Below are 72089 nucleotides of genomic sequence, written 5' to 3' on the forward strand. Positions count from 1 at the left end.
ATTATCAACTATTCTCCAGAATGTGCAGCAATTGTTGATGTTCTGTGTTTTATTAGGTGTCTAGAGTAGATTTGTTTTCATTTATCTACCTCAGAGAGCTTAGTTTGTGCTTTTAATCGTTTATTCATTGGTCTTTGTTTTAATATTGCTTTCATTTAGGAGACTGAGTATGGGAGTGAGCATTTGCTCATGCATGTAGAGAGAGACAAGAGGACAACCTTTGAGGTTGCTCCTCAGGCACCATCTTTCTCACAGTTTGAGACAGTCTTTGTCACTGCTCAAGAACTGGCCAAATAATGTAGGCCAGAGAGCCCTGTGTATCTGCCTTCCCCATGATGGAATTATACATACACACATTCATTCCAAGACTTTTACATGAATTCTGGGGTCAAACTCAAGTCCTTGTTACCTCAAGGTAATTGACTGAGCCATTTCTCCAGCCCTGAGAGAAATGTCAATATCCCTAAATTAAACAATTAATATTAAAGGTGTGTTCTGCAATATTTGGAAGTGGCACTGAGAATTTGCGTGTGCCTTGACTTGCCATACTAGTCTAAAATCTTCCTATAAGCCTATGTTTTTCTTTCATTTCCCACGAAATGAAAGACAGGAAGTTATTTAGTATGGAAGTAGTAGAAGTTATTTCTCATTCAATTCAAGCCAGAAAACTTGCTCCTAAGTAACCAGTTTTGGTGAGCATAGACCACAGTCCCAAGCCACGGCTATCAGCGTCATTCATGTGTTATCAGTTTGCATTTGAGCACTTCCAGTTTGGGGGAAGACAAGGTATCCACACACAAAAACAGTAAACTTAGTACTTCATCTTGGCTGAAATCTGATTGTACATTCTGACTTATTTAACTCACTGCTTGGTTCATTTATTGCACCCAAAAACAAAGGATTAGGCTTCAGAGTTTGACTAAATCCCATCAATATTTAAATAGCCTCATTAATTTCATTTTCTGAGTAAGTTATAATTATTTTTTATTTCTTTTTTGGCCTAGAAAACTGTGTCATTTAGCATCTGAAATATGAATCAGTGAATAAGCCAACCCCCTTTCTAATTTTAAACCTTTCTTTCAGTTCTTCTATATATATGTGTTTCCCACCATGTGAACCATGAAAGAAAAATCTCAACTCATCAAAATCTCCATTTATCTGTCCTTGGGAACAAGCCTACCTCAGCAAACCCCATAACCATTTCCTGTATTCCACTTCTCATAAGGTTGTGGTTAAAATTCCCCATAATCCACAATATTTACAGTAAAGTAACAGCAGGATTTTAGTGCCGCATAACCTCATTCTATAATGTTAGTTTTATATTTCCTTTCCTATCCTATTCATCATTTGGCCATTCAAATTTAAAGAGGCCTTAAGATGGTTGTTTATGTAAATTTTAGTAGATTTAAATTCAATCCACAAAGACCACCAAGAGCATCTTAGGTCTAGATGCTAGTTGGAGCAAATTTTCATATTTTGTCATACAAACAATGTTAAATTGAGGAAAACTGTATTGAGTGAAAAAGAGAGGAGCATCAAATGAGTAAGAACTTGTTTGGAATTTTTAGAGCGAACAAAAAGTTAAATTTGAAATAAACTTTGTGGTATGTGAAGTAAAGAACCGTATGGAAGACCTGCATTAGCACTGGGCGAGCAGCCAACTTTGTATTGGCAGTTTCACATGAGGCCTTTGTGTACCTTCTGTTAGGCAGCTCAAATTTGCTGTAGAGAAAGAAAATAAGTAAGAAGTAGGCTAAAGAAAGGTACAAAAAGTTTCTATCTAATATCTCTCTCCTGGTAGTGTTTAATTCATAGGGTCCATTCTCAACATGTGTCACAGGCTCAAGGACAGTCAGTTTCACCACAATCTTGTTAGAAATGCAAATATGTAGGCCTTCCATGACCTGTTCAATCAGTCTCTGGGGATGAAGCCTAGAAACCTGGAGATGGAATCAAGATGAAGTGCTAGGTTATAAAATGAACATATCTGGGTATCTAATCAACATAGTGACTATAATTAAACACTGTATTGTATACTTGAAAATTGCTGAGAAGTTGAACCCCCAGACACACACACACAGCAACCACAGACACTGGTGTAGTTATTGATTAGCTTAATTGATATTAATTATTTTATGATTCATATACATATATATATATACTTAACCTCAACTTTGTTGTACATTTCAAATATAATCAACTTTCTTTTTATTATTTTTAATTAAAAATTACATCACTTTCCCCTGTCCCTTGCCTCCGTATAGCCCCTTCCAACTGTCTGCTCTTTAACTCCTCCCATGTCAACCATCCACTCTCAAATGATAGCCTCTTCTTCTTTATCATTGTAGCATGCATATATATATGTGTGTGTGTGTATGTGTGTGTGTGTGTATACATATACACATGTGTGCATATATTTCTGTGTGTGTGTGTGTGTGTGTGTGTGTGTGTGTAAGTTTGGTTGTTGGTTTGTAAGTAGTTTCAAAGCTGACCATGCTGCTTTCCACTTACAAGGGGGCATATTTCTTAGAGAAGATAATTATCCTCCGAGAAGTTGCATGTAGTTCCTTGTCTAGGTATGGGACCTCGTGAAATTTCCTCCTTTCCCTATTAACATGTCTATTGATAGTGCCATTGTTCCAGTATTTTTGTTTTTGTTTTGTAGATGTGATAACACAAGTTTTTATTTAGCAAAACAAGAAGACTATTACACATAATCCTTTAAGTATTTTTTATGCAGCCATTTCTAAGAGACTGTTTCACAGTAGATTTTCTTGTAGTCTGCCTCTTAGAGTCTCTCTACTACCTTTCAGTACTGTTTCCTGAGCCATAGATTCAGGAGATCTGACATAGATCTACTTACTGGGGCAGATTGATTGATATGGAAGATTCAGCTGTCCCTGATGGTGCAGTCCCTGGACAGACAGTCCTAAGTAGTACAAGAAAGCTGACTGAGCAATTCGTGAGAAACAGTCCAATAAGCAGCATTCCTCTGTGACTCTTTTTTCCTTCCTTCCATTCTTCCTTCCTTCCTTCCTTATTTCTTTATTTATTTATTTATTTATTTATTTATTTATTCCTCTTAACTAATCAAAACTCTGTCAGTCTTTCTCATTTTTTCAAAGAACATGTTCTTAGAGTCATTGATTCTTCATATTTTTTCTTTCATTCTCTTTTTATTAATTTTAGTTTGATTATTTCTTCCTTTATACTCCATTTTGGTTTGGCTTGTTCTTGTTTTTCCAAATTACTGAATTGCATCTTTAAATCATTTATTTGTGTTCATTTTGATTTTTTTTAACTTAGGCGTGTAAAGCTATAAATTTTCTTTTAGTATGACCCAGAGTTTTCAATTGTGTTGGGCTGTCATCTTCATCCAAATCTGGGAACTTTAAATTTTTTCTTTACTTATTTCTTTCTTGACTCATTCACCATCCACTAATGTGTTGTTTAATCTTCATTATTGGTGTAATTTTTTTTAGAGATTTACGTGCCATTGGTTTTAAGTTTTGTTGCATTGTGACCAGAAAGTATTCACAGATTTATTTTAATTTAAAAAACATTTTAAATACTAACTTTGTGTCCAAGGACATGGTCTATATTATAAGAGCTTCCATGGCTCACTGAGCAGACTGTATGTTCTTTGGTGTTCGGATGGAATGTCTTGTATATATTGTTGTATGTCAGTTTTATTAGATGTAAAGTGTCATTGAATTCTGATGTTCAGTTTTTATTTGCCCCAGATGACTTGTACACTAGAGAAAGTGGGGTATGGAAACCACCTATTATTGGGTTAATGTTAATGGGTATCTTTAATTATAGTAGTATGGTTTTTATGAGTACACAGCTGAGGCCATTATTACTGAAAGTTAGTATTAAGAAGTGTGATCATTTTGTTGTTCTTTTGCAATTTGTATTCTTATCATATTTTGTGTATCAGTAATTATAGCTTCATTTGTTTACTTTCTGTGGTCCCTTGGATATGCTTATTCTTCTCTTCAGTCCAAAACATTGATTCCATTACTCTCTGTAAAGTAAAAGCTTTTAGCAAATTTATATCAAGGAAAGTTTGTGTTTCTACTTCAACACGGCAGAGAGTTTTGCTGGGTACAGTAGACTAGATTAGCATGCATTGTTTTTTTTGTTTTTTTGGGTTTTTTTGTTTTTTTTAGGATTTAGGGTATATTTCTCAAGGTTCTCCTGGTTCATAAAGTTTCTATTGAGAAATTAACTGTTATTTTAGTGGATTTCCTTTATATGTGACTTGTGTTTTGTTTTTTGTTTTGTTGTCTTGGGTTGTTTGTCTGTTTTCAGTTTGAAGTGGGGTCTCACTATGTAGCCTTGGCTGACATGGAACTAGCTGTGTGGACCAGGCTAAGCTTGAACTCACAGAGATCCTCTTGCCTCTGCCTTCTGAGGGGTTGGATTATAGTCATGTACAGTAGATCAACTGGTATGACTTGTATTTTCTCTTGAAGCTCTTAATGCACTCTCTTTTGCTCAATATATTTAGTGTTTTAACTATAATATTCCATGGAGGCCCCTCTTTTATGGCCATGTCTATTTAGTGTTCTGTGTGCTTATTTGGATCTGAATGGGTTTGGCTTACCTTAGTGTGGTAGAGCTTTTTGTTACTTTTTGTTTCTATGATCTGTTGAAGATCTTTCATTGACTTTGTTTTTGTTTTTATATTTTTTAACTGATGACTATAATTTAAAATTTTTAGTTTTTTCATTGTGTCCCACAGTCACCAAATGTTCCTTTTGTGTGTTTCTTTAAATGTTTTGCATTCCTTGCTTGTGTTGTCTAATCTTTGTTTTCAAGTCCTGATATTCTTTCTACCACTTTTGAGGTTTCCTTCTGCATTTTCTAATTGAGTTATTGAGTTTTTCAATTTCATCTTCATTTTGGCTTGGATTTTTTTTAAAAATATTTCTATCTCTTTAATGTATCCAGTTCAAATTCTAGATTGGCTTTGTTACTTCATTCAGCATTATATTTGTGTTTTCTTAGGTATCATGCCAGGCATTATTGCTTTTCTCATTAAATTCATTGAGATGGTTGTTTGTAACTTCTTTACACTCCTAGAATTCTTTGGTGATGATTTTTTATTAGTCTCTTAAGTTCTGTGTCCTGGGGCCTATCTAGGCAGTTCTCATTAGAGAACATTTCGATTGCACTGGTGGATTTGTGTGTGGGTGTGTGGGGGTTGGGGGTGCTATAATTGTCTTTGATTTTCATATTGTTTGCATTTTGACAATGAGAAGTGGACATGTGGCATTCATTGGCTGTGTGTTTGATGTGAGATTCTAGGCTTCCTCAGGTTAGGCTGGTCTATAGGCTCTGCAACAAGGCCTGAGGGTTGAAGAGCATATGGGTGTTGGTTGGATTCATGAACATATTTGTGTCTTGGGCTATGCCTGGAGGTTATATATGGTTCAGGCAGACAAGGTTCAGCAGAGGTGATACTATCACCAAACTGTGCTGGTACACAGGTGGTGCAAGAAGGAACATCTCTGAGATTAGGGAGGATCTAGCAGATTAGGGTCACACCTTGGTACAGGCCATTCTACCCAGGCTAGACCTAAAATCAAACTGTCACATGAACAGACTAAATTTAGGAGGGCTGCTCAATCTTGGGTGGTGCACAGGAAATGAGTGCTTGTTTGTCTGTTTGTTTTTCTAAGTACTGGAAGAGGATGAAGTTGAATTATAGTTCAGGAAATTCACCAGTCTGGTTGTGGGCACATACTATGGAGGCAAGATTGGATGCTGGATGCGTAACGAGTAACAGGAATGGACAAGAAGGACAAATAAAAAACCATGTAGTCCAACTGGGTCTGTGGCATGTGTGTGGTAGCTCCAGTGTCCCTGGTAGCATGCAGGGCTAGGGTTAGTAGCAAGTCCCAAAGGAAGAGACATGGGCAGAGAGGAGTGTCTTAGTAAGCATTCTATTGCTGTGAATAGACATCATGACCATGGAAACTCTTATAAATGAAAGCACTTAATTCTGTTTGTTTACAGTTTCCAAGGTGTAGTCCATTATCATCATGGCAGAGGGAATGGCATCATGTAGGAAGGCATGTTGGTAAAGAGGTAGTTGAGAGTTTTACATTTGGATCTGTAGGCAGCAGGAAGAGAAAGACATTGGGGCTGATTGGTGGTTTGGATACATATGGTCCCCATAGACTCATGTGTTTGAATGCTTAGACCATTGGGAATGGCAAGGATTAGATGCTGGATGGGTGATGAGTAACAGGAATGGACGAGGAGGACAAATAAAAACCCATGTAGTCCAACTGGGTCTGTGGCATGTGTATGGTAGCTCCAGTGTCCCTGGTAGCAAGCAGAGCTAGGGTTAGTAGCAAGTCTCAAAGGAAGAGACATGGGCAGAGAGGACTTGCAGAGGCAGGAGTTAAATGCAGTGCCTTTTGAAAGTCTTCCATGGTGATACTTCCTACAATAAAGTATCTATATATATTTATAGATTTTAGAACCAAGATCAATGTGGGTATTGACAAAAACAAACTGGAAATATTTATACTAAGCTTAAGTATTTATATCCAAGGTAGGAAATTCTGAGAGTTTTTTTTCTCTTTCTGTTTATTACTTTTTCATTAGTATTTTTCATTATTTTATTTTTTAATAATAAAAGGAGAAATAAATTTGAATACTTCCACCACAAAGCTATTGTAATTTTGTAAGGCAATGGATACACTTAGTTACCTTAATTTGATCCTTATACAATGTGTATGCTAATCAAAACATCACATTTTATTTTATATATTTATTTCATAAATCTGAAAATCAAAAACAAAAAAATGCTATAAATCAGGTGTTCACAGAGGCAGCATAATTTCTCCAAAATCAAATAGATGATAAACAGTAAAAACAAAATCTCAATATGAATATATTCCTTCTATAGCCCACACTTTATGCCATATAACTCTCTAATTAAAAACCAAATTCACTGAGAACCTCAGCCCAGCCATTCTGTTTCCCTCACATGACTACAACATCACTAGCATCACCATCAGCACAACCTGGCAGCATGGAAGACTTTCAAAAGGCACGCATTTAACTCCTGCCTCTGCAAGTCACCATGGCAAAATAGTAGCAGGCAGTAACAACCAGAACTTTACTATCTGAGAGGCCTGCTGTGCAGGGAGACTTTCTCAAATCCAGGAAAAGGCAGCATGCCAAGAGTGTTCTCTTGGAAATACAATACATAGAATACTAATGCACTGCTAGAACACAAACACAACAGGAATATAATTACATTGAGCGTCAGAAAGGCAGATAATTTACCAACCAGAAAAGATAACACTACCTGATAATCAATAATTGAAAGTTAATAACAGATAAAAAAATCAATCTTTATTTCTATAAAGATGCTAGAAAAAATATATATATGAGATTTTTTTCTAAGTGATTGAAATGATAACACAGGTTCCAGGATATAATTACATATATAGGGTTTTTGTAACAAAATGGCAGTGTAATGACTAAGGAATAATAACTTAAGACATATTTGATATACCATAAAAATCTTTACAGTAGGAGATTGCTTATATAATATTATGTTTGCAAAATTATGATCCAGTTACTTCAATTCAGCAAAAATTATCCTATGTCGTTTAGCCATCTGTCCAAATGCTTGCTTATACGTGAATTGTGATAGAAAAGTATACATTCTCAAGTAGCTTTCAACCAGATCTCACTCACCCTTTCAGATGACTTTCCTGCCAACAATGTTTGTGATCTGATCTTGGGTGTGTACACTCCTGGGTCCCCAAATTTGCTTTGTGAGTAGTATAGGAAATCTCTCACAGGTAGTATTAAACATATAATGACTATGTGGTCATTTTGTAAAAATTATTATTTATTTTGTGTTTAAAGACTATCATAAAAAGAAAATACACACAAATACATACACACAGACTAGGATAAAATGTCTCTCTAAGCACTGGCATGTCATACTGTAAATTCAGAGAAAAAATAACAGCATGCTACAAAAGTCCTATTTCTTGATATGAGTAGTATAAACAGGGGCAAATGTATACTTGAAATTTTGCTAGAGCTTGTGATCCCAGGAAATGCTTAAATTGCTTCATTGATTTTTGTTGTAATATACTATTTATCAAAAGCAGTGGAGGAACATATTCTATAACAAATAATTGGAACACTATAATTCACCAATGTTTACATGTGTCAAATTAAAATGCAATGAAGAATGTGAGACTGCCTTTCAATCTCCATCATCTGTGATGAGGAGACAAGAGAGGGTCAGTAGGTTGACTCATCAGGCAATGGTACTTGCTGACCAGGCTGATGACCTAAATGTGATCATCAGGATCTACTGATTGAAGGAGAAAAACCTATGCTTGCAACCTGTCCTCTCACCTCTACTCACATGCCCTCAAATAAATGTGTAAGTAAGTAGGTAGGTATGTAGATAGATAAGTGTGCTGAAAATACAGATAAGAATAAATGCTGTTATGATCAAAGCTAAACCTTAATGTCTTAATACTTTTATCTACTAAGAATGTTCCTTTCCTTGCATAAGCATAAATGCACTGTATGAATTAATACTTAGTAACTTTCATGATTTAGAATAATACCATGAACATCCTCTTAACCTATGAGCCAACATTTTAAAGAAGCTAGACAAGAAAGCCTGTGTGTGTGAGTGAGTGTGTGTGTGTGTGTGTGTGTGTGTGCACGCTGTACATGCAGGTATAAAGAAGCCTAAAGGGTGTTATATATGAGGAGTCTGGAAATACAGGTGGTTATGAGCCACATATCACAAGTACTAAGAACTAAACCCCAGGGCTCTGAAAGGGCAGAAAGCCCCCTTAACAGCTCAGCCATTTTGCCAACGTGAGGTTTGCATCTTAGTTCATGTATGTTGCTACAGCTTGGGACAGCACACATTAAGTTTTACTGCTCATGTAGTTTCAATTTAATTAGATTAAGGACTTTCTCATCTATATTCCAGCTTTCATTCAACATTCCTCGCTTCTTATGGTCCAGAAACAGTAACTGTTTGAACTAGAAACCCTATTAGTATGTGGCAACATGTCTAAATGTTCAAGTTTCCTCCTTTCTTTGTGAGAAACTAACTTGTGGTGGTATTGTTAAGTCTGAAGGCTTGGAAATATGATAAAGATGTGATAGCATCAAGAATGTTCTAGAAAAAAGTAGTAAGAAAAAAGAACTTTCTAGAAAAAGTAGCAAAGAAGAGAATTATTTGAATGGAAAATTGTGTCTTAACTAAGAGAATTATAAAGACAGATGAAGACATGTGCTTGGAATTTCTTGAATATGATGACTTGTAACTAGGTGATGACTTGTAATTTGGATAATACCCTGCAAGCTCATCCTGCACAAATATTAGAAGAGACAGAAGCTCCTATACATCATTAGTCCTACAGAGCAACTCAGCTAATAAGAATAACAAGCCATGGACTTAAAATATTACCTAGAGTCAAAAACATTTTGCCACATGACTTTATGGGCCATTTCAAGAAATACCATAGAAGAGGCACACCTTTACTAACAGTTCTGCAGTGATATTATAGCACATCACTAATACTGTATCTCCCAAAGTTATCATGTTCTTGGTGTAGATTGTATTAGTCTATGAGCCTCAATGTTCAAGTGAGTTTAAGAAAACCATTTTGCTAATGTCGAACCACTATCATTAGAGCAATGCTCTTCTTGAACATACCTTGTAATGGAATCACAGTAGACCACACGAATCACGTTTATGTGTGCTCTAAGTGTACCACTTGAATGCTACAGAGCATGGTGTCTCCTTCCACACAGCATGTCATCAAGGTTCACCTTTGTGTTGGCCAGTTCACATCTCCATTTCTTATAGTAAAGATTCTTCCACTTCTTTCTGGAGCCCATGCTTTAAGTGTGGAAAATGTCCATCACTACATAATAAAAATAAATAAGCAGCATATTTCTTAGTCTTTTTTGGTAAGTTTAACATCTGAGTCACTTGTACTCCAGTTTATATTATCCGGCATTTATCTTGGTTTTCAATCATTTTTCCTTTCATGGTGATAGCTTAGTTTCATTTCCATTGCTATGATAAAATACTGCAACAAAAAGTAGCTTAAGGGGAGGAAAAGCTTGCAATTTCAAGTTACAGTCCATCATATTGAAGAAATCAAAGCAGGGAAACTAGGATCTTGTCGTATTACATTAACAGTTATTGTGAGCATAAACATGAGACAATAAAGCCATCTTTGCTTTCTTCCTCTCACCTAACTTTCTCTTCTCTTACACTGTTCAGAACTCTGCTCAGGGAATGATGCTGCCCAATAGGCTGGGTTTTCCTGCATCAAATAATAAGCCAATCTCCAACAGATATACCCACAAACCAACCCAATCTAGATGATTCCTCATTGAAACTCTACATCCAGGTGAATCTAGGTTTTGTCAAATTGACAGTTAAAACTAACTAGCAGAGCAACTTTATATCAATGCCTGTGCTTTCAATTTAAACAGCTAGGTTTCTTTTATTTCAAAAAACTTTATTGGCTTTTAAAATTCTGTCTTTTCATCTAACACATTTTTATTATAGTACTTGTTTTGTTTTGCAATCATTATTATTTATTATTTTTATAATTTATTTACTTTATATTCTGATTGTAGCCTCCTCCTTCATCTTCTTCCAGTCCCGACCTCCCTCTCTCTTCTGCCCTATCTCCTTCCCCTAGACCACAGAAAAGAAGAGCCCTCCTCCCCTACCATCTGACCCAAGACTATTAAGTCTCATCAGGATGGCCTGTATCTTCTTCCTCTGTGGCTTGGCAAGGCCTTATCACCAGGGAAAGTGGTCAAAGAGTGGGCAACCGAATCATATCAGAGATAAACCATGCTCCTCTTACCAGATAACCCACATAGACACTGAACTATCTATGGGCTACTTCTAAGCAGGGGGTCTAGGTCCTCTCCATGCATGGTCCTGGGTTGGTGCACCAGTCTATTCAGGTCCCCACGGGTCCAGATTTGTTGGTTTTGTTGGTCTCATTATGGCGCTCCTGTCTGCTCCCAGACCTTCTATCCCCCCACCCCAAACACACACACTCTTCCTCTTCCATAAGACTCCCTGTGCTCTGCCCAAAGTTTGGCTGTGAGTCTCAGCATCTACTTTGAGCTGCTGTTCAGCCACCCTGCGTGGTTGGCGCCACCATCTTATATCCTGCAATTATTTGAAACATTATTTTCTATCAGATATTATCAGTTAGTTGAAGCATTTAGAATCTCTTTACTCTGAATTTAAGTGCTATATTTTAGCTTGTTTTTTTTTTTTAACCAGGCAAATTTTGGTGTGTGACTTATTAATTGTAGTATACTACGTCATAGAAGAAAATCAAATTTTACTTATTTTTTATTGTTCTTATGTTTAATACTTTAACTTGTTGAAATATGTCTTGTGTTCCAAAATTTAATCCCCAAATTATAAATGTGTATAAATTTACTGACTGTAAGTAGAACTTTCCCATACAGGAGGGTTACTCAGCAATGAAAAATAAGGAAATCATGAAATTTGCAGGTAAATGATGGGACCTGCAAAGGATCATCCTGAGTGAGTTGTCCCAGAAGCAAAAAGACACACATGGTATATACTCACTCATATAGACATACAACATAGGACAAACCCACTAAAACCTGTGCATCTAAAGCAACTAAGCAAGAGAGAGGACCCTAACTAAAATGTCCAATCCCCATCCGGAAAGGCAAAGAAGATGGGCATCAGAAGAAGAAGAAAACAGGAAACAACCTAGGAACCTACCACAGAGGGCCTCTGAAAGCCTCTGCCCTACAGACTATCAAAGCAGATGCTGAGCCTGATGGGCAACTGTTGGGCAGAGTGAATGGAATTTTAGGTAAGAACTGGGAAATAGTAAGAGCTGGAGAGGACAGGGTCTCCACAAGGAGAGCAACAGAACAAGAAAATTTGAACACAGAGAACTTCCCAGAGACTCGTACTCCAACCAAGGACTATTCATAGAGATAACCCAGAACCCCTGCACAGATGTAGCCCAGGGCAGTTCAGAGTCCAAATGGGTTACATAGTAATGGGAAGGGGGACTGCCTCTGACATAATCTGATTGGCCTGCTCTTTGATCACCTCCCCCTGGGGGGGGGGGGAGCAGCCTTACCAGGCCATAGTAGAGGACAATGCAGCCATTTTTGATGTGAACTGATAGACTAAGATCAGGAGGGAGAGGAGAACCTCCCCTATCAGTGGACTTGGGGAGTGGCATGCAAGCAGAAAGGGGAGGGAGGGTGGGATTGGGAGGGGAGGAGGGAGGGGCTTATGGGGGGATGCAGAATGAATAAAGTGTAATTGATGAAAAATTTAAAAAGGGAAAAATAAATAAATATATAAATATATAAATATATAAATAAATAAAAAAGAATGAGTCTTCATAGTTAACACATTCCGGGACACTCTGTCTCTGTCTCTGTGTCAGAAGAAGAGAAATATACATAATAAACATGGATAATAAGAATATAGATGATTTAATAAAAATCTTAAATGCTTCTGCTCCAAACTGGCATAAGTCATTTTCTGAGCATATTCCATTAGACACAGCATGTCTATTGTCACTTAAGAAGATGAAAAAAAAATGCATTAGTGCTGAGTTCCTAAAAGGTGTACCTGGTAATTTTGGGGAATGACTTTAAGTATTACTGGCTATAGTGTCTACTTGTTTATGTGAATTCATCTTTGTTTGGAACAGTCTTTTACTGTGGACAATCTATGTCCATTTTACATTTATGTGTACATTTTTGGCTGAGGGGTTTACAGATATAACCATCTGGGGAGTTAATTTTCACCTGTGGCTCATTCACCTCACAGAGAATTGACCCAATGGCAATGAATGAGCTGTTTGAGTATTTTTGACACAGATAATTTTTTAATTGCTCTTTTAGAAATGTCATGTATACAACATGAAAGATGGAAGGGTGTGTCAAATGTTCATCTTTACTTCTGTGTGCAGCTTCAGAATTAGGCTGTAACAGCCTGACATCTTTATAATCACTCTAGAGGTTTGAATAGGTATGGTCCCCATAGACTGACTCATTTTGAATGCTTGGCCCATAAGGAGTGGCACTGTTAAAGGTGTGGCCTTGTTAAAGTAGGTGTGGCCTCATTGAAGGAAGTGTTTCACTGTGGAGGTAAGTGTTGAAGTCTCTTATATACTCAAGCTATACCCAGTGTGACATACAGTCTCCTACTGCTACCTGTAGATCAAGATGTAAAAGTCTCAGCTCTATCTCTAGCACCATGTCTGCCTGCATGCTGCCATCATTATGATTATGGACTAAACATTTGAAACTGTAAGCCAACCCCCATTCATTTTTTTTTTTTAATAAGAGTGGCCATGGTCATGGTGTCTCTTCACAGCAATAAATGCCAAACTAAGAAACATTCTTAGGATTCTTTGAGTTAGTATCTTCTTCATGCTATTTGAAATTTCCTAGCTATTCATTCAAATTTTATCCATATTTATTCTGTATATTTTGTATTTTGTCTGTTTTATCTGTCATTTGGACACAAGTGATGTGCTTGCCCATCTCCTGAATAGCATCACAACTATGACAAAGGTAAGAACTATGTCAATATATTGACCCTTCTCAAAGTTTCATCCAAAAGCTCAGTAATAAATACCATCACTGAGGAGGAGTATACAGTAGTTAGTAAAAAAAAAAAAAAAAAAAAAAAATCTATCAGTTTTTTTCTTTCTGCAAATAATGTTGTTTCATCCAATCAAGAGACAAAGTCTATCTCTATTTACTTGACTATGAGCTGGCCTTTTGGATCATTTCACAGTAGAAGATATTCAAAGCTCTGTTCTGGGAGGTCACTATGCTAAAATCATTATAGTTTCAATTAATTCTCCTAGAGCTTTGTCATCTTATATCAGGAATACAGTAAATAAATGAGATCATATAGAGAGAAAACATTACTAAGAGGTCAGCTGAGCTGTCATATGAATGCATGTGGATAGGTGATCTCAAGATCTTGAGGGCAGGACAACCCATGACTTTGTCTGAAATAATAAATTACTGCTGTGTGAGACACAACTTTGTGATTGTTTGTTGTATAAAAATAAATAATCAATATTTAGTTAATAACCAGTAACTCTTTGTGCCACTGAGGAGTATTGTAGAGGAACAATAGACATTTATGTTAAATTACAACAGAATTCTAAAAAGGATGATAGCCTCTCAGCTGGCATAACTATAACTAAAAGTTTTCAGTGTCTTAAATTTTCCAGGTTATGGATGTAGTAGTGTTTAGGGACTGGGTCCTTCTTAGATTAAAGCTATAAAATAAATCACTTGGACACTGTCAGTTGGCTTCTGGAAAATCTTGCTGAATTTAAGGTGATTTTTCTTTTAATAAAAGCATATTTATTCATGTGTATGCTTTACCTTAACCCAACAGAAATTTCTTATGTAGAAAAAAAGGTATCCTATAGACTTCTGACTGTGGAAAGTAACCTTTTTATTCACACTGAAATGAATTCAGTTCCTTACCCTTGGGTCGTTATTTCTGGCATTTTAAAAATAAAGCAAATGGCACCACTCCAGAATTAATGTCAAATTCATGCTTCAGCAATAATCACCACAAAGACTATAACTTTCCATGCTGTTGACATTTCATAAATTCTGACTGTAAGTTGTAGAGAAAGTGGAGCAAATTTTAAACTGTTAACCCATTTTATTATAAACATAAAAGAACACATTCCCCATTAAAGCACAGTAACTTTTATTTTATGAATGTCCAGATCAAAGCAATAAAGCTATTTCTATGTATTCCAATAGGATTTTCCAAAAGATATGCCAGGCTTTATGAGAGAGAATAATCTGGGAGGAGCTGGACATAAAGTATGACTTGGTTTTATGATCAGTGTCTGCTATCTGCAAAGTTTCTAAAACACAAGGAACTGAAATTTTCTCCAAGCATCACATTCTTTATTTGACTCTATAGAAATAAAATATGTTTATTTCCAGATTGCTGATGTTTATGATTTTTCTAAGCATAAAATAAGAAGAAAGAATGGCCACTGCTTGCTGCCAAGTACAGATTAATGAAATCTCTGCTTCTGTATGTTTTTTGAATAACCGTCCTCTGGTCTTAAAATAGTTCTTCCAACAGAGTTCTTCTGCCATTATTCTCTCATTAAATCATCACATAGATAATTGTATCCTATTGATGAAAGACTCTACTGAAGCACACTTTCCTTTATATCAAGTAAAGGTCACAGTAAGTGAAACCAGCTATTAAGTAAATAGCAAATAAATTCAACTCTATAGTAAATGTCTCCATGTGCATACATTTAGACAGAAAATGTATAAAACTGAAAATAAATGTTTGAGTTTAAGATCAATGTAAAAGTACTTCAGTAACGTGATAAAGCCTGATGAGATGATGCAAGTGAAATTTCATGGATCTTCAATAATAGAAACAATTTTAATTTTTTTTTACTATTGATTCAATAGAGCATTATTTCTTTTCTGCTGATTGAAATAGTCTGTGTAATATTAAATAACTATAATAATAATGAAAGTTTATACAATTTCTTTCTTTTATTAATGCAAATTATAATGCATATTAAGAATTTTTCCATATACACACAGAGTGAGAGAGAAATAGGAGAAAAATTCTTACAACTGAAAATCGATTAACTAAAATAATTGTACTTTTTGTCAAGCCATGTAAAGAAGTAATGTATCTTTCTCTAAAGGAAAACTATATTAGGCAATAGAAGTATACCTAAATTTTGAAAGTGAATATGCTTTGAATACTGATACTTTTACAGCATGTCAGCTAAAAATGATTATTCCAATTCAATATATAAGTGCAGTGACATGAACAGTATGCTCTTTGATAAATATTCGGTTTTTTCCCCCAGAAATACAAATCTAGGAACCACCATGCACTAGTCAGCTATTGTCACTGTGGCAAAGCACTTGAAATAAAAAATAAAAAAAGTTAATTTTAATTCTGCCTTATACTTTCAAACTTTTTCATTTTTGTTTGCTAGGGAACTTTGACAATGCTAAAAACCATGAGAAAAAGAAAAAAAAAACAAACAAACAAGCAAAAAAGCTGTTCATATTATGGCATCCAGAAAGCAGAGAGACAAAGGGGCAGGGACAAGTGTCACAGCTACTTCAGGGGAATGCCCCCAACATGTTTCTTAACATTGCCTCCTAAAGGTTTTAGCAGTCATCACACGGTAGATGTAGTTGTTTGTTTTGTTTGTTCGTGTGACAAAACACCATGAGGAGAGCAAATTAAGGGGCAAAGGGTTTGTTTTGGTTGATGGGTTCAGGGATCCGATTCCATCACGGCAAAGAAGGTATGGCCACAGGAATGGGAGGGCAGAATCAGAAAGTAAACAGGAAATGCGACTGGACTATAAAACTTCCAAAATCTGCAATTAGTGACACACTTCCTCCAGGAAGGTATCCTTCCTCCAGGAAGGATCAAACTGCTCCAAACAAGTGCAGCAGCTGGGGACCAACTATTCCAACACAGGCACCAATAGAGAAGAATTTCATATGCGTACCACAGGACCTGGCAACCAGTTCTTTAGCATGTAGGCTTTGGGAGACATTAATAAATTAATTTTTATTTAATTAAATACAATTATATAATTTCTCTCTTCTCTTCCCTTGAAGTCTAAGTCCTCTCATGTTGTTCTTTTCTTTTTCTCAAAAATTCATTATATATATATTCTTTATATGATTTTAGAACTGACCATTTGGTATTGTATAGCTAACTAGGGGGTTCATCCCTGGAGTAGGTTAATTATCTTTCTCTCAGCAGTCTTTAATTGCCTGCAGTGCTTCATCTAAGGATGAGGCACTATAACATTATTCTCCCCCATGTTGACAAATCAGTATTGCCATTATTCAGGTTTTGCTTAAGCAGCCATGTTGTTGAGAGTTCATGGGTAGTGGAAGTGTTTGCTTCTCAGTTATGATCTGTTATGTAAACATGTTTTTGTTTTAATCCCAAAGGTGGGATATGGAGGCTGCTCCAGATTCTCCACAGCAGCAGACTGTTTGCCTCCTGCTGTCTTTGACAGCTGCAGTTAGCTTAATTCTTAGGACTCTGGAAAGGAAATAAATGCCAGAGGCCAGAGTGGGTCCAGGCAGGGCTCTGAGAAAGAAGAAGGCTGCTGGTGCTCCCCCTCACTGCTCCTGGTTGCTGATGATGCAGTTTGAAGAGAAGTTGGAGATATCCTGAAATGAATATTGGACTTGCACCAAGAAGCACAATGACCCTAACCAGCCAGAAGTAGCTAAAGAGAACTATCCCTACTTTCCACACTAATATTCTTTCTCTTCTACCTGGTATTGGGGTGTTGGAAGGAACTGAAGTGGAGAAGGAAGAGATATAAGAAACCCAAATAAAACAGATTTTAAATAGTGCCAACAGGGTCTGGCTTCCCGATCATATACAGAAGATTCAACCTTGCAGCAGTGAGGTCGGTGATCCTAGAAAAGAACCTACTAATCCCACTTTTTTTTTTCTTTATTAATTACACTTTATTCACTTTGTATCCCCCCAACCCCCGTGGTTCCCTTCCTTCTCCAGTCCCAATCCCTCCCTTCCTCTACCCTCTGCATGCAAGCTCTTCCCCAAGTCCACTGATGGGGGGGACTTCTTTTCCTTCCTTCTGATCCTAGTCAATTAGGTCTCATCAGGAGTGGCTGCATTGTCTTCTTCTGTGTCCTGGTAATGCTGCTTCCCCCTCAGGGGGAGGTAATTAAAGAGCAGGCCAATCAGTTCATGTCAGAGAGTCCCTGTTCCTATTACAATGGACCCACTTGGGTACTGAAGGGTAGTCCCACTTTTAAAAGTGTAAATCCTAGCTGAATTCTAATTATCTCCTTAGGCCCACAGAGATGTGAACTCTTAACTCCTCACCAAAACCCATTACAGAATGCTACAACCGGTCTAAATGCAGAGAACAGTAGGGTGCTGAGCCTCATCTATAAGACACAACGATAACCTATTTCCTACACTTAAGGCTCAGGGAATAGCAAAGGGCAGAAAGATTGTAGGAGCCAGAAGAATTCTGGGAGACTTTGAAATATCCAACGAAACCCAAAGCATGTATTTTACATGACAGAGTTTTTGGCAATGCTATCAGGCAGGACTAAGATCACTGGAATACAGAAAGAAACTAGTAAAAAACAATTAATTGGTGACAGAAGAGGCAGTGTTGTTTTCTTTTGGTTAGAATAGTGATTTTTTTTAAAAGATTAAGTTTGCCACACCAAAAATATGGACAGAGAAATTTCTACATAAAAATAAAATCAACTCTGCAGTAAGAACACCATGAAGCTGACTTCACAGAATTTTAGTGAGCCTTACTGCTGGGACTGCTTCCTTAAATGACAGCATGGTCTTAATGGAAGTGGACTCATCTCCACAGCTCCAAGCATCAGGATGCCTGTGCTTCTGCCGAGATAACTTCTCTGCTTTATGTGTTAATTTTATATGTGCCCCTATCTCAAGACAGTGTAAAAATCTGTGTGTATATACAGGCTGTGTGTGTGTGTGTGTGTGTGTGTGTGTGTATGTGTGTGTTGTCCTATCTACCAAGACCTTTCCATTTTATTGACAATATCACCAACAGACACAGATTTCTGTGAGAACACTCCAGGCTCTTAGATAATTGCACTGAAATGCATTGTTCCTGTGAATGAGTTGGCACCCTGGTTTTTAATAGCATGAACTGTGTTGACTCTGATTCCTGACTGCAATGACATAATCTTTCTGTCTGTGATGTATAGTGGAGAAGGGAGCATTTCCAAAAGCTACTAGCCTTGATTTAAAAGTATTTTCCTGAGCTTGAGAGCATGTTTTAGCTTCACATTGAGTTGTAGGGGGATAAAATAATCACAAAAACTTTAATGATACTCCACTAAGACTTCTCAGTGGGTAGGTACTTGTCACACTAGTCCAAGTTTGAGCGCCTGAATCCATGTAAAGGTGAAAGGAGAACTGATTTCATGAAGTTCCTCTCAATTCCACATGAGTGCCATGGCTTACAGGCTTACATAGCCATACCCATACGTTACACACTCATCTCATACACACACACACACACACACACACACACACACACACACACACACACCATGCAAACTTTTAAAAATAAAAACATTTCAAAACATTAAAAACCAACTATAAGAAGATGACTAGAGTATTTACAGCAATAGGACCAAAGAATGAACGAAGCCCACATTCTGTTGTCTAAACTCTGGCAGGTCCTGAGATGTGAAATAGTTGAGAGGCCATGGTGTTTATTTCATACCACATTGATCATAAAAATTTACCTTGCTGAATGTTCTAAGATTAAAAACAGCATTTTACCTTGTTGCTAACATGTCAGGATCTTGGCAAAATCATAAAGATTGTGTACTCTCCATGACATTACAAAAGCAAGTGTTTTGCTCTTGAGTTTTCTTCAGCTCCAAGGACCAGTTAACCACTTCTATCCAGCTCAGCAACAGGAATCTTTGTGAAGACATACCACAAAACTTCAAGTAAATTCAGGTGAAGAAACAAAAATGAGAAGGAACTGAAGACAACATCTTTTCCCCGAAGGTTCTCATTGATCCTATTTCTCTCTTTCTTCCCACACAAGGCTCATGAGATTAAAAAAGCGATAGGAAAATAAGTGACAAGGGCTTGCCATGAGAGAGAGCAGAGGAAAAGTTCATACAAATGCCACAGAATTTAAGATTTTACAAAATTGTTTGGTAGAAAAAGAAACAGAGCTCAGCGGTGACACACAGAATAGGACATGATTTGGCTGTTTAGTCAAGAGTTCTACTGAGAAAAGCGATTTTTCTAGTGATACCAGAAAAAAAAAGCCAAAGGAAGTTTCAGAATCATACAATGCCTTATCCTTACTGAAGTCCTTGGGACTGCAAAACTTTGGGCTGCTGCTTTTGGTCCATGCTCAGTGGGGGAAACTACCAAGCATTTCCCTTTCTGAGTCCTTAGTAATTACTTTAAACAATAGCATGTTATTTTAAAACATCAATGGGAATGAACTTAAGAAAACTAGAGGGTGCTTTATTTAAAATACGAACACATTTTCAAATCATAGCTTTTGGTACAAACTGAAAGTTTATAATAAAGAGACAAAAGGGAGGACTTATACAGGTTGCCTCAAAGCTCCCACTTGGTCCACCATTTAAAAATTTTCTTTTTTTAATTATTTTTTTAACAATTTATTCACTTTGTTTCCCAGTTATAGCCTCCTCCCTCATCTCCTCCCCATCTCACCCTCCATCCCTCTTCCTCCCCTATCCCACTGATAGGGAAAGTCCTCCTCCCCTACTGTCTAACCCTAGCCTATCAAGTCCCATCAGGACTGCCTGGATCCTCTTCCTCTGTGGGCTGTCTAGGTCACCCCACCAGAGAGAAATGATAATGGAGCAGACAACTGAGTTTATGTCAGAGATGCTGTCTTCAACCCTTCCCAGGGGACCCACATAGAGACTGATCTATCTGTGAGCTACGTCTGAGCAGGGGTCTAGGTTCTTTCTATGTATGGTCTTTGGTTGATGCATCAGTCTCTGCAGTAACCCCTACTCCCTGGTTTTGTTTTTAACTTTGTTGGTCTCTTTGTGTGGTTCATGTCCTTTCCAGGTCCTTTTATATCCCTCTTCTTCCATAAGACTCCCTGTGTACTGTCCAAAGTGTGGCTGTGAGTCTTTGCATCTGCTTTGATCCCCTGCTGGGTGGAGTCTTTTAGAGGACATCAGTGGTAGGCTCCCATCCTGTTACCCCTCTTCTACAGCTTCTGGTGTCTATCCTGCTTTCCTTTCTGAATTAGAATTAATCCTCTCCCCTAGGGTCCTTCTCGTTGTTTAGCTTCTCTGACTCTGTAGATTTTAGTATGTTTATCCTATATTATATGGCCACTATCCACTTATAAATGAATATACACCATGCCTGTCTTTCTGCTTCTGGGATACCTCACTCAGAAAGATTTTTTTTTCTAGTTCCATCCATTTACCTGCAAATTTCATGAATTCCTTCTTTTTAATAGCTGAGTAATTTTCCATTGTGTAAATGTACCACAATTTCTGCATCCATCCTTCAGCTGAGGGACATCTAGGTAGTTTCCAGATTCTGGCTATTATGAATAAAGATGTGATGTACAAAGTTGTCCTTGTTGTATGGCTGAGCATCCATCTTTCAAGTATATGCCTAGAAATGGTATAGCTGGGTCTTCAGGTAGCACTATTCCTAATTTTCTGAAAAAGAGCCAGATTGATTTCCAAAGTGGTTGTACAAGTTTACATTCCCACCAGCAATGGAGGAGGGTTCCCCTTTCTCCACATCCTCTCCAGCATGTGTTAACACTTGAGGTTTTTATCTTAGCCATTTGGATAGGTGTAAGGTTTGCCTTTATATATTCTGTAGATTTAGTGTTTTGATTATTATGTGAGGTGACAAGTTTCTTTTCTGGTCTAGTCTGTTTGTTCTGTAGGGCTCTTGTATGTTTATGGGTATCTCTTTCTTAAGGTTGGGAAAATTTTCTTCTATGATCTTCTTAAAAATATTTTCTGCTTTGATAATCTCAGCATCTGCTTTGATAGTCTGCAGGGCAGAGCTTTTCAGAGGCCCTCTGTAGCAGGCTCCTAACTTGTTCCCTGTTTTCTCCTTCTTCTGATGTCCATCCTTTGTCTTTTGGGATGGGGTTTGAGCATTTTAGCCAGAGTCCTCCCTCTTGATTAGTTTCTTTGGGTGTACAGATTTTAGTAGGTTTATCCTATATTAAATGTCTATATGAGTGAGTATATGCTGAAACTTATGGCCAACTGTTGGGCAGAGTGCATAGAATCTTATGAAAGAAGTGGGAAATAGAGGACAGGAGTGGAGAGGACAGGAGCTAAAAAATCTGGGCACATGGGTGTTGTCTGAGACTGATAATCCAACCAAGTACCATGCATGGAGATAACCTAGAACCCCAGCATAGATGTAGCCCATGGCAGTTCAGTGTCCAAGTGGGTTCCATAGTAATGGGAAGAGGGACTGCCTCTGACATGAACTGATTGGCCTGCTCTTTGATCGCCTCACCCTGATGGGGGAGCAGCCTTGCCAGGCCACAAAGGAAGACAATGCAGCCACTCCTGATGAGATGATAGACTAGGATCAGAAGGAAGGAGAGGAAGACCTCCCCTATCAGTGGACTTGGGGGAGGGGCATGCGTGGAGAAGAGGGAGAGAAGATGGGATTAGGAGGGGAGGAGAGAGGGGTTTATGGGGCCATACAAAGCGAATAAAGTGTAATTAATAAAACTTTTTAAAAAAATGTATTTTCTGGACCTTGAAACCTGGAATCTTCTTTTTCATCTATTCCTGTTATTCTTAGATTTCATCTTTTCATGGTGTCATTCATTTCTTGGATGTTTTGTATTTGTAACTTTTCCAATTTTTTCTTTGAGAGATGTGTCAATTTTTGCAACTGTATCTTCAGCACCTGAGATTCTCTCCTCCATCTCTTGTATTCTGTTGGTGATGCTTATGTTTGTGATCTCTGATCTCTTCTCTAAGTTCTCCAACTCCAGGGTTTTCTCAGTTTGTGTTTTATTGATTCTAATTCTGTTTTCACGTCTTGAATGATTTTATTCACTTCCTTCACCTGTTTGATTGTGGATTACTGTCTGTCCATGATGCCATGATGGCGTCTGTTTTTTGTTTGTTTCCTCTTTATGTGTCTGTTTTTTTTTTTTTTTTAAGAATCTATAGGGCTTTAATTCACAGATCTATCTATGTGCCTCCGGTTGTCCAGCTTCCACAGAAACTTTTCTCCCTTTCCCTGTGAACAGATGGATATACTAAACCTGCAATAATGGGAACCAGCAAGAAACCTTTATGTGTCTCTAAATACGGCATAATCATAGATTTAAGATAATTTTCCTGTGTTTCAGCTGCATTAGAATATCCATTGATTTGGGGGATTTCTGGTGAAGCTATGATATACTGTTTTTTGTTTATTGTATTCTTATGCCAGCCTCTAGCCATCTGGTTGTCTGTAGCCTTGACCATTCCTGGATCCTATACTGCAGACTGGGTCCACCTGGCTCTGGAGTCTGGAGTAGTCTACAGGAAGATGAGAGATTTCCAGGGGCTCATGAATGGGTGCTGGAGATTCAGTCACAACTAAGGAAGGGAGGGTGCTCTGTTAAGTTCACTATCTCTGCTGCCTCACTGTTTGTAACCCAGGTAGGCCAGGCATCTTGGGCACAGGCAGAAAGATTTCTGAGCCTAGAGCTGTTCCAGCACCCCATAGACCTCCTCAGGTTGGAGAAAAATGGGTCTTTGGTCGCGAGCCCAACTCACCTCTGCTGGATTCACTGTCTCTGCTGGCTCACTGTTGGTGACTCAGGTAGGCCAGACACCTGGGGCACAAGTAGAAAGATTTCTGAGCCTAGAGCTTAGTGCCCCCACGGCCTTCCTTGAGATGGTGGACAATGGGACTTGGCCTACCTTAGCTCTTCTGGATTCACTGTCTGTACTGGGCTCACTGTTTCTGACCCAGGTGGGCCAGGCAGCTGAGCAGCAGGCAGAATGGAGCCACATGTCCATCCTCCAAGTACCACAAGGTATCCACTCCACAGGACAGTGAGAGTGAGTGCCACTAGCTGCTGAGACTAGAAAGGTGTGCACGATGATGAGAGTAGGCTCCCGGGTTTGGAACAAGTCACTGGTAACCAAGATGCCCACAGGACTGTGAGAGTGGGTGCCTAGGTTTGGAGCGTCACCCTTAGTACTGCAAGGTATTCACTTCAAAGACAGTGAGAGTGAGCCCCCAAGGTCAGAGCAGAGTCCTGAAGATACCAGGAAGGTATCCACAGAAGGTGGGCTTGGGAGGTTGGCCTAGGGCTGTAGCAGTGCTGAATGGAAGCCTGGAAAGTTTTCCTGGTATTAGCCGGGTAGCCTGAAAGTGGACCCTCATGTTTCCCAGTGTATTCTCTTCTCACCCGAGAAACAAAGACGTCAGGTTTGGGGGTCCACAGTATGGCCTGCCAGTGGTCACTCTGCTCTCACTACTAAACTGCTGTTCAGATAGCTTTGTGGCAGTGCTGCCATCTTGGATCTTCCTAAATGAGTTTTTGCTAGTTGATTGTTAAGACACAATTTTTTGTTAAGATCAGGACAAAATTGGACTTTCTGGAGGATGTTTATCTTGACCATGAATAAGAAACACATCTCAGCCAAGGACTTACAAATTCAGTTATACTTCTTCCATAAACAGAATTCACATGACCTTCAATTCTTTTAAAAATATGTACAGGCTCTGATTTGAGTTCAGATAGACCTATATAGTTACATTAGACACTCTCTGAAGATTCAACTTTCTTTAAAGCTCATAAACATCATAGATCCTATCTTAATACCATCTTTGTTTGTATGATCTCCTTTCCATTAGCTATAAGGATATTAGAATCTTTGTGACTATCATTATAATATTGCCTTTTTTGAAGTTGGGAACTTAACCAACTTAACCAACAGTGTAGGAAATATGTAATTTTAGCCAACTACATTTTTCTGACAAAATCAACTCTACTTATGTGAATAAATTGTAGATTAAAATTAACAGAGGATATCTTTTCTTTATATACAACCCTAGGAGGGTTGTCCTTCCATTACTACATAGGCTACTGGAAATCTACTTCAGCTTTTTGCATTGTCTTTGCTGATATGCAAGAACTTTACAGAATTATTTGGTCACTATTTACATGGGTTCACCAATAACTGAGTACCTACCATGGATCATGCATTAAACATGCTCCATTGTCTTCAGGATATTATGAAAATAGTATTGAGGAGCACATATTGAAAAATTTAACAGCTGTTTAGTCCTATCCAAACACCTGTATGGCACCCTTTCTACATCCCAGCAGGGATGGATGTTCCCAGTAGAGGAACTGCTCATGAGTGGTCTGATTCCACCACTGTCAACTTGCAAAGTGTCTTCCAGTACTATGCAATCTAATCCTCAGGGAGGAGGTGTTGGTGTCAGATCCAGCTGGAATTCTTAGTCCAAAGTGTGTGGTATCTTCAGCAATAGGGACCTGCCTTTAACTTCTAGGAGGTAACTGGTGGAAGTTTTGGTTTCTTTAAAAACTCAGTTGTGTTATATGAATGTGTTTTCTGCTCTGGTCCCAAGTGTAGGATGTGGAAATACTTTATCCACCACAGAAAATAGACTCATGATGCTTTCAGGCTGAGGGCCATAGGGTTTTTTGGCCAGCTGAAAAACATCCTTGTTTGGACTCTGAGAAGGTATAAATAAGATCCTACAGAGTGAAAATGCTTCACTATGCTTTGCTATGCTTTGCATCACTTCGCTTCACTTCAGCATGCTCCTAGACAGAAAGGTTCCATAGACTGTTACCAGGTCACTGATACCATTTGTTGTTTGACCTGACTGCCAGAATCCAGATAACTGAGATTTATTGTTCCAAAGAATGCAAGGACCCAAATCAGCAAGAAGTAGCTAGAGAGGTCTGTGTCCCGTCACTACTAACCTGCTTTTTCTCCTAAGTTCAGGAGATTGAAAGAGTGATAGAGGCTTATAAGAACCCTAAATAATGTAGTTTTTTGAAAAATCTAAGCCTACTGGTAACCAAGGGCAAAACCAGCAGAATGTAGATTAGTATAATAGGTTATTTTAAGTTATGAGCTAATTAAAGAAGATCCTAGATTTGTGGCCTGAATATTTGTAAATAATTATCTTAAGGCTCATGAGTTGTTATTCTGGGAGCTTGGGATTGGGAGGAAAAACCCCCTACAACAGGGAGTTTCTTGAATCCCCCTGACCAAGATCTCAAAAGTTTCTTCATGCCTGCTACTGGAGTTTTGTTAAGTCTACGGCTTTTGGAGGGAGATATTATAAGATGAATTATTTCATACGTTTATAAATCTATTCATATATATATATATGAACACATTTATATATGAATACTCACACACACACGCATGAACACATATATATGAAGTAATCCTAACCCTAACCCATTTTAGGTAAATATAAATTATTTCAAATATCCTTAGTGTTAACCCCCTTTCCTCCCTTTCTGTATTATATTCCTTCTCTACTATCCAATTTTTTCAGTTCCCCTGATATCACTTGATCTTTAGAGCCCCTTACCCACCCAGACAGTCCTTTTATACTTTGTTGGCTTCTGTTGCTACTCTGGGTTATATGTTCACATCTGAGGATTTACTTAGAGCTAGGAATCACAGATGGAAGAGAATTTTCAGTGTCTGGTTTTCTGGATTTATCTTCCTTGATAGTATTTTCTAGTTCCTTCCATTTATCTTCAAATTTCATGATTTCAAATCTCTTTACAACTGACTGGTATTCTGTTCTACATATGTGCCACATTTTTATTAGTAGGTTGTTTCCACTTACAAGATATTGTGAACACTGCAGCAAATACAGTGAGAGGTAACCTTTGAAGTAGAATGTTGAATCCATTGGACTTCTACTAATGAGTAGCCCAGGTGGTTCAAATGGTAGATTTTTCAGCTTTTTGAGAATTTTCTCTAATTTCTAGAGTGGCTACACTAGTTTGCAATCTCACCCACAGAGCATGAGTGTTCACAGCCTCATCAGCATTTGTTGTCAGCTATTTCCTTAACTTTAGCCATCCTGACTGGGGTAAGACAAGATTTCAAGTAGCTTTTTTTTTTTTAATTTTGGATCAATAAACATTTTTAATTCTTTATTAATTACACTTTATTCACTTTGTATCCCCCCTGTGTTCCCTCCCTCCTCCAGTCCCAATCCCTCCCTTCCTCTACCCTCTGCATGCATGCCCCTCCCCAAGTCCACTGATAGGGGAAGTCTTCTTTTCCTTCCTTCTGATACTAGTCAATTAGGCCTCATCAGGAGTGGCTGCTTTGTCTTCTTCTGTGGCCTGGTAATGCTACTTCCCCCTCAGGGGGAGGTAACTAAAGAGCAGATCAATCAGTTCATGTCAGAGACATGTGTCAAGCAGGGCATGGTGGAGCATGCCTGTAATCCGAGCATTCTGGGAGGCAGAGGCAGGCAGATTTATGTGGGTTCAAGACCAGCCTAGGCTACAAAGTGAGTCCAGGACAGTTAAAGCTACAGAAAGAAACCCTGTCTCAACCCCTCTCCAAACAAATAAACAAAACACATGTCAGCACACTACAGGCTATATATGACAACATTCTTCTATATTGGAAAAGAATATTTTTTCTAAAATCTGGGGCCAAACAAGGGTAACTCACTCTATTTTATTCACTTGAATAAAGTCCTTGAAGTCTTAACTAAAGCAGTAAAAGAAATTAAGTGATAAAAATAGAAAGGGAAGATGTCAAATAATACCTACCTTTGAAAGATATGACCTTAAATATAAAAGATCCTACAAGTTCTTCAAGAAAATTCTAATAACCAATAAATAACTTCAGCAAAGGAGCAAGAAGCAAAATTAACACACACATATACATAAGTGCACTCGTGCACCCATACAACCATGTACCCCCACACAAAAAGGCTTTGGTATATAACAAGCATACTGAAAAATAAGGAAAACAATCTTGGCAGCTTCATATATATATGTATATACATATACATATATATCCAACCGATGGAATACTGAGGAATAAAAGTAACAGTAAAATATATAAAATGAAAAAAACTTCCGATTTCAAGAATAGAATTAACAATGTGAAAATGACTGTAGTAGTAAAAGTGATCTATAAATTCAATGCAATCCCTATTAAAATTTCAGTGATATGTCTTCACATTGGAGAGATGGCTCAGAGGTTAAGAACACTGGCTGCTCTTCCAAAGGTCTTGAGTTCAATTCCCAGCAACCACATGGTGGCTCATAACCATCTATAATGAGATCTGGTGACCTCTTCTGGTGTACAGGTATACATGAAGGTAGAATACTGTATACATAATACATAATAAATCTTTAAAAAATGAAAATAAATCCTAATATTAATATACCAACACAGAACACGCACACACATCACCCTATGGCTGTTTGAATGAGCATGACCCCTATAGGGGTCTCCAGTTGGTAGAACTATTTGAGAGGGATTAGGAAGCTAATTTTGAGAAGTAGTGAATAGATTTCTTTGATGGAGATTATAAATCTAATATTGACTCTTCCCTGTGGTTATTAGTAATTGTTCTTTTGCAGGTCTTTTTACAGTGAAAAAGAAAAGTGGTACAAAAACATGTAGTTTGAAGAGAAAAGGAAATTGTGAAATTTAATGTCAGAGCCAGGACTTGTGCTTAATGAGTAAAAATATGAAGCAGATTCAGCAGTGGAATATGGGGGACAGGGGAAGTCCTGTACCCTTAGACAGGACACCACACATCTATCCTTCCAATCTATGAATGAAGAAAAAAAAAAAGAAATAAAACAAAAACCCTAAGAATGTTCTGCTCTTAAAAAACAACAAATGAAAGCTACTGCAAATGTGATTCAATGGGGTCAGGCTCTATACCAAGCAGGAAGCAGAACTTGGGCATGTTGTCTACATGGTTCTGGCTTGAGTCTAAAAGATACACAAATAAAGGAGTTGGGAAATCTTTCTTACTCTCTGCTTAAGGAAAGCTGATGAAGCCAAGCAATGTGTGGCAAGGCACTCCCTACATGAAGGTCCTGAAAGAACAAGAGACTATTCCACGAAGCTGTGAAAATGTCTGGATTGAATTGGAAATTCAAAGACGTTAGAGTTGCAAGGGTCACAGCAATATCTGCCGAAGAGAATTGCATCCAGGGAAACCAGTCCAAAGTATGTAGCAGGCAGCAAAGCTTAAAGGGCAGAGCCATATAAGCCATTTGGCATCAAACAAGGAGCTAAGGGATTAGGAGTTGGCACTACTAGGTTTCAGTCTTGATTCGGTCCCAATATCCTCCCTATTATTTCCATCTCTCCCCTCTGGAATGGTGATATGTATTATTTGCCATATGCTGGAAGTATTTGATTGGCCTTTTGCTTTTACAGGGGGTTACAATTAATGATTTCCTTGAGTCTCGAAGAGACTTGGACTTTGAATTTTAAATTTTTGTGCTGAAATTGTGAAAGACTATGAAAAAATTTTTTGAAGTGTAATAAAATGCACTTTACAAAACATGACATGGCCAAAAGCCTATGGGCCCTAGAAAGTGGAATGTGTTGGTTTGAAGAATGGCTTCCTTCCATAGGCTTGTATCTTTGAATACTGGGTTCCCACTTTGTAGAACTATTTGGAACAGTTAGGTAGGCCTTTTTGGAAGTATGTCAAAAATTGAGTTTTAGTTGAGATCTCAGATACTGCTACAATCACCTTAAAGCTATGCCTTCATTCTTCCTTCACAGACACTAACCCTCTGGAACCATAAGCTATATTAAACAGTCAGTCTCTCTCTCCCTCCCTCCCTCTCTCTCTCTCTCTCTCTCTCAAGTTTTTGGTCCTCTCTCTCTCAAGTTTTTGGTCTTTTGAGGCAGGGTTTCCTTGTAGCCCTAGCTGTCCTGAAACTTGCTCTGTAGTCCAGGTTGAACTCAAACCCAGAGACCCACCTGCTTCTGCCTCCTGAGTGCTGGGATTAAAGGCATGCACCACTACTGCCCAGGCCATCTTAAACAGGATTTTATAAATTGCATTGGTCATAGTGTTTTATCACAGTAATAAAAAAGAAAAAGGAAATGAAAACACACCCTCAAATAGCCAAAATAATCCTGGAGGGTGGGTGCTGAACAACTGTGGAAGGTATCATACAGGATTTTAAAATACAATACATAGCCCCAGTACCAAAACTAGCATGGTAACAAAACAAAAACAAAACAAAAAAAAAATAAACATGTAGATCAATGAAGTAGAATTGAGAACCCAGAAACAAACCTATTCTTCAGCCTCTTAATTATTGACAAATATCCCAAAAGCAAATGAAAAGCCTCTTTTACAAATCTTTGACAAAAGTTGGTATGAAAAAATGCATAATGAAAGGGGGACAAGATGGCGGTGCCAGGAGAACACTGCATCTGAGGAGCAGGACAACATTTTCCATACAGCAACCAAGAGACTGAACTCTGGGCCCTAAAACAACAGAGATCGTGTTTCCCAGGTGAGAGGAAACCCCCACAACGTGGGAATCAGTCGGGTCCACTCTCAGGTCCCCCAGCCAGAACCGGGAAGAGATCCCATGTCGTGCAGGAACTAAGTCGCTGGACCAGAGCCACACGCCTTAGTGTTCCGATCACCTTCCCAGGCTGATCGGTGGGCACAAAAACACCAGAGACTGGGAGTCCCAGTCGAGAGAAAAACCCACCAGGAAGGAAGGCAGCAGGCCTGGCCACGGGTCACCCAGTCTCCCTGGAAAAGGTATTGCAGACCGGCAGGTATGAGCTGCCATCACTGAACTGGGCTCAAGCCACAAGCACGGAGAGTTGCTGCGCACCCAGCTCTCCAACACAGTTGGAGCTGTGAGCCCCAGTGTAACAGAGACTGGAAGTCCCAGTCGGGAGTAAACCCCACAGGAAAGGAAGTAAACAGGGACCTGAATTAGGTCATCCAGTATACCCCTGGAAAAGGTCCCAGACTAGCGGGTGGGTGCGCATACTGACAGCCCAGAGACCTGCACTTTACCAACTATTCCTCACAAACAGAACCATGCACCCCAGGACACCAGAGACTTGTAGTCACTGTTGGAAGAAATCCTCACAGGGAAAGAAGCAAAGGGGATAGACTTAGGCCACCTAGTATATCCCAGGAAAAAGGTCCCGCAAACTGACCCAACCCAGGGACCTGCTGTGCACCAGATAGCCTGCTGTTACCAGGAGAGCAGTACTCACCCGCCACAGATTACCGCTTGGGTACTGGGGCACAGAGCCCCAACCTCAGACCTACAAAAGCCCGGAATCCCTGAGATCAACCCCCAGATACTGCTCCAAGGGGCAACCAGTTATACCTAACAAAACTGACAAAACCAAGGGACACACAGGTTACAGCAGCAGCTCACTAAATTTACAGCAATTAACCCAGAAGCAGGGCAGCTGTCTTCAGGACTTCCCCAGGCGAGAGGAGAACTCTCTCAACAAGGACCACAGTTACCACTCAGATCTCTATGCCTGAGGTAAGCTGTGGCAACTCCTGAAAAACACCGGCCATACAGCAACTATATCCAAAAAGCTGAGATTTCCTTCAGGAAAAACCATCTTCCTCCAAGGGGATTCTCTCCACCACAGGATCCCAGGAACCACAAGAAATGAACTCCAAACACCTGAGATAGCCCAATGGGTAGAGGCCAGCACAAAAGCTCAACCAACAAAATACAGAGCAATATGGCATTTCTATATCCTAATTATCCAGGGGCAAGTAGCCCTGGACACCCTAGCATAATTGAAATTCAAGAAGATGACCTAACATCTATGCTCATGAAGAGGATAACAGAGGAAACAAATAAAATGCTTAAAGACCTAGAGGAAGATAAAAACAAACAGATTATGGCCATTAATTAAGAAAGAGAAGAAGATAAAGAAAAACAGATTATGGCCATCCATGAAGAAATACAGGAAGTTGCAGCCAAACAGTTTGTGGCCTTTAGAGAGGGAATACTTAAATCACTGAAAGAAATACAAGAAACAGAGGATTGTTCAAACAAACAGCTGAAGGAATTGATGGAAAAGCAGGAAAATACAGTTAGACAGGTGAAGGAAATCAACCAAATGGTTCAAGATCTGAAGATAGAATTGGAAAAATGAAAGAAAACACAAATGGAGGAAATGGTGGAGAGAAAGAACTTGGGGAAGAAAACAGGAACTACAGAGGTAAGCATAACCAATAGACTACAAGGGATGGAAGAAAGAATCTTAGGTATAGAAGATACAATGGAGGAAATTGATGTATCTGTCAAAGAAAATGTTAAATCTAAAAAATTCCTGACATATATTGTCCAAGAAATTCAAGACAACATAAAAAGACAAAACCTAAGAATAATAGAAATAGAGGAAAAAGAAGATTCCCTGCTCCAAGGCCCAGAAAATATTTTCAATAAAATCACTGAAGAAAATTTCCCCAACTTAAAGGAGAGGCCAAAAAGAAGAATACAAGAGGCCTATGGAACACCCAATAAATTGGACCAGAAAAGAAATAATAATAATAATATCACATAATAATCAAAATAGTAATAATAATACTATTATACATACATATATAATACATAATAATCAAAAAAGTAAGTATACAGAACAAAGAAAAAATACTAAAAGCTGCAATGGAAAAAGGCCAGGTAACATATAATGGCAAATCCATTAGAATCACACCTGACCTTTCAACAGAGACTATGAAAGCCAGAAGGGCCTGGACAGATGTCATGCAGACCCTAAAGAGGACACAGATGTCACCTCAGGCTACTATACCCAGCAAAACTCTCATTCCTCATAGACAGAGAAAACAAGATATTCCATGACAAAGACAAATTTCAAGAATACCTACACACGAATCCAGCATTACAGAAGACACTAGAAGGGAAAATACAACCCAAGAAAACTAGCTACTTTCAAAGAAACACAGAAATTAACCTCACTACAGTAAAACAAAAAGCAACCAAGCACACAATCTTATGACCGCACCCAACATCAAAATCAAAGGATCTAACAGCCACTGGTCATTAATGTGTCTCAACATCAATGGACTCAACTCTCCAATAAAAAGACACAGACTAACAGAATGGATGCGCAAACAAAACCCAGCAATCTATTGCATACAAGAAACACACTTAAGGCACAAAGATAGACATTACCTGAGGGTAAAGGGTTGGAAGACAGCTTTCCAAACAAATGGACCCAAGAAGCAAAAAGGAGTAGCCATTCTAATATCTGATAAAATAGACTTTCAACCACAATTAAAAAAAAGAGATGGGGAAGGCCACTTCATACTCATCAAGGGAAAATTCCACCAGGAAGACATCACAATCCTGAACATCTATGCCCCAAATACAAGGGCACCCACATTTGTAAAAGAAACATTGATAAAACTTAAACCACACATAGACCCCCACACATTAGTAGTGAGAGACTTCAACACCCCACTCTCAACAAAGAACAGGTTAACAAAACAGAAATTAAACAAAGAAGCAATGTCTATAACAGAGATCATGAATCAAATGGACCTTACAGACATTTACAGAACGTTACACCCAAACACAAAAGAGTTTACCTTCTTCTCAGCACCTCATGGAACCTTCTCCAAAATAGACCATATAGTTGGTCACAAAGCGAGCCTCAATGCATACAAGAAGATTGAAATAATCCCTTGCATCCTATCTGATCACCATGGAATAAAGCTGGACCTCAACAACAGAAATAGCAAAAAGCCTAAACACACATGGAAAATGAGCAACTTGCTACTAAATGACAGCTGGGTTAGGGAAGAAATAAGAAAGAAATTAAAGTCTTCCTAGAACTCAATAAAAATGAAGACACAACATACCCAAACTTGTGGGACACAATGAAAGCAGTACTAAGAGGAAACTTCATAGCACTAAGTGCCTTCAAGAGGAAATTCAAGACAGCTCATAAATGCAACTTAATGGCTCACCTAAAAACCCTAGAAAAAGAAGTAGACACACTGAAAAAGGAGTAGACGGCTGGAAATAATCGAACTGAAAAGCTTCTGTAAAGCAAAGAACACTGTCATCAAAACAAAATGACTGCCTACAGATTGGGAAAGAATCTTCACAAACCCTTTATCTGACAGAGGGCTAACTAATATCCATTGTAGATAAAGAAGCTGAAAAGCAGCAAACCAAGTAATCCAATTAAAAAATGTGGAACAGAACTAAACAGAGAATTCTCTGTAGAGGAATATCAAATGGCAGAGAAACACTTAAAAGAAATGCTCAATGTCATTAGCCATTAGGGAAATCAAAACGACCCTGAGATTTCAACTTACACCCATCAGAATGGCCAAGGTGAAAAACTCAAGTGACAACACATGCTGGAGAGGTTGTAGAGAAAGGGGAACCCTCCTCCACTGCTGGTGGGAATGTAAACTTGTACAACCACCCTGGCTTTCAATCTGCTGCTTTCTCAGACAACTAGGAATAGCACTTCCTCTAGACCCAGCCATACCACTCCTAGGCATATACCCAAAAGAGGCTCAAGTACACAATAAGGATATTTGTTCAACCATGTTTGTAGCAGCTTTATTTGTAATAGCCAGAAGCTGGAAACAGCCCAGATGCCCCTCAACTGAAGAATGGATGCAGAAATTGTGGTATATCTATACAGTGGAATATTACTCAGCAATGAAAAATAAGGAAATCATGAAATTTGCAGGTAAATGGTGGGACCTGGAAAGGATCATCCTGAGTGAGCTGTCCCAGAAGCAGAAAGACACACACGGTATATGGTATATACTCACTCATATAGACATATAACAGGATAAACCTACTAAAATCTGTACATCCAAAGAAACTAATCAAGAGAGAGGACCCTCACTCTAATGCTCAATCCCCGTCCTAAAAGGCAAAGAGGATGGACACCAGAAGAAGAAAACAGGAAACAAGTTACAAAGCTGCTGCAGAGGGCCTCTGAAAGGCTCTGCCCTGCAGATTATCAAAGCAGACACTGAGACTGATAGCCAACTGTTGGGCAGAGTGCATGGAATCTTATGTAAGAAGTGAGAAATAGTAAGATCTGGAGAGGACAGGAACTCCACAAGGAGAGCAACAAAACCAGAAAATTTGAACACAGGGGTTTTCCCAGAGACTCATACTCCAACCAAGTATCATGCATAGAGATAACCTAGAACCCCTGCACAGATGTAGCCCATGGCAGTTCAGTGTTCAAGTGATGTTCCATAGGAATGGGAAGAGGGACTGCCTCTTACATAAATTGATTGGCCTGCTGTTTGCTTACCTCCCCCTGACCCTTATCAGGCCACAGAGGATGACAATACAGCCACTCTTGATGAGATCTGATAGACTAAGACCAGAAGGAAGGAGAGGGGGACCTCCCCTATCAGTGGACTTGGGGAGGGGCATATGTGAAGAAAGGGGAAGGAAGGTGGGATTAGGGATTAATGAGGAGGGAGGGGCTCATGGGGGTATGCCAAGTGAATAAAGTGTCATTAATAAAAGTTAAAAAAAAGAGAAAGCAAAAAAAAATGCATAATGAAACAAGACACCTCTCATCCTATAAAAAAAAAAAAAATCAACTGTGTGAATCTGTCTTCAGTTTAAAACCTGAGCAACAGTCCAAGAAACCATGAGTCATCCTTAAAGAAAAAAGCCTTCCTTGCACATTGTACAGAGACTAGGATAGACACATTTTCCTCTGAAAAAACTTAGTTACGTTCTTCATCAAGGAAGGACACTAGGGAGAAGGCAAAGGGAGCTAAGCCAGCCAAACTAAGCGGCATGAGAATACAGATCATGTTGCTAAGTGTGTGGTACTTTCCTGAAACTTGAGTATAGTCAGAAAAGATGCAGATTTACTTCCCTAAACTGTAATATGTCAGTGGCCTAAATGATGTTTCATGGTATATGTGATAGTTGTTCTTGGTTGTCAACTTGATTACATTTGGAATTAACTAAAATCCAAGAGTGGCACAACTTGTGGTGATTTGAAGTGGGAAGATATACTTCTAATCCAGATCTCTGAAGTAGGAAGATACTTTTAATCCAGACCTTTTGAGCTGGAAAACACTACCTTTAATCTGGACCACTCCTTCTGCTGGAAGCCAATCTAAGAAACATGGAAAAAGGAATTTAAAACTCTTTGCCTGCTTGCTCCCCCTCACTAGCAAGTTCATTCCTCCACTGGCATTAGAATCAACTTCTCCAGGATTCCAGCATATACTGCATACCAGCTGAGACATCCAACCTTGTTGATGGAACAACTACCGGATTCTTGGATCTTCTATTCATAGGCAGTCATTGTTGGATTAGTTGGACCACTGCCTGTAAGTTGTTCTAATAAACGCCATTTGTATAGATAGATAAATGATACAGATAATTACTAGACACACTATTCATTCTATAAGTCCTCTTACTCTAGAGAACCATAATTGAGATACAGCATATAAATTTTAATTTTTTTTTTTTTTTTTAGGTATGGAAAACACAAAACTTGAAGTGGGACTATGAGAGTAAGGACATTTAGAGGAAGAATAAAGGATAGGGTAACAGAATACATGAGACGTGAGAGCAATAAAGAAATCAAGGGCTACAAGAGGGAAGGACATAAGCAAAAGGTTAGGAGGAGAGAGGGAGCAATTAATAACAAAAAGTTGCCTAAAAGTTAGCTGAGGTGACGCATATAATTATACCAGATTAAAACACAAATTCCATCAGGTCTTACATACACTAGGCTAACAAATAAAACAAATATATTCTTTACTATTTAGGAAAGGCAACCATTGCTTATGAAGATTATCCTCTATTATAAAAGTCCTTGATCAGCCCTCACTGAATTTACATGTATTTATATAAAATACTTATGTTACTCCTCTATTTGAGTATCAGAAATCAGTCATCATCAAACTCACCATTTAGTCCAATATGCTACATTTCTCTTGTAACCTCAAAATTTAATGCACAGTCAATTCCACCCTCCAACAAAATACATTCATGTATTTAACATGTATAAACCATCAAGTATTTACACGTATGTGTAAACATATACAGCTATACAGGTAAATATACATTTGTACCCATACATTTTTTTAGCCTCTTAGGAGCTATTTAAAAAATGCTATTCTATGGTATCCTGAAGTTTAGTGACAGCCAATGATTGGCTGTATTTTCATTTCCAAAAACAACTTTGTTCAAGATTTAAACACTGTCAACACTTCAAAATTACTCATGATGAAAATAAATGAAGGGTTCCAAATGGGAAGAACTGGGTTATTTCCTATGGCTGAATGTGTCCCCAGAAAATATGTTAAAAGCTTAATCCCCAGTGCAATAGTGTTGAGTGGCAAGGACCCACTGCAGATGTTTAAACCAAGTCTTCATTTTCATAAATAGATTGGGTGACAATTACAGAACAGCTTGCAGCTGCCCATCTTCCTCTTCCTGCTCTTAGTAACTATCACAGGATGGGGTGGAAACAAGACTCTTGCTAGATGCTGGAACCCGAATACTAGAATTCCCAACCTTTGGCACTCTAATAGTTTTTATCAAGTTATCCATTATGTGCCGTGATACTAGCAATGCAAAACAAAGACAAGTATCTGCTACCATAGAAACTACCAAAGAGTCATTAACCATGTGTGTTGATGAGTAAACAAAAACAAATTCAGAAAACACAATAAACTCAGGATGTCAATACTCATGGAGGCATGACTGGCTGGTTAGTACATGTTATTGGGGAAGGAACTTCAATTTTAGGCTTTAACCATAACTCAAGTAGCTGTTTCAAGTAGCACCTAAACTTCTGTATGAGTATCTGTCTACAATGGAAGCTCAACGTAGAGAAAATTTCTATCCTACCTCAAAAGGGGTTTACCATCTTTCCCATCCCTTACTTGATTTCTTTCCACTACAGCAAAGTATCTGTCAGAAAATGCTACCTGTGATTTTAATGTGTCTTTCCAAAATTCCCATGTGAGGTCAGAGGGTCCTCCCTGTGGGTGGGATTATGACCACTATTAAAGTCTCTCCACACAGCTTTGACCTTCAGCTACACTCAGTACCCCAGGCTACTCCTTGAAGCACAGAGACCAGGTTCTCAGCAGCCCCTGCACCTGCTGGCACTGCAATACTTGGAATTCATGCCTCCAGAGAAAAAGTAATCCCATTACCTACAAATTACTCAGCTCAGGCATGCTATTACAGCAGCCCCAACATTCTAAGGCAGAAAAGCATTTGAATTTACAATTCAACAATTATCTTAATTTTTCCTTCAAACCAAAAAAAGCTCAAGGAGAAAAAAAAACATTGTATTATCTGTTAATAAAATTTGATAAATGTCTCTTATGGAAAATGTTTATTTTGAAATTATTTTAATTTAGAGATAGAAAACCTCATGGGGAAGAGGAAAGGAAAGAAAACACAAAGCACAGGCAGCTTTTTACTTCATGAGCTCGTCACACTCTCATTGGTTTACTAGTTCCCACGATGAGAAAGAACTCAGCCACCCCTGTAAAAGAAAGAAGTGGTCACTTTTAAGCATAGCGTTTGAAATGCAACAAGCTGTAATTTTATGAAATCAAACCCAATTACAAGAAAGCAATACCCAACTTTATCCCAAGACAGTATAAAAGAATACTAAATTAAAATCTGAAGCCGAAAGGTCCTTAATGATGGTGTGGCTTCTGGGGCAGACATATTTTAACAATCATTATGCTCCTTTGGGAAATGTCACTTTGGAACAGTTTGACATGTCATTCTAAACATAACAAAACATTAATTACACAAGAAGTTTTTCAATTTATATTGGCATACCAGTTACAAGCATTACATTATAAAACTACTTTGAATTACAGTACTTCATATAATTTTGATTAAATTGCAAAATCAAAAACACTTCTCAAAAATCTAACATGAGGAAAAAACAAAATTATAATTTAATTTAGTGAGAAGTTTGTTCTTATGCATTTCTCTTGCTAGCCTCTCTGAATGATTTACATTATTTCAAGAACCTAAAAAATTTTCTTTCATTTCAATAGCTACTATAGTGTAACATGGAAAGTGCTTTCTGTAGCACTTCCTCGTCAGCCCCGCCCCCCAAAAAACTTTAACTTTGCAGAAAAATATTAATATTAAATGGTAAATAACTTTAAAACAACAAAACAATTGTTTAATTCAAGAAAAAAATTCCCAAGGAGCTAGCATTTTCTAGCACTTGTGAGCCACTCAAGTTATTTATTCTTTCTGTGCCTCAGTTTCTTCTGGAGGAGTAAATAAGTTGATTCACATTTGACAAAAACAGGGTAAGATTTCAGCAAAGGCTGGCTATTATCTTCATCAGAAAAGCATAAAGGATATGTCATTCAGTTAGTTCAACTAATATTTATTCAGTGTTCTATATCTGTATGTGGATATGTACATGCATGTGTGCCTGTGCGCGCACGCACAGGCAAGCGCACACACACACCACGACTACATTTACTCTCGATGAGATTGGATGATTATAAAACTCTCTTACAGCCGCTAATGCTTACTGTCCTTCCGTTCCATATACCATGCGAACACTCAAGGTCAGGCCCTCACCAGATATAAGGAATCCATTAAATAAACTTGCATTTCAATTTGTAAAACAATGAAAAATAAATTTCTTTTTTTATGTTTACACTTATTATTTACATTATTATTTATTATTTACATTATTTCCCCCTTTTCTTTCCTCCTTTCAGTTCTTCCCATATCCCCCTTACTTGCTTTCAAATTTTTTTTTTTTCAATGCAGTTTATTCAGGAACCTTGAACAATCATCTGACCCTGGGGAAAGCCAGTATTATCCCTAGATTACCCAGTCTTCGGAATTTTTTTATAACAGCCCAAAAACTACAGCCAAAGAGTAACTGATATACATATTCACTAGCTCTTTTCCCCATAAACCAGAAGAGTCAGTGTCAAAAAGAAAAAAAATTATTTTGTACTTTTAGATTTTGATTGTCTATAGTGAAAAATGTTTTTTTTTAAATAAGTATAATTTTAAAATAAAACTTTTTATAGAAGGGATGGCAGAAACAGAAAAACACAGATTAAACAGGCAGATAAGTAACAGGCCTGCATCCAAACTCACAATCTTAAGGTGGCAGACACACATATCTGAGTATGACTGACCCAAGTACATTGAAGTCTGTCAAGAAAGATAAAAACACTAAATGACTGCTTGGGGAAAAATAAACTACCTCAAAAAACAAAACAAAACAAAACAAAAAGCCAATAAGTATTTGTTTTCTGGAGGGCAAAATCAAGGACATAATCACAGAAAACAAACTTCATGTTACTACAGATCCTTTTTAGTAATTCAGCTTCCTGGCCATGGATGTGATGTGGGCAGGAGAAGCAGAAGCAGTGACTTGAAAACCTACTGCACTTCTTTCCCACTGAGCAGGCAACTGGCCCAAAGTCAAACTCTGGTTTCTATTTCAGAACTGTCTCCAGGATTACACAATTGCAAAGCTGACATTTCTCATTAGCAAGACAAATAGGGTTTCTAAGGACATAAGATAATCAGTGACTTGGTTCCTTCTAGCTTTCTTTTTGTTCTATTTTGTTTTGATCCATGGTCTCAAGATATAGCCCAGGCTAGCCTTGAACTTGCAGCAATCTTCCTGTCCCTGACTCTCCACCCCAAACTTGGAGAATTTTAGGCACATTTTAAGCATGTCCATCTTAATCCTATGACTATTACTCAAAAATATCACTATGTGTTGCTTTCGCTTAAACCCATCTAATATGTATTTAGCCACAAACTATGTAAAAAAAAACAACTCTACAAATATCATTGATAAAATATTTAGTATTGAGGAGATTTATAATTAAGGAATTTTACCAACCCACAAACTCAACTTTATTAGGTCCAAATGGGAACAGAGGAGGCTAAAGTATTATGATTACAAATTTATAAACTATAGAAGCTGGAGAGCTGGCTCAGCCTTTAAGAGCATGTATGGCTCTTGCAAAGGACTGGGATTCAGTTCCTAGCATTCACTCTAAGAAGCTCACAAATGCCTGTAACCTCAGTTCCAAGAGATTCAACACCCTTTTCCAGGCCCTGAGGGCAACTGTGCACACATCTATATACCCCAATACGTGCATAGAATTAAAAAATTTTAAAAAGTTTAGAGTATGTGCTGAAATTCATACCAAGTCCTTCAACTAAACTCAATTTGTAAATAAATATGGATTTCTCTAAGTGTTCTATGTCATATTATGTTCCAAGGAGCTACAATAAATTTTAAAAGTAAAGACATATGCAAAAAGGAATGCAGTACTGTTTCTCAGCCTCTCTCCTTTGTAACATACTGAAAGGTTATAAACACCCTACCATTAACACCAGTGGCTCAATACAATGACAAGTTATCAAATGGATGCTTTTCGTAAGGCCTTAGATGACTTTTGAAGTCAATAATCTATAATATAATTCCAAGTAAGAACTGCTGTCCTCACACAGAATGGCTAATTAAATTACCCATGGCTAAGACAGAGCAACAAGATGTAGGAGGCAATCTGGTTCCATCATATTGCTACCAAAACACTGATTTTCAGATGAGGCATGGGTTCTCTGCACCTTAAAAGAGCCAACAAGATTCAAGGAGGACAAGACTTGTGAATCTGCTCTGTCACTGAATGCATGACAGTAATACAGTGTGCTTTAATTTACTTTGATACTGGAAACCTTATTAAATAAAAGTCCTAGCTCATAGAATTGTTATAAAGACTGTAATGATACAAAAGCATTTTAAAAGTATTACCAGACACATGTTATCAATACAACATCATTAAAATATCTTGGGTCATAGCTGTACATTTAAAAAAAAAAATGGGATAATCTGCAATTCAGATGGTTTCACTTGTAGTCTATTTTATAAAGTTACTTACACAATAATGTTATTAATAGGGATATGGATCAGTTTCACGAAGAAGCCAATGAATCCCATGATAGCAAATCCTATTGCTGTGGCCATGGCAATTTTCTGGAATTCTGAATTTAAATCACAAAATTTGCATTAGCTGTTGGTAGTCATAATCAGATAATTTTTTTAAATGAAGTAGTAGTAGTAATAGTACAAACGTTGACTTACAGCTTTTAAATTCCAAATTTTGTTGGTATCAAAAGTAAACAGAAATGAAAATGCTATGCTCATAAATTCATCAATAAACACTGAAAGTATTTATTATTCTCAGTTACCAAAATACAAAATAAGAAAAAAAGTATTAACGTCAGGATACAGAGTGCTTTGTTATATTTATATATGTGATATTTATAATATGTACATCATGTATTTATATATTTGATACTTATATATATTTTTAACTGTAACATTGATTTTTAACAGTGAAATTGTAGCTTTCGGATATATTATAGACAACAAACTATCTTTAGTACCATGATGAAATAAAAGGAAATGACTGAAAATTCAAGTTAACATGAGCAGTTTTACAAAAATGTTTCAACTCTGGTATATTTCAGTCTTACTCTATCTTCTAACAACATTCTCCAACCATCTCTCCTAGGTCTCCTTCCTCTTCATTATCTTCCTTTATACATACCAAAGCAGCAATCAAAAATTTAACTGCAATTACTGAATGGCCTCCTCTGACAGATTCCCAGGTTCACAAGAATAAGTTTTTTATTTGGGTATTCAATGTATGCTAATTATGTCAACTTGACACAAGCTAGTCACCGAAGGTAATCCAACTGAGAAAATGCCTCTACAAGATCTAGCTATAGACAGGCAAGCCTGTAGGGGATGGGGATGTTCTTAATTAGTGACTGATAGGGAAGGACCCAGCCCATTGTGGATGGGGATAACCCTGAGCTGGTGTACCTGGGTTCTAGAAGAAAGAAGGCTAACAAGTCTTGAGGAGCAAGCCAGTAAGCAACACTCCTCCATGGCCTCTGCACCACCTCCTGCCTCCAGGGTCCTATCTGGTTTGAATTCTGCCCTTGGCTTCCTTTAATGGACTGTGATTCAAGATATGTAAGCCAAACAAATCCCTTCCTCCCCTACTAGCCTTTGGTCATTGTGTTTCATCACAAAAATACTAAACCTAAGACAATATTATTCTTTTATAATAGTCTGCCTTAAATTCTAACCTAGTCAATTCAGCTATAACATAAGAAAGAAAAATAAACTTTCTAGGTTATAATAACTATACCATTAATTTCATGTTAATGTTTAATTCACTAGAGGACAGAGGAAGTGAAATGCCAATGGTTTCCACACATTTGTAATATGGAATATACTAAAATAACTAACTTAAATAGGATAAGGACGATAAGTCTTTAATAATCTCATACCATAAAAAAAAAAAACTTCAAACAGTTCTTGCTATGAAGGACATAAAGAAAGGATATTGTAGCCAGGTGTGGTGGAGCATGTCTTTAGTCTCAGCACTTGGTATGCAGAGGCAGAGGGATCCCTGTGAGTTGGAGACTAGCCTGGTCTACAGAGCTAGTTCCAGGACAGCCAGGACTACACAGAGAAACCCTGTCTAGAAAAACTTTTAAAAAATAAAAAATAAATAAATGGGCAATAGTGGTGACATCAATGCAGTGCTTCTTTTAATGATGTGCTAAGCAAGTATTCTGTCACTGAGCTGATTTCCAGCCCTGCAGATTAATCAGATGTTAAACACAAGACAAAAAAAAAAAAAAAGAAGGAAAGATATTATTACCTTTTCTGTCAGGTTTGGTGCATCTTTTAACCAGCCGAATTGAGTCCTTTACAAACTGCCGACTCGGCTCAACAAACTGCATTACCTGATCCATGACTGTTTATTTAAAAAATAAAAATAAAACAAAATACAGATGAAAACAACACACTCAGTTGAATACCTTCACATATTAGGACTTGCTGATTTATATACAGAAGAAACTACAACAGTGAATTCAATTCATACAGCAAAACAAATTTCCAAGCATAAATTTAGTTTTTTTTTACCATATTCAAGAAAACATGAAACTACAGACATGTAAACACAGATCTTACAGATGTTACCACTAGCAAAGGATCATGCACTCATTGAAGGATTTTCTCTAATACAAGGTTAAGTAACAACACACCTTTCCTCCAAACTACATTCTTCTCACTACTTCTGCTAAGAACCCAAAAAATGTTTAGATTTAATAACTACTTTCTAAAGTTCAAACTGTTGAAAAATGTAGTATCTACTACAGCAAGTTCAAACTATCATGTAGCAAGAACCTAAATGGAGGCAAAAGTTACGTCAATTTAATTGATAGAAGTCATGCCCACATATTTAAGTAAAAGTACATTTTGTGAGATGGACCGACCGATAGATGTTTCAAACAACAAAAATTGCCAAGATCCAGTTTCTGAAAAGCCTCCAGCTAAATGTTTAGGTTTGAAACTATTAATTAACAAGAATGCTATTAAATTGTAAGACACTGGTAAAGGAATTTTTACTTCATTTCCAGGACTCAGAAGTCGGATGATGAATCCATTATCTGGCTAGAAAATGTAAGCCCTGTTAGGTCCCGGTTTCCTTATCTAAGTTGAGAGCATGAGCAGTGGACAAACAGCTGAAACTCTTAAGGTACACACTAAGAAATCTCGCCACAGCCTGACACAAAAGCAAAGAAATGCCTGTTTTCTCGGTGTTTCACTTAGCTTTGCTGTATGAACTGAATTCACTGCTCTACTTTCACTTAGCTGTTCTTGAAATCCAATGGCCCTAAAATCCACACTAGATGAATCACTGCACTCAACTCTTTTTACTTCAAACTGCGAGACTTGAAGACAATTTCACAACACAATCACACTGAGAGGTTCAAGGCATCAGGCTCTGGAAGCCAAAAGAGACTATGAGTTCACCAGCAGGAGTGTATTCAGGGAGGGCATATTCAGAGAGGACGCTGAGCCCTGAGAATTCATCAACTATTGGAAACGCTACTCTAGAGAGGTCTTAGCTGGATAATTCCACCTGAGGCCACGTAGGTAAAACCTGGGCCTGGATTTGGTCGCGTTCACAGATGCTCTACGTCCAACAGCGGCCAGGCCCGTGTTCTACAGCTCCCAGGTCTCAGCTCCTGGCCCTGAGGCTCATCAAAGTCGCCCTCGTCCCCCCAGCCCGCCCATCCAGTGGCCCTTCGGCCGCGGTCCCCTCGTTCCCGAGTCCGCCCAACTGCACTGAGGCCCCTTAGCTCCCGGCCGCAACTGTCCCGCTGGGCGCTCGCTTCCCAGTGTCTTCTCTTCCCCCGGCGCCTTAGTGACCCCACTCTCCTACCCTGCGGGACCCTCGACAGCTCTCTCTTACCCACCACCCACCATCCTTACTTGACGGACTGCGGCTTGAGAGAGAAGAGACACGTAGCTTAGGAGAGGCTTGAGCCCAAGGGAACCGGAAGCCGGCTGTCCGCAGCCCGCCCCTTCCTCCTTTCAATTGGCTCTTCCCGCAGAGACGTCACTGCGCCGGCGCAGTGCTACGTGTGCCTGCCGGGCTTCCCGAGCGGAAGCCGACCGGGCGGTCTCTCCAGCAGCCCCTGCGGGACCCTGTTGCCCTGTTGTCTCGGGCTCAGCTTCTCCAGCAGCCTCAACGCAAATCCGTGAAATGGTCGCAGGTTAATGAGTGTCTGCGTTACAGCTCCGAGTCTCCTCGCTATGCATGTAAATAATGTCACTGATCAACAATGAAACAAACAGTATGAACGCCCTAATTCAAAATAATCTTCACTTCCAGAAAGTGGCTTTCTGCGGTTGGTCATGGAGTTACAGAGGGAATTAAGGTCGTTTGCCTGGCAGTTTCTCATTTAGCTGTGAGGATTTAGATGTACTGACAGTCTCCGATTCCAATGGCCAATTCTGAGTTGTTTGTTCCCAGGATAATCTTGCTTTACTCCATCATTACGGTAAGAGCCAACTTGAGGGCTTTGAACAGTTTTTACTTTATTTCACGTGCAAAATATTGTAGTCAAATACTGTTTAACAGACTGCAATGCTTTGCTTTCGTGTGGAACAAAAAAAGGCTGTAATTCTACCATTACATATTTGAACGACCTATAAAAATTTTATGCCAGTCACTAAAAGAAATACAGCAGATTTGCCCAGTAACTCGAAGCACCATTTTGAAACACTGGGTCTTCAGTAACCACCTTGTGATGGTCAATATTATCAATTTGACATGATCTGGAGTAACCTAGGAGACAAAACTCTGAGCATGCCAATGGAAGATTTATCTAAGTGAGGTTAACCTCTCTCCCTCTCCCAAACCCCTTCTCTCTTTAGCGCCATTCCATGGACTCGTCATCCAAACTTTATAAAAATTCTGGGCACTGGCAATTCTAGATTCTCTGCTTCCGGTGATGGATGCATTGTGGCCAGCTTCCTCAAGCTCCTGCTGCTAGGCCTTCCCCACCATCTTGGATAAACCCTCAAACTGTGAGCTACAATAAACCTTTTCCTATTTAAGTTACTTTTGCCAGGGTACTTTATCACATCAACAGGAAACAGCCAATCGTAACTGCGATGCCTGATGATAGGAGTGTAATAGTAAACCTTTTACAAAAAAAGAAATTAGCAGTTTGTCATAAACGTAAGCTTTGTATCCCCACAACTCCATTTTTGGGCATTTGCTGAAAATTGAGATACATTTGCAAAGGAGTTCATCTTTAAATTCCAAAATATAACCCAAACCAAAACCCTACAAACAAGCAGAGGTCTGCAAGAGAACACAACCATAAAGATAAAGATACAAACTTTATCTTTATGTGATAGAGACCATGACAAAAACCAGCTTGGGGAGGAAAGTTTATTTCATCTTACAGCCCCTGGGTCGTAGTCCATCACTGAAGAAAGTCAGGGTGAAAACTCAAGGCAAAGCCAATAATTTGAGGATGTAAAGGGACGCTGATGGTACTATGTGTGGTAGTAAGTAAATCAGAATTGGATTAATGGAAAGTAAAGGGAGGGCTTAGGTAAGAAGAAGGAACTGTGGGTGCAAAGGGAGGGAACATACGGGATTTGAGGCTAAAGATAGACTGAAAAGACAGCAATAAGAAACAGTTGACCCCAGTAGATCAATCACACTCAGTGGCAGATCTCACCCAGAAGAAAACATGATTGGACTTGATGGTAAAACAAAAGGAAAACCTTAAAGTTGATGGGTGGGGAGAAGAGGATTTTGTGAGAGTGGATATGGAAGAAGTTTGAGGAAGGGGCTGCTTCAGTTTCCTTTAGGCAGTTCTGATAGTAGTCTTTTGTCCAGGCTTCAGTGATCCACACATGCACAATGAGTTTCATAGGTGGTCTCAGGCTGAGGAGCCACTACCTAAAGGAAGACTTTTGAAATGGTATTTCTGACCTGTGAATTACCTACTACCTATTACACAGTGAGGAAAGAGAGTTTCCTAGTATTTACTTCTGCTCGTTTCCCCCATATTTATGTGGTTGCTATTGTTATTGCTTACTTGCTTGCTTGCTTGTTTGTTTGTGGTGCTAGAGAATGAACTCAGGGTTTTGGTCATGCTATGTAATTACTATACCACTGAGCTATATCCTATCCTAGGACACACTTTAGAAATTTCTTCAACCTAATATTTTACTTTTGACAACATCATTTTTTTTTTTCTTCTAGTAACTAGTTTACCATACATCAGTGAGATCGATTTTTACTAGATCCCACATGATCTAGTAAACTTCTAACACTCCAGGGTCTTTGGTATTGTCATGTGTGAAAAATAATTTCATCCTTTTTATGAATATACTATTCAGTTGTACATTTACATCATATTTGACATCCATTCTTCTATTGGTAGATACTTTGGATAATTCCATATCTTTGCTGCTATAAGAAAGGCTATTTAAGCATAGAAGTGCAGACTTTTCTTTGAAATTCCCTGCAAAAGGACTGTTAAAAAATCATGGACAACATCAGGTTTCCACAAGGGTATAAGGCTAAAGGAGTATACTACATCTGTTTGTAGGTAAGTCAGGGCAGGAACTCAATCAGGGCAGCAATACCAAGGCAGGAAATGAAACAGGAGCCATGTAGGAATGCCTCCTACAGACTTGATCCTCATGACTTGCTCAATCTGTTTTCTTATATACCCTAGGACGTTTTTTAGGGGTGATAACATCCACAATCATTGGTCTTAACCCATAAATCACTATTTTAAAAAAATGTCCCACAGGCTTACCTATAGACCAGTCTTATGGCCTGTTTGAGACATAGTCTCAGTTGTAGTTCCCTCTTTTCAGAAATGTCGAGGTTTGTGTAAAGTTGACAAAAAGCAAGCAGGAAAATTCTACATACTATACCACAATAGTAGAAAATTCTATGCTCATACAGAAACCTATAGGTATTTCAATAGCTCTTTTTCATAATTATTATAACAGAGAAAAACACTGTATACTTCAATAGCTGAATCATTAAATAGGCTGGACACATCAAGATAATCCTCAAAGATATTGGTGATCAACATGAAAACCATGAAGTTAAGGTCACATTACTAATTAAAAGAAGCCAATCTGAGAAGTCTATGTACCCTGTTATTCCAATTATATGATACTCTGCAAAAAGCCAAACCTACAGAGCCTAGAAAAAGAGCAGCAGCTGGTCAGGAGGAGCCCGGGACACAGGAAGGAAAGAACGTTAGAGCAAGGGGACTGCCAGTGCAGTTTGAACTTTTATAAGGTATAGCATGGTGATGTCTCATCTATTTGTCAGAGCCTGTAGAAGTGTACAGAGAATGAACCCTAATAAGAACTGTGTGTTAATTTAATATATCAATGCTGTTTAATCAATTTTTGTAACAGATTACACTAGTATGAGGTAAAATATATTGATGGAAAAATCTACACATGTTGGTGGATTTGAATTCCTAATCTATAACTATATAAGCAAAGTGTTTCACTGGTAAACTGGTTTTCATTAGTACCAGGAAAGAAATCCTAGTAAATACACGAACTTAAAGCTAACAAAGATGAGGAAGCCATTTCCAACTCAGTGCTTCAGGTCACTATTACAAATACTTTAGCCTAATCCCTAGTCCCCCAGATAATCTAGATTCAAAAATTTCTAACCTGCTAATGGATAAAATTCCAGCTATCTAAAATAAACACATTTTGCCATGACCAAGAAAGACTTCTTCAAAAGGATAGAAAAGTGTAATATATATAATCCCATTCATTGACTTGTCACAGAGTACTGCCATGGAAATTATGTTGCCCATAAACCATACACAATTAAAGTATATAGTATTTAGATATTTGTAGGAAATGTGCTTAAGCCCTTGAAGTAGATGGTATATGCGGAGAATACTTTGAGTAAGAAATATTATTAAAATGCTAGATTGACTTAAAATTTGCAAAATCATTACAATTCATTAACAGAAAAAAAAAGGCGGGGTTGTTTTTTTTTAATTCTTCAAAACAAAAAGGGAAAAATGCATCTAACAAAATGTAACCCACACTTATGATAAAAGTTTTCATTAAAGTACATGTGGAAGCAATCTCACTGCAACAGATGAAGAACTTTTTAAAGCTGTGCTATATCTGTTGGAAAAAAAAAAAACAGAAAAGCTAAAGCAACCCTGTACAATAAAAGATATTCTAGAGGTACATCCATCCCTGATCTCATGTTGTATTATAGAGTAGCAGGAGTAAAAACTGCATGGTGCTGATACAGATACAAATTGTTTGATGGATAGAATTTAATTGAAGAGCCAGAAATAAACCCACACACTTATGGACACTTGGTTTTGACAGGAGACAAAACCATTCAATGGAAAAAAAAAAAAAAGCATCTTCAAAAAACGGTGCTGGTCTATCTGGATGTCTACATGTAGACAAATGCAAATAGATACATATTTATCACCCTGAACAAAACTAAAGTCCAAGTGGATCAAAGACCTCAACATAAAACCAAACATTCTAAATCTGTTAGAAGAAGTGGAGGAAAAGCCTTGAACTCATTGGCACAGGAGACAACTTCCTGAAGAGAAAACCCAACAGCACAGACTCTAAGATCAACAATCAATAAATGGGACCCCATGAAATTGAAAAGCTTCTGTAAACACTGTCATTAGAATAAAATGACGGCCTACAGAGCAGAAAAAGATCTTCACCAACCCTGCATCTGACAGAGGGTTAATATCCAGAATATAAGAACTCAAGAAATTAAACACTAACAAACCAAGTAATCCAATTTTAAAATGTGGTACAGAGCTAAACAGAGAATTCTCAACAGAGGAATATCGAATGACAGAAAAACACTTAAAGAAATGGTCAAGGTCTTTAGTCATCTGGGAAATGCAAATCAAAACAACTCTTAGGTTCCACCCCATACTCATCAAAATGTCTAAGATCAAAAACTCAAGTGTCAGCACATGCTGGAGAGGTTGTGAAGAAAGGGGAACACTCCTTCATTGCTGGTGGGAATGTAAACCTTCACAACAACTTACTTTAGAAATCAAGCTGGTGCTTTCTCATAGAATTAGGAAAAGTGCTACTTCGAGATCCAGCTATACCACTCCTGCGGATATACCCGAAAGATGCTCAACCATTCAACAAGGACATTTACTCAACTTTGTTCATAGCAGCTTTATTTGTACATGTCCCTCAACCGAGGAATGGATACAGAAATTTTGGTACATTTACACAATAGAATACTACTCAGCAATTAAAAACAAGGAAATCATGAAATTTACAGGCAAATGAATGTAACTAGAAAAGATCATCCTGAGTGAGGCAACCCAGAATCAGAAAAACACATGGTATAGTCCTAAAGAAGCTGAAGAACAAGGAGGACCCTAGGGAAGAGGCTTAATCCTCATTCAGAAGGGCAAACAGGATAGACATCAGAAGTGGGAGAAGACAGGGAACAGGACAGGAGCCTACCACAGAGGGCCTCTGAAAGACTCAACCCAGCAGGGTATTGAAGCAGATGCTGAGACTCAGCCAAACTTTGGGCAGAGTACAGGGTATCTTATGGAATCAGGGAGAGATAGAAAGACCTGGAGGGGACAGGAGCTCCACAAGGAGACCAACAGAGCAAAAAATCTGGGTTCAGGGGGTTGATTCAGGAGTGATGAATCAACCAAGGATCATGCATGGAGAGGACCTAGGCCCTTCCTTGGATGTAGCCCATGGGCAGCTCAGTCTCCAAGTGGGTGCCCTAGTAAGGGGAGCAGAGATAGTCTCTGGCATGAACTCAGTTGCCTGCTCTTTGATCACTTCTCCCTGGTAATGTGTTCTTACTAGACCACAGAGAAAGAGGATCCAGGTTGTCCTTATGAGACTTAATAGGCTAGGGTCAGATAGTTGGGGCGGAGGACCTCCCCTATTGGTGGACTAGTGAAAGGACATAGAGAGAAAAGAGAGAGGGAGGTTGGGACAGGGAGGGTGTAAAGGAGGGGCCTACAGCTGGGATATAAAGTTAATAAATTGTAATAAATGATAATAATAATAACCATAGTGATGCATATTTTTATATGAGAAATCTGGAAAAGACACAAGATGGCGCTATTTCACCAAGAAAATATACACAAACACTCCAGCATGTGTCTAAACCATCCAGATGGCTGAAAGTGAATGGCTGTATTGATTCTCCTCTGTACTCTTTTTCCAGGTGACTTTGGAAGTCATCTCTAGATTCATAATTGTATTCTTCACTCAATAACTATCCTTTAAGTACCCCAAAAGCTAACTAAGAATGTTCATCTTTCAGCTATCACTAATACAGTTCAAAAGTGCAGTGGTTTGCTATCAGTACAATATTCACTATTATGGACACTCCTGGCTACTGCATGTCATAAACTCAGTAAGTGCACTATGAAATATTGCCTTACTTTTCAAAGAGTGCTTGCTACTCCTCTAGAATGCCTGATGTTGTATTTCAGATAGTCACACATAGAGGGCAGTGAAGAAACGTGGATCCCATTACACACGGAAGTGTGTGGGAAAGGAGGAACCGACTGACTATAAAGTTTGTGCATTCTACCAATTCAGTCATCTAGGAAAGGAGACATAGCCAGGTTGTTAGTGAGCACCAAGAATCATGCATTCACTCAAAGCTACCGAGTGAAAAGAAAATGGATCCATTTTCTAAACCACCTATTTGATTCAGAATCATTTTCTTTAAAACATTACTTTTTAGCAATGGAAAAAGCTGTTTCTATTTGAGATAACTGTGGCCTGGACTCCACATATAGGCAACAATATGAAGACAGCAGGAGAGACAACAGGCAAACTTGAGCCAAGAGGAGGAGGCATTGATAAGGTTTCCATTCTCATGTCCTTTGTCCTCAGGGCATTCCCTAGCCTGTTCCATGTACAGGGCCAGAGCTCGTACTGTGAAGAGCACTGTAGGGATGCAAAGAAGTGAGTGACAGAGTCCAGCAAAGCCATACTAATCGAAGATGGCAAGAGAACCATTCCATAAAGGGACCTCTAGACTGTATCTAAAGCCCAATTTCTGTGTGATCCCTGCCCTGACAGAAGCCCAGCAGCCAAGGCCAGATGATGGAACTGACAATGCACTTCTCTGCTTAGTCTCTGGGCTGCAGGAGAGGGCCCTGTGGTTTGCAATCATAGTGCTCCAGGGTTTAGACTCAGCTTCTTCTGAATATTTTCTGTAATTCCTTGAGCTTCTTCTTGACTGGCTCTGAGGTGTAGTTTGCTCTTCTGAAACATGAAGGAAACCACATCTTTCTCACGGGGTTGTTGGTAAGATTAACAGACGCTGTGTGTAAGTGCTGGCACACAGGCTTCATTATGTGCTTAGTTTGTGCCCCTCCTCGCTTTTGTGGTTACCTGCAATCTTGTGACTAATTCTTTGCTTCTGAGGTAAATTCCAGTGGCAAACCTCCAAGTGAGCTTAGGGCTCTGGTCCCGCAAGTTTATAAAGGGCTGGGAGTTTGCTCCTCACCAGCTTCACTCATCTTTTCTGTCCTTCTTTCTAAATCTGGATTGAAGACTATTAAATTCTACCTATTACTTTTGGCAACAGAAGTTTTTTGTTTTTTTTGTTTTTTTGTTTTTTTGTTTTTTTGTTTTTTTTTTTTTTCAATGCAGTTTATTCAGGAACCTTGAACAATCGTCTGACCCTGGGGAAAGCCAGCCCACAGCTTAAATAGCCTCTGGGTAGCCAACCCAGGCGTGCCACATGGGCAATGCAGATAGGTCCATATACATGGAAGCAAGCCAGATCCTCAGCCTTAGCCAAATGTGGAATTGTTCGTGACAGAGAGCACTCACCATCGGGAAGGTGGAAGGCGGAAACCAGCTCCATCTTTAAGGCACAGCATTCCGCAGCTCTCTACAGTTCCCCCTTTTTGTTTTAGACGCATCAGGCAAGAGTAGCACAGGCTCTAAGAGCAACAGTCAATAAATGGGACCTCATGAAACTGAAAAGCTTCTGTAAAGCAAAGGACACCGTCATCAAAACAAAGCGACCACCTACAGATTGGGAAAGAATCTTCACCAACCCTTTATCTGACACAGGACTCATATCCAGTATATATAAAGAACTAAAGAAGCTGAAAAGCAGCAAACCAAGTAGTCCACTTAAAAAAATGGGGAACAGAGCTAAACAGAGAATTCTCTGTAGAGGAATACCGAATGGCAGAGAAGCACTTAAAGAAATGCAACAGAAGTTTTTAAAAACCTTCCCTTGCGGAGCCTCCGTATGTAGGCACCCTGTGATAAACTGAGAACTTCCCACCCATATCTCAGAATCACTTGCCTTTCCCAAACACTGGCCTCTCAGGCTTCCCATTTACATGAACCTGTGTTGGTCTTCACATCTCTCAGTGGTCAGCTGGAAATGGCATCATATGATTGTGTATAGCAACAATTAAAATACCCAATACTATACTATACTATACTATAATGTGGATTCTGAGCATCCCTTCCAGGCCCAGGCTTCCACAGGTTGGTGCCACAGAAAGATTGGTGAACTTTTAAGAGGTGAAGCCTAGAAGAAGACAGTAAGGTCCCCTGAGTGAGCACCCTTTAAGGTGAGTGTTCTCTTCCTTTGCCTCTGCTTGGGTCTTGGCCATGACATGATCAGCTTTGCTCCATAAATGTACTTGGCGAATGGTGCACTGCTTTATCTCAGGCCCAAAGCCAACGTATCATAGACTAAAACTCTGAGAAAGATAGAAAACAACTTTTTCCTTATAAGTTGATTTTCTCACATATTTCTTATAATGAAAGAAAAGTGAATGTACTCTGTCCAACATCATCTATGATTCTTTGTGTTTCTGTCGCCTTATCATGCAGCTGGTGGTCACCCCGCAGTTCTAACAAGTCAGCACCTCTGTTTTCTTCCCAGCTGCCGTGCTGCAGCAGCCTCTGGGCTCCCTGTGTTTTGCACAACTTTACCAAGCTCTTCTCTTCCAGGTCCAGGCAGAACTTTTAAGTATGCTGTCACATCAGGAGTCCTTCACGTTAGCTTCTCTCATAGCATCTTACTGCAGCTAACTAAAAATCTGTTCTACTTGTGGTTCCCTCTGATTGCCTCTCTTCAGCCCCCCCTTCCCTTTCAGTCACTGTGGCCTCAGTTTATTTTCTATCTCCTAAACACTTCACATCTTTTCACCCAAGAGTCCATATTTATTTCTTTAACTGGCCACTTGTCTTTGCTCATTCCTGCTTTAGTATGTTCCTGTTTTCTAAATGGAGTTCTTTCTGGGTGCCCTGAGTAAAATCATCCTAATCATCCTAACTGTTGGGTCTGTAAGCAGGCGTATCTGCGGCCAGCCCCAAGGGACCTGACAAACCAGATATCAGATGCCAGCTCTGGACCACCCGGAACCACCTGCACATGCTCTGGGTCACCTTATAAGAGAACTCAAAGCTCCTCCCCCTCTCTCTCTCCTGCCTAGCCCACAGATGGTTTCTGTGGCCCCTTCCCTTCTTCCTTTCCTCTTCCCTTTTCCTTCCCTTAATAAACCTCCCACGTGGAACCAGTCGCATGGCGTGATTAGTGAACCCTCGGGGTAACTCTTCTACACGATTTCTATCACTAACTGACCCTCTGCCTTTGCTAAACTAGTGTGTTGTTTTTGTTTCCTTCACAGCATTTGTTGCAGCCTAAGTAAATTGACAGAAAATAAAGTTTATTGTTCAGAAGCATTCAGAGAAGAGTATATTCTGTGAGTGTCCTGCCCTCTTGGTTAGTTATTAAAGCTGTGGCTAGACATGTGATGGTCATCATGCCCTTAGCTATGGTTCCAGTAAAAGACACTGTCCCATGATGTTCTGTATGTTTGCGGCTATACGGTAAGAACATCTGTGAAGTTGAAGCACTTAGTTGAGGAAGTGGCTTCCTCAACTAAAATAATAAACTGTTTTGTTTATTATTACCTGGGTATGAAGCACAGCCATGTAGAACAGGAAATAGAAAATATTTGATGAATGGGCAAAAGAAAAATAGAATGAGTAATGAGGAAGTGCATGAGTGAAAACCAGGTGAAATTTAGGAAGGTTTAATTTATCTGAAAGTAGGTCTTGACAGTGGCCTCAGTCCAGTAGTAGGTGGGAACTGAGTTCCCTGCTACACTGTGACTAAAAGAAGCTAAAGGAGAAAGAATGAAAGAGCATTCTTCCATTGTGAGGGGTTCCTCTGCGGTTTCTCCATATAAGACATGTGAGCCTGCTGTGGCCACATTCTCAGCTATGGTACTCTACTTACAGACTTGATTGGCATTGTCTCGAAGGTAGCTCTTTGCTACCAGCCAAAGCTTCATGCTGTCAGAGAAACACATTGGGGTTCTTTGAGAGACATGCCACAGCTACCCATAGCACTGAGATAGTATTTTATTTTATCATGTTTATCTGGAACCAGGATCACAGTATGTTCTGCTTGGATTTGGCAGCAGGGGTGATGATGAGGTTGTTTCTGCTGTTATAAGGTCAACATTGCTAATGTTCATGGCATCATGATCATTTCTGGAATGGTTCTAAATTAGGAAAGTAAAAGTTACATAAAGGAAACAGATGAGCAAAGATGAGCTAAATCTGGAAGTGAATGACTAATACTACTAGTTGACAGTACTAATCAAGCACCTGATCAGATTTATCTTCTTTTCATGATCTTTTTTTTTTTTTCTGTTTTGGATTTCTTGAGACAGGATCTTACTCTGCTCACTCTGTAGGCTGGCATGGGTCACTTGATAGACTACCTGGATCATACTCCAAAGTATTGGAATCCCAGGCATGAGCCTCTACACCTAGCTTTGAATACATCTTCTAAGGATTCATCCTGGAGTTCCTATTAGCAATCTAATTGCCCTCATGTCACAGTATAAATTCCTTGGATAGATGTTATTAACATGTAAAAGTTATAAGATTTATTTCAGTGTTAATGAAAGGGGGCTGGGATGAGAATATGGCTTAGTAAATTCATACCTTTCAAGCCTGAAGACCCGAATTCAATTCCAAAATCAGGATGAAAAGCCAGGTACAGTGGAGCATGCCTCTAATCCTAGAGCTGAGAGGAGGAGACAGGGATCTCTATGGATTTGCTGACTAACTAGCCAAGCCAAGTTGCTGAGCTCTAAGTTCTGTTGGAAAATTTGTCTTAAAATAAAAAAAAAAAAAGAGGTAAGGCTACGTATATATTGGTATATATTTTACTTGATTAAAAATTTTCTTTGCTGGACAGAAAATATTTTATTTTTGTGTAGCCCTATCTGTTGATACATGAGACTACTTCCATGCTGTTGATACTCTGTTCAAAATGTTCTTCTCTACCTTATATATTGAGGATTCCCTGTTTTCATCTAGAATTTTCAGAATTTCAGGTTCCAAATCAAAGCTGATCCACTTAGAGTTGATTCTTATACAAGGTGAAATATATGTTTCCAATTTATTTTGCTGGTACAAATCCATTTTGCTAGAAATATTTGTTAACTAGGCTATCTTTTCACTGTTTTTGACTCCTTTGTTAATAATCAGCAGGGTATTACTGGTTTATTTTGGAGTCCTCCCTTCTGTTGTATTTGTCTACCTGTCTGCTTTTTATGCCTGTATCAGGCTGTTTATCACTATAACCACTGTAGTATAATTTGAAGCTTGGTTTTGTGATAGTGCCATCTGCATTCTTACTCCTTAGAATTACTTTGGCTATTTGTGGTGTTTGGTAGTTCCATATGAATTCTAGTTCTGGAGATTCATCAGAATTTTGATAGGTATTAAAATATTTTTAAAAGAGGGCAATATTAGTTATTTTTCTTCACTGGTGCAATAAAATTTCATGGCCAAGGTAATTTAATAAAGAAAGGGATTATTTTGCCTTATAATTCCGGAAGGCTAAGAGTCCATCATGGTGGTAAGGTATAGAGCCAAGCAGGAGGCATGGTGTCAGGAGGAAGAAGCCTGAAGCTGATGTCCTCTGTCTTAAACACAATGCAGAGGTGGGTGAGAGTGAGGGAGAGAGGGAGATAACTGGACATTGGGTGAGACTATACACACGCAAACCTTCAGGAGCATCCTTCTCCAGGAGCCTATACCATGTATATCTTTCCAAATAGCACTACCAACATTGGACCAAAAGTTCAAATAATGGAGCCTATGGAGAACACTCCCATCCAGAGCATTACAGGAGCTGAATTCAAAAGAACTGTAGAAATTAAATACCAAGAAAATGAAATTTCTAGCTAATGGATTGAATGAGCAGTTTTTAGACACACACACACACACACACACACACACATACGTACAGTGTGTTTATCATCCCAAAACATCAGGGATATGCAAATTAAATCTTCTTTGAGATACCACCTCACTTAATCAGAATGTTTATCATCCAGAAAGTTGACAAGAAATATTGGAGATGAGGAAAAAGAGGAACACTTTCTCACTGCTGATAAGAGTAAAAGTTAATATAGTGACTGTGGAAATCAGTGTGGCAGTTTCTAAAAAAAAAAAAAAAATTACAAATAAAACTACCATATGACCCAGCTGTTTAAAGAATTCCATATTCTACCAGAAATATTTGCACCCCTGTGTTTAAGTGATGCTCTACTCACTAGAGCAAGAAAATAGAACCAACGTAGTTGTCAAACAACAGATGAAATTATTATGAAAATTATTATGGTACATGTATAAAGTAGAATAGTGTTCAACTCCAAAAAACAAACAAACAAACAAACTAGAAATCACAGATGTTCAAGAAAATGGATAGACTTAGAATGTATAATAAGCGAATTCAGCCAAAAAGAAAATAAAACCATGTTCTCCCTCATGTGTGAATACTAGTCTATAGTTAACACATGTATATATGTAAGCAAATGCACATATGGGCATGATATAGCATTTAGAAAGGAAAACCACAACAAAAATGATAAAATGCATACTCACATACGTAGTCTACTTCTCTCAAGGCCTAACACATTTTCAATACAAAATAAGCACTTATAAGGGCAGTGTCTACATATGATTCCATGAGGAACTGTTACCTACAAGAGACCCAATTTTAGATTATTGTTTTCATTATTTGAATATTCTGTAGGCTATAGCCATTGTAGTTACTACTGAATATTGTTATTTTTTAAAGATTTTTTTAATTTATTATTTATATGGTATTCTGCCTGCAAGCCAGAAGGACTCATCAGATATCATTATAGAAGGTTGTGAGCCACCACATGGTTGCTGCGAATTGAATTTAGGACCTTTGCAAGAACAGCCAGTGCTCTTAACCTCTTAGCCATCTCTTCAGCCCACACTGTTATTTTTCTTAAACAAGAATTTTAGCTATTTCAAATAATAGAGTTTGTGGATGATAGTTAAAAGTATGTTTAAAATAATCCTAAAGTTTCTAAGAGTTCTTCAGAATATGGACTTATCATCCCTGAATTACACAGAGCAGCATGCCAGGAATTGCAAACCAATGAGACATTTGCTTTCTTCACTGTGTGTTATGATTCTAAAATACATCATTGTTACTGAATAAATATACCTTAAAAAGTTTTAATTATCATAAAAATTCTCAGTCTTATATTAATGTTTTTAATATAGTCACTTTAGTTTTAAAATAAAAGGGCACAATATGTGGTTAAAAATAATGTGAAGAGCAATTGGAAGACACACTCAACCTTGATGTCTGGTCTCCTCACACTCATGTATACACACACACACACACAAAAGTAGAAAGTGTAAAAGGTCTTTAGGAATTTCTACTGGAGCTCATTACTTGAATCATATTTTTCCACCAGTGCAAAATATGTGTTTCAAGTCTCTTAGGAATTGAAAAATTATACATGAGAGAGAAATTACACAAATTACTTCACTATTTCTCCAAGTAGAGTATTCTAATTACAATAATTTTAAAGTAATTTTAAAGGAATGGTTATTTTAAGACAAAATTTTATACTACTGACTACCCTTTCCTTAAAATTCTCCTCAGCTTTATCTAGTACCATTTTTTTTTTCATGTATTCACTTCCTGTTTTATCCTGGTTTCTGCAATGATTTCTTTCTCTTGCTTTGGTTCTCTCCTTATTTCCATTTACTATTATTATTATTTCCTCATAAATAGTAATATTCTACACTCAATCTCTTGCTTCTTTGGGGTACTATAGTTTTTAAAACTTCCATCTGCTGGGCTGGTGAGGTCACTCAGCAGTTAAGAGCACAGCACTAGCTCTAGCTGAGGACCTGAGTTTAGTTCCCAGTACCACTTGGGGGATGGGGTGGGTTTAGGCTCACTACTAGTGGTAAATCTGCCCACTGTGTATCCAGCTTCAGGGTATCTGGCTCTGAAGCCTTCTTCTGGCCTCCACATGCATTACACTCAAGTGTACAAACCCACATTCACACATACACATAAACAAAATTAAAAATAATAGTAAACTTCATCTTCTCACATAACTTTGGTTGTGGTGGATAGAAACATGTTTGTGTTTTGGTCCTAGGTGTGGGACATGGGACTGATTCAGGTGGTCCACAACAGCAGACTATTTGCTTCACACAGGCTCTTAGAGGAACTCTTTTCCAGCTGCAGATAGAGTCTGAGGACTGTGGAGAAAGAATAAATGTCAGCAACCAGAGTGAGAAGAGAAAGAACAATGCTGTCCCTGCTTCCCCCTTGCTGTTCTGGTTGCTGTTGTGAGATAAGAAGATGAAGATCTCCTAAATCAAGGATTGGACTGACTCCAAGGAACCAGATAATCCTAACCAGCAGGAAGCAGCTAAGAAAAAACTACACCCCCTCTCCTACTAAATCATTCTCTCTCCTACCTGATATTGGTTTGTAGAAAGGGATTGGGGGTAAGTAGAGAGAAAAATATGTAATAAATATAAATAAAAGAGATTTTAAAAAGTAAGCCTACATTTGGATTTCACTTGAATACAATATTTAAGTCAGAGTTTGCTAGATGTTTGTTTTTTGTTTGGTTGGTTGGTTGGTTTAGTTGATCTGTTTATTTGGGGGATTTTAGGCTTTGGTTTTTTTGTTTTTGTTTTTGTTTTGAGATACAGTCTCTCAGTGGCTTGAAACTCAGTATGTGGTTCAGGTTGACCTCAAACTCATGATCCTCTTATCTCTTTATCTGGAGATGGGATTACATTACTGGTATTCCACCAAAGTTAGATTAAGTAAAAATAGTCAAATAGCCTTTCTAGCCACCGCTGAAAATGGACACATTTCTTCTTAATTTCCTCACAAGCTTTTCAGATTCAATAAATATCTATTTCTAGATGAGGGGTTGTGAAACCCCTCATTGAAATGGGGAGGAAAAGGGGGAACAATAAAGAGAAAGTGTATGGTACAGTGATTTGATCTTGGAAATGGGGAAAACTTGAGAGTAACCATGGAAGAGGGAAATAAACACAGAAGGAGGGAGGAGAGTATAATAATAGCAAAGATGTTTGAGAAGTCATAAGGAATCATAATATTAACTATCTACATAAAATTAAATGTAATACATGTATGTCTACATAAATATACTTATTTAGTTTAAATGAAAATTTTCATCTGGGATGATAGGGTTCCCTTCAAGAGGTAAAGACCCATCTAACAAAACCTATAATATCAGCTATGAGTTGTCTGGGTGGTCAAAGAGACTTCCAAAACATTTCAGGCTGTCACCCATGCCCTTGGTTGTCCCAAGGTAAAAGGTAAAAGGTGCCTTTTAATGAAGACACCATGTACTTCAGAGACAGGGCCCAGGGATGCCTGACTGAAAATCAACTGAGCAACTCCTCCCTGAGGACTAGCTTTTGTGGTACCAGAAGTTGCCATGAAAGCTTCTGAAGGAGGGAAGCAACCAACAGTTCTACCCAGATATGACACCTATGAACCACAACAATGACCAGAATGGCACAATAACTCTAAGGGTACAGTAGTGGCATACACAGTATGTACGGTGGTGGTAACCAATAGAGCTCTAATTGGACTTAAAAGCAGCAAGAGGAAAATTATGCCTGGTACTGAAAACCAAGGCAACTACTAGGATTAAGGAAGTCGTGAATCTTGGAGGAAACCCTACGATTGCCACTTTACTAAATAAGCATAAACCCTAATTCTATATATTTGTCTTTATACCCACAGATAAGTGTAGTACTCATCCCTCATAAAGGAAACTTCTCTTTGCAACCATCAAAGGAAACCAGAACCAATCAAAATGCAGAGCTTTGGGGCTCAGTCATAAGGAATATATCTGAAAACAACTCCTGAACCTTTAAGTTCATTGAACATTGCAGAAGAGGGGGTAAAAAGATTATAAGAACCTGAAGATCAGAGAGTTGGCTTTGAAATGTCTCCTAGTTATATCAGAAGCTATACTTACAAAGTCTCACCAACATGACTGTATAAGCAGGAACTGAATATTGACAGTAATAATGGACATGCTCAAGTGATGGGGTTTGGAGAAAGGGAAGCCCAGGAAGGTTCAACCATACATGAAGAATGAAGAAACTAAGCAATGCTGAGAGCTTGAGAAATAGTCTTCCCCAGGGTAGAACACACCTATTGGTTACCCAGTGCCAAATGATCATCCCTGAAAACATACATACAGGAAACATTATACAGACTAAGCAGGTTGTATTTATTTATTTAGGAATATGACATGTAACAAATAACATGTAACAAATGTAACAAATAACAAAAAAGAGGTCATGAATTTCAAAGAGCAAGGAGTGTTACATGGGAGGGTTTGGAGGGAGGAAAAGGGAGGGATAATTTAATTATAAGTACAAAAAATAAAAGAAATAGTTAAAATTCCCCATTCCCCATTTGTAACTTTTACATGGCATATTGTCATTAATCATATCATTATTTAAGAGCAAAATCTATTACATTTGAAAGCTAAACTACCAATAATAACTTGATATATCAACTTAAGGAATGAAAAGGAATACCATGAAGGAATGTACTGTATTATCAATGAAAAGGGCTCTTCATAAGCAAGACTGGGTTATTTAGGAGGTATAGCAGAATAACATTCTGGAAACTTTTTGTTTTGTTTTTTCAGGATTATGCAAGCCAAGGTAGCATTCCAAAATGTGTTCCTCCATTATTCCAGCAAATGTTTATGATGAAATTGCCTGTTTTTCAGTGAGCTTCTAATTGAGAGCCATTCTGAAAGAAGTCTGGCTTATCTGGAATGGACAGCCAGTGCTTACTGAGACCCCATGGGCCATACACAAAATGTCCTGTCAGCTCTTGAAAAAGATTTTGCTGCATAGAGCAAGAAATGGAAGAAACTTCTGTAGGTTTTGGTAGCCTTTAAATGAGCTCAACTCGAGTCACCCATTCTGAGTTTCTTCAAGGCTTGAAAGCATTTCCAACCACTATTTCCTGTGATAGAAATATAGAAGAAGAAAAAAACCCACATGAATAAGCTTTCCCACCAGATCCATGAGGGTATAAGTGGGCAAGGAGCAAGAACTGCCATCTATGCTATTGAAAATGACAACAAAAAGAGAGATTTTAAGTTGTTTGGGGATGCTAGAGGTCATTTAGTTCAATATTTCATTCACCAAAGAGGAAACTCAAGTTCAGACAAAGTTGGATAATCGCAGAGCTACTGAAAGGCAATGCCAGGCCCGGAGCTCAGAGCTGAACTCCTAGTCCAAACCACTTTTCTTCTGCATCACAGCTGCCTTTCCACAGTCCTGAGGTTTTGCAGTTTCGCTTATTCAAATGCAAATATTCTGTGTGCTTTATATTTCTTTACTAACTGGAGTTTTCTCTAACAAATAAATGAGTGTCGATTGGCCATGTCAAAATGATCAACCCCCTTTATAACACTAGGTTGCCTTAGTCTCAGTTTTTTGATGTGGAACTTGCTTTTTACCCATCTTGCTTTGCTTAAACTAGTGGATGCTACAAGTAGTAAGGATGAGATCACTGAAATCAATGGCCCAGAGGAAGGTCTTCCGTATTCCCGTCCCCACTCCTATTTTGGGAAATAGTCCAGCAAACCCGTTGCTATGAAACCTGTGCAGCTGGGCTCAGCGGGAGTCTGGGTGGTCTCTCAAGAGCTTTTGAAGCTTTGAGAAAACTAGGGAAATTGTGTGTTTACCCATTATCACACCAATGAGAATAAACATGATTAACATGTATCCTCAGAGAGTCTGCCATTTTAGAGAATTAAGCACACCTAAGAGAGCACTTCGCTGTAATATGATAGATTCTGTGAGAAGGATAAGATGAATTCAAAATAGCAGCACACTAGAGTGGTATCTTAACCCTGTCTTTTAAGGATAGTGAGTATATCTACAAGAGATGACATTTAAGCAGAAATTAAAAAAAATTGAAAGAATGAAATAACTGACAAAGTAGGAGAGAAAGTGTTTCTAGTGGATCTCAGTTCATTCTAGAGACTCACAGGCATCAGGGAAACTAAGCAACAGATGACTAGAACTCAGAGATGTATCTGGAGCCCAGCATGCAAGAACAGGACCAGTGGAGGAGGAGGAAATGTTGACAGGATGGGTTGGGGAAAGCTGAAAGACCTAATTTTCCATATGCAGAGCCTTTTCACCTGCTTCTAACTTTGCATGAGATCCTTGCATCTCTAGGAGAGTACTGTGCCTCCTGTGTGTCTGGTCTTCTGAACTTTGGTGAACTGTGCTGTGGAGATGATAGGGAGGGAATTATGCAAAGCAGAACATAGAATGGGTAATGTAACGTGTCTGGCATTCAGGAAGAAGTGCTTGTGTGGCAAACTGAGCATGTTCTTCTGAATAAATCAGGGCCTCTATCTTTGAGCAATAACAAATGGCATAAGAGATAATTTTAGCTTTAGCTAACAGAAAAAGGAAGATATCCAATAAGATGGGAAATTAAAGGGGCATTTCTTTTCTTCACATGTAAAGGCAGCCTGAACGAAGACATCTTGATCAGGCACAGCAGTGGTATCTGAGAGGGAATTCCATCCCCTTTGCTTTCTGAAAACATCACTTGCCCTGTGTTACCTTATTGCTACTGAAGGATAGCTGACACACCTGTTCTACCAAAAAGTGAGAACAGATCATTCACAGTCTTTCTTACAGGAGTTAATGCTTCTTCCAGTTTCTCCTCAAGTCAGTCAAGTTACAGGAATTTGTGAGCACCAAGTTCCTGCAGACTAATGGTTGAGCTTTTCTGCCATAGTCCAGGGTACTCCCAGTGATGGAAATTTTCACTGCTAATATGCCCATCAAATGCTTGTTATTATTTTTAATATAATTATACATTTTTGTTTTATGAAAATAAAATTATATTGTGAATTTACGTAAGTTCAAAGTTACAGAAAATTGCCACAGTACTTCAAAGTTTCTACCACCTCTCATCAAATCTCATTTATCTAAACCCCCATAGTAAAACTGTAAAAAAAAAATCAATAACAAGAATCTAATTAACAGAATGCTGGGAATATCAGGAATCATCGATACACCTTATCGAACCTCCTTGTCCTATTTTTATTATTTCTCTTGGCTCAATATCATTGTTGGACTACAGGTGGCCTTTGCTTCTCATATCTCCTCATTTTTCATATTTGTACTTTCCAAATGCACTTTATCAGAGGACACTTCATCTATGTTTCTCAATGGCAGTCATTAAATCGTTGACTAAAGTAGCATCTTCTAGGATTATTCACACAAGACTTATTACAGTCCCTTTCTAATTACTAAGTACCTTACAGGGAGAGAGACTCATTCATGTATCTCCCTTCTCATTTTACTTTTCCTTACTGGTTTCAGCGCCTATCACTTTTGCTGAAATTATATTATGGTGTCTGTCAACTGGCAGTTGTGTTTTGATATTTCTAAGGCCAGGTTTGAAAACACCAATGTCACCTCTTCTCAAACCACCATTACTCTTTACTCCTCAGGCACTATTTCGTGACTCAGCACCATATGCATCATTTGTGTGTGAGTGTGTGTGTGTGTGTGTGTGTGTGTGTGTGTGTGCTGGGAACACTTAGCCTTATCAGATTCAGCTTCAGGTTAACTCTTCTCCAAGGTTCTTTCCTTCACTCTCCAGTTTCTCGGTGCTCTTGTTTGAAAGCTCTGTAACACCCTAACGTGTCATCACCTCTTCATTTTTCCTCCTTATTATGGATTTTAAAGATCACCTGTATAAACTTTGCTCCATGGCTGTCACTATGAAAAACATATAGGGAGAAGGCATCTTCCCTATATGTTCATTGCAAATAATTGATTTACTGTTTTGTCTCTTCTTTCTATTCTGGATCCAGATTCAAACAATTATTGATGCAATAAATCTGTTTGATTTTTTTTTTTTACATTTTATTAACTCTGTATCCCAGCCGTGTCCCGATCCCTCATTCCCTCCCAGTCCCTCCCTCCCTCCCTCATCTCCACCGTGCCTCTTTCCAAGTCCACTGATAGGGGGGGACCTCCTCCCCATTCATCTGATCCTGTTTTATCAGGTATCTTCAGGACTGGCTGCAAAGCCCTCCTCTGTGGCCTAACAGGACTGCTCCTGCCTTCGGGGGTTGGGAGACCAAAGAGCCAGTCATTGAGTTCCTGTTAGAAATAGTCCCTGTTCCCCTCACTTTGGGAAACCAATTGGTTACTGAGCTACCACAGGCTACATCTGAGTGGAGGTTCTAGGTTATATCCATACATGGTCCTTGGTTGAATGTCAGTCTCAGAAAAGACCCTATGCCCAGATATATTTGGTCCTTGTGGAGCTCCTATCCTTTCCCCATCAGACTAACTCCCCTTCTTTCTTATGATTCCCTGTACTCTGCCAAAGGTTTGGTCATGAGTCTTTGCTTTGAAAACACTGCTAGTTAGAGTCTTTCAGATGCGCTCAGTAGACTCCTGTCATACGTTCAATGCACATCCCATCTGTCTTTCTAAACGAGGATTGATCATCTTACCCCATGTCCGCTCAATTGATTATCTTTTTTAGGTGTATAGATTTCATTATGTTTATCATATCTTAGAGGTCTATATAAGTGAGTATATCCCATGTTTGTCTTTCTCCTTCTGGGATATTTCACTCAGAATGATCTTTTCTAGATCCCACCATTTGCCTGCAAATTTCATGATTTCCTCCTTTTTGATTGCTGAGTAGTATTCCGTTGTATAAAAATACCACAATTTCTGTACCCATTCCACCGTTGATGGACATCTGGGTTGTTTCCAGGTTCTGGCTATTACAAATAGAGCTGCTATAAACATGGTTGAGCAAGTGTCCTTTTTGTGTACTTGAACAAACAAACCTAGCAGTGGTATAGCTGGGTCTGGAGGAAGCACTATTCCTATTTGTCTTAGAAAGCGCCAGATAGCTTTCCAGAGTGGTTGTACCAGTTTACATTCCCACCAGCAGTGGAGGAGGGTTCCCCTTTCTCCACAACCGATGCAATAAATCTGAATCAGAGGTTCTGGACTTGCATCGTTTTTGACTTAGTGGCCCATTTTCTTTGGTTTGTTAACTTGACATTTTCTTTGACTCTCAAGCGTAGAGTTCTCTGAATTTGGAACTAGTTAAGTATTTATTAAATATGTAATTCCCCAGTGTGGATCTAGCTATTCACGTCTCCATGATTCACTGAGGTGATCCTAATATTTTCTGAATTAATAGTGGTGAATTTTTCAAGTATTTGTGAATTGTGTGATTGTGCTTAAGATGACTGCATGGTAATTTTGTCATTAAAATTTTAGGTTCACTTCTGGTACATACCTATGATTCATCATATGAGGGAATGATATGAAGTTAAGAAAAGGTCAGGGGGATGGAGAGATGATTCAGCAGTTAAGAGTATTGGATGCTTTTCCAGAAAACCCAGGATTCTCAGGACTCACAGAGTAGGTCACAATGATCTGTACCTTCAGTTCCAGAGGATTTGACATCATTTTCTGGCCTCCCAAAGGCACCAGGCACACATGTGGTATATACACACACATAATGTGGTACACAGATATACAGATAGACATATATATGTATGTCTATCTTAAAGAGTTGGACATTATTTATTGAAAGTGAGAGTGATCCAAAAGACCAAGAAACTGTCTCAATGTAATGTAAGCTACTTTCTAAATATGGATATGTGCACAGATCAGAAGCAGGACTGAAACAGATAGTCAAGCTAGTTGTCACAATAGTAGAATAGGAAGCTTAACAGTAATGTGATAATGACAATATTTATATTTTTGTGCTTCCTTCCCCAATTCAAGACACCACTTTAGGCATTTAACAAATACTAACTCATTTATTCTCCATAATATTACCTTACGAGTTATGAATGGTATTGTTTATAATTTAGAGAGACTTGGTAACCAAAAGATAGTAAGTTGTAAGCATTAATACTCCACCCCAAATAATGGAACAGCACAGCCCACATCCTGAGCACCAGCTCTTTCCAGACAGGCATAAAATCAGGAGGATGTTTTCCTTAGCACATGGCTGCTGGCTTAGACTACTTTACCATATTTGGAGAGTAAAGTATGATTTCCCTGGTCACTACTGTTATTACTGATGACAATTCACTGTTGCTGATCCAGGCAGGAAGTTGTTTGTAAAGGTTCTCACTAAAGGCCAAACATACTTCTAACATACTTCTCCCCATATGAGAGTATCTCCAGTGACGCTGTTATATCACTGGGCATTCTGGCCTTCTGCTTGGAACTTCCTTTAAATCATTGACAACAGAAGATACTACTTTGGCTGTTGGATCACTTCTGTCTTGATTTCATTCTTATTTAATTCGAAAGTCTACCTGTGGAATCCCAGTCACAACCATGCACACATATCACCCATGATATCAAATATTTGAAGTCACTAATAAATACAGGGAGAAGGAATTCTGTCTGTCTAAAGACTGCAAGTAAAGATAGCAGCAATAAAAAAAAGGAAGGAGGATAAGAAAGAGGAGGAGAAGCAAAAAGAGGAGGAAAGAGAAGTGGAGGAATAGGAGAAATGAGAGGAGGAGAAAGTGGGAGAATGCAGAAAAGGAGAAGGCAGAACAGCTACAGGAGAAAAAAGCTATGAAGAAGGACCAAGGGATGGCTGACATGGTCATCTTTTTTTTTTTTTTTTTAACATTGAAATAGTTCCAAATAGTTGTTAAGTTGCCATTACTTTTCAATGACATTGTCACACATCACCCCTTTTTTTCTTCCTAAAACCGAATAGACCATACCAAGTTTATCAACATTTTAAATATTAGTCCTGGAGAAAAGAATTATTGAAAGTTTGAGAAAAGTACCCTTTTTATCTACCTTTCATTTTTTTTTGTACCACAGAGGACTTGGCATGAGGCACAGTCTTTCCGTAGAATTGTGGCCCTGTTGGCATCCCTTACCATGTGGTTCTGACACTGAAGTGATGTTTCATGTTCCTTTAACGGCACCAACACCCCACAGAGAACATATAGGTTAAGGTGCCTTAGTCATTCCACCTGGCTCTGCTGCTTTGGCATTTTCCCTTTCCAGAATGAGAGTTATGGAAATACTTAGCCTAGTTCTTTGACATGTGTGTCTTCTTTTATAATAGGAATAGATTATAATTCAAAGAAACACTAATTTGAAAGGCATTCTAGTCCAGGTACATGATGTGATGATTTGATATCCATTGTGAAATAATTACCACAATCAAATTAATTAGCACATGCCTCATTTGTGTGTGTGCTGGGAACACTTAGCCTTATCAGATTCAGCTCCAGGACAACTCTTCTTCAAGGTTCTTTCCTTCAATCTCCACTTTTGGTGCACTAAATCTTGTTTGAAAGCTCTGTAAGAACCTAGAGTATCCCTCACTTTTTCATCCCTCCCTCTTCTTAGGGCCATGCTGTATTGACAGAAAACATCTTGTATTCTTTCCTTACCCTTTCTCTTACAGCTAGTTTTCCTCATTTGTCATGTTTCTGATGAGTCATTATTAGACTATAATAAAAAAAAAAGGTAGGAAGAAGAGTCAAGAGAAGTCTTGCTTAACCCTTTGGTGTCACAGAAAAACACCCAAATGAGTTGTTTTTTATGGGTGCCAGTCTATCACTCATCTTCTGAGAAGATTCAAAATAAACAGAATTAAAAATCAGGTCTTTTCTGAGACTGACATTCAACCAAGGACCATGTATGGATATAACCTAGAACCTCTACTCAGATGTAGCCTGTGGTAGCTCAGTAACCAATTGGTTTCCCAAAGTGAGGGGAACAAGGACTATTTCTAACAGGAACTTAATGACTGGCTCTTTGGTCTCCCCACCCCCGAAGGGAGGAGCAGTCCTGTTAGGCCACAGAGGAGGGCTTTGCAGCCAGTCCTGAAGATACCTGATTAAACAGGATCAGATGAATGGGGAGGAGGTCCCCCTTATCAGTGGACTTGGAAAGGGGCACGGTGGAGATGAGGGAGGGAGAGAGGGACTGGGAGGGAATGAGGGATCGGGACATGGCTGGGATACAGAGTTAATAAAATGTAACTGATAAAAAAAATAATAAAATAAAAAAAATCAAGATGGAGTCAAAATAAACAGAAAAAAACTTTGTGAATTTATTTAAGAAGGCTAGGGTGGGCCACTCTGAATTATGATAGAAAATGAGGGTGGTGTGCAGTTACTAGGAGGACACCGAGTATGGGAGGAGACGCATCTGGCCTGATTAAGTCTGTCCTCTGAGTAAACCTTCCCCTGTGATCAACACAACTTTAGTTTACTGGAGTTCTAGCTGGGGAATTAAGGAGATAAGGAAATGATCCTTGGTCATCCGAACTAACCCAGGAAAGTTTCAGCCTGTGACTTTAGCCTGGATGCCATTCTAGTCTTCCTCTAAAGAAACTGTGAAACCATTTCATGCTGTATTCCTCACCTGTTTCCTGTGTTTCATGTTCTCAGACTTGTGCTATACAGCAATATATTAAATTCTTGCACAAAATATTAGAAAAAAAAGTCACATACATTCCTAATTCACAAAAAAATACTTGCCTTTCCAGTGTACCTAGATAACACTGGGTATTATCTAGGCAATAGTCTAAGGCTATTACCACAAGTACTTTATATTGCTGAATAATATTCCAAATAACCATGTTAATAGCTATAAAGATGGCACCAAACTTCTATACCTGGATCTCCTTCACCTTTGGTATCTGATTTGCTTTTATCATTGTCATCTTAAAATTATTTTCATAGACTTAGCTCTTTTGCTTGTCCACTGTTTCCTTAGGATAAAATTTCTAGACATTATAGTGTCAACACATATGAACATTTTATGAATATTTTATATTTTATTAATATCTTACATTTATTTTTTCCAAAGTCTGCTGTTCTGTACCATTTTTTTGTGTTACCTAATTATCCCTGGAATTTCAATTGTAATCATAATTTTACTTAGATTTATTTTTACATTTTTGAAACTTAATGTCATTGTTTTCCTAATTTTTATTTTTTTTAATGAGAGAGGACCACACATATGGGAGGAGACACATCTGGCATAATTAAGTCTATTCTCTGTGCAAACTTTCCCCATTAGAAAAATATTATATTATTTTAAAGTTTTAACAAATTCTTCCATCAGTAATGATTCTCCTAATAATTACCTATTTGATATACTTGAATATTTTTAATGGTTGTATATTTTCCTTGTAACACTGTGTAAATAACCCAATAATATTTCATTAAATTCTTGCTGTTTTCCATATATTTCATTAATCTCTCAATTTGGGGTCTTTCTATCGTGTTTTCATCATATACTTGTGTTTTAAATTTTTTCATCTACATTTCTTAAAACATGTGCTATCTGATCAAACATTATTCTTTATAGTTCTAGTCAAAGTATTCTTGTCTTGCACCCCAATGAGCTTTCTTCCATGTCATTTTAGCTATTTCTTCTTTTGCTCTACTCTAAACTGAGTAATCAACTTGATTATCCCACTGAAATAACAAACTAAAGTCCCATTAAGCTAACAAACTTTCCCATTTGTTTCTCACTTCTTTTCTTCCACATAATGATAGCTTTTGTACAAGTTAAAGTCATTTATCTAGTCCCTGACTTCTCTTGCTACCAGCATGCTTAAGCAAAATGATCTATTGTTTGAGAAAGTCCCATCAACATTCTACTTTTCTTGTTATTGTTATCTACCTAAACTTTGTTCCAAGCCTAAAAAAACCAAAAAACAAACAAACAAAAACCAGTTTAACCACATTCCCCAACTCTGCTGCCTAGAGCATCGAAGAAAAACTGGTGTGACTTCCAATTAACAGTAAGACAAAGCACGCCTATTGGTCAGTAAGGAATCATTTAAAGATAGGTTAGCATGTGTTGTTAGAGACAGAGCCCTGAGCAATGAAAATATAATGTGTTTTTCAATCTTAAACTTTTTGGTAGCCACTGTTGTAAAAGTTCTAGAGCAGATAAAATATAAATGTCAGCTAACAACATGGAAAGTAAATAGATATTCAGAGTGTTCCCTTGGTTTCTCTCTCCCCCTTTCTCTCTCTTTTTCTCTCTCTGTACAGAAATCACAGTCTGCCATGTTCTTTCTAATCCTGTACTTGGAGTATTTAAATCATAATGATTCCTCAATCTTATTTTTTCCACAATGTTTAAGCTTGCATAACCTTTTATAACTTAATTATGATGTCATTTTAATTGCCTATCTCCCTTTAGAACATGACTTGCACAAAGACAGAGCTTGTTGTGTATTTCTTTTGTTAATGATCAGAGACATGATCAACTCTCACAAGTTCTATAATTAATACTTACAGAATACATTGTTTCACACACTGTTAATTTATGGTTTACCAATTAGTAAAGAACATGCTTACCAAATTTTTCCATCTTTTGCACTCATGCACCTGCAAGAGAACAGAGCATATACTATTCCAGAATACTGTAGAATTAGGGGTCATATACAGTTCTTTCAGACTGGCTTTTTCACTTAACAATGTATATTTATGTTTCTCCTATGTATAGTCTTTTATTAATGAATAATA

At 38.3% G+C, this 72089-nt stretch overlaps 1 protein-coding gene across 1 annotated transcript; it reads right to left on the bottom strand.

Annotated features, from left to right (window-relative positions):
• Positions 1-38034: 38034 nt before the first annotated feature.
• On the bottom strand, positions 38035-45150 carry Sec61g (SEC61 translocon subunit gamma). The gene is made up of 4 exons (XM_021657945.2): positions 45037-45150; positions 43415-43510; positions 41615-41717; positions 38035-38202 (listed from the first exon to the last, which is right to left on the bottom strand). Exons 2-4 carry the CDS (start codon positions 43506-43508, stop codon positions 38193-38195), a joined length of 207 nt encoding a protein of 68 aa, XP_021513620.2. The 5' UTR covers positions 43509-43510; positions 45037-45150; the 3' UTR covers positions 38035-38192.
• Positions 45151-72089: the final 26939 nt, after the last annotated feature.

The sequence above is a fragment of the Meriones unguiculatus genome, chromosome 12 (genome assembly GCF_030254825.1).
Source record: "Meriones unguiculatus strain TT.TT164.6M chromosome 12, Bangor_MerUng_6.1, whole genome shotgun sequence".
Lineage (NCBI taxonomy): Eukaryota > Metazoa > Chordata > Mammalia > Rodentia > Muridae > Meriones > Meriones unguiculatus.

Coding starts and splice junctions, on each gene's coding strand:
- Sec61g (XM_021657945.2), bottom strand. CDS start 43,508: ATGGATCAGGTAATGCAGTTTGTTGAGCCGAGTCGGCAGTTTGTAAAG. Junction 41,718..43,414: donor CACCAAACCTGACAGAAAAG/GTAATAATATCT, acceptor ATTTAAATTCAG/AATTCCAGAAAATTGCCATG.